At 43.2% G+C, this 72,089-nt stretch overlaps 2 protein-coding genes across 2 annotated transcripts; both read left to right on the forward strand.

The window, feature by feature from the left end:
• Nucleotides 1-22,379: 22,379 nt before the first annotated feature.
• On the forward strand, nucleotides 22,380-23,773 carry LOC135708973 (uncharacterized). The gene is made up of 2 exons (XM_065231168.1): nucleotides 22,380-22,658; nucleotides 22,778-23,773. The coding sequence occupies exons 1-2, from the start codon at nucleotides 22,380-22,382 to the stop codon at nucleotides 23,771-23,773; spliced, it is 1,275 nt and encodes a 424-aa protein (XP_065087240.1).
• Nucleotides 23,774-23,823: 50 nt separating this feature from the next.
• LOC135708974 (uncharacterized) lies at nucleotides 23,824-26,421 on the forward strand. Its single transcript, XM_065231169.1, has 3 exons — nucleotides 23,824-23,938; nucleotides 24,016-24,447; nucleotides 24,800-26,421. Exons 1-3 carry the CDS (start codon nucleotides 23,824-23,826, stop codon nucleotides 26,419-26,421), a joined length of 2,169 nt encoding a protein of 722 aa, XP_065087241.1.
• Nucleotides 26,422-72,089: the final 45,668 nt, after the last annotated feature.

A 72,089-nucleotide genomic window follows, 5' to 3' on the forward strand; every position in this document is an offset into this window, starting at 1 on the left:
CTCACTGCTAGACGCTGCTTCTTCTTCTTCAGTTTGGCTGTTGGTGAACTGAACAACCCCCTTAAGAAAAAGAATCTCGAATTCCCGAGAAATTATGGACAGTATTTCACCATATCTGCGGGATGAACGCTCCTCTTTAAATCTCGAACCATCAAACTCTATCATCAAGACCCTCAGCCTGAAGTGAGAAGCTCGACCGGACGTGTTCAGATTCACTGTACCTCAGTGGGATCCTGCTATTGAGATCAACAAGAGGATAATATCCAAGTAACCAAAAGTTCTGATATTTGCGGCTTAAGCAGCTTGGTTGAAGGTGATCTATAGAATTCTAAGCAGCCTCAGTTTTAGTCGTTATATGAACTTGAAAGTTCCGGTATCATAATTGAAGAGCATTCTAAGCAGCTCCTGACGGAACTTGAACGGTACTTTTAGGAAATAAATTTACAAAAGTTTTTGTCCTCTAAATCAATTTTATGTTTAGTTCGCCCTTTTATGCAAGTTTAATCTAAAGTCAGGTCTTTATGAAAGTTATTTCCTAAGGTAGGAATGAAATATCTTGGTTTATCAGTATAAGTAGTAGTATTGGAGCTGTTTGAAGAATTAAACCCAGTCCTACTGCGTGAGGGCTCCAGCACGAACCGATTAATTTTTGTTCTTAAAAAATACTTGTGCGGATTGGATTGTGTATGGCTATGACGGACCTTTTTAGAAACTTTCAAGCTGCTAAGAAGTTCCGCAGGGAAGTTTTAAGACACTTTAAAGTTGCTAAGAAGTTCCACTGGGAACTTGTTCGGAACTTTGTGGTGGCCATGTTTTCAGCTTTGCCTGAAGTTCGTAAGAAGTGCTTAGGGATGCTATTTGGAACTTTTTTTGAACTTCAAGAGCCTGAAGTTGCTCGTGTGCTTTCTGTAGCTTCTAAAGTAGCCAGAAAGTTGTGTTGGAACTTTATATGCACTTTACGGGACTTGCAATTGGGTTTTTGCGTTGAATACGGAACTTTTGGTTGCTTGGGCAGAAAGTACTATCGGAACTTTATTTGAACTTTATGGAACTTTGAAGTTCTATCGGAACTTTATTTGAACTTTATGGAACTTTAAAGTTCTTTTGAAACTTTATTTGAACTTTATAGAACTTGGAAGTTCTGTCGGAACTTTAATTGAAATTTTTGGAACTTGAATGTTCTGTCAGAACTTTATTCGAACTTTATGGAACTTGAAGGTTCTGTCAGAACTTTATTCAAACTTAATGGAACTTGGAAGTGAGTTTTATCGTTGAATGCGGAACTTTTGGTTACTTGGTTATTGTCCGATTTCGCAACGCTCTTCGATCCCTTAGGCTTGGTTGGACGTGGCGAGAATTTCGAGATAGCTTGGAAGGATTGAGTCAGCTGCAAGTCCCTCATTGGGTCACCTTTGGAAGCGCTACCATCTCCGCTGAACTCCGTATGTTTTGCGATGCCTCCAAGAAGGCATACGGTGCCTGCATCTATCTCCGGTGCACGTCGTTCGATGGTAGAGTCACAGCATCTTTGCTCACAGCGAAATCTAGAGTAGCTCCACTCGAAGACCTAGAGAAGAAGCGAAAACAAACCTCGATCCCACGATTGGAGCTGTCGTCCGCACTCACTGGTGTTCATCTGTTCGAGAAGGGGTTGTTCAAAGTATTAAGATAACAGCTCAACCAGTGATGCAAAATATCATGACACTCACGTGACACTCGTCTACGCATCAACCGACTATCACTGAGAGAACGTTTTTTTCACGCAGTTAGAGGTAGAGCCACGGCAAACAACAATCACCAGTAATGGTCGCTGCTCACAAGCAAAACGTTACACTCGCTGCTGATGATGAAAACCACAACGAAAACAGTGAAGACTTCTGCAGTACGATAGTGAGAAAAGGCGAAACGACAGAAGAAAATGAAAACAATGCCTACGCATTCCAAGTTCGTCTCGGGAGGTGCGGGTGTGTGAGTTACAAACAAAGCTAGCAACATTAAACGGAAGCTGTTGGGCTCATTCACCAACACACTCACATATGCAAGCAAAGCAGAAACTGCTTGAAAACGAGCACAGATGAGTGTCGTGATTGTCGGGAATGACCAGATCGGTGATGGATCACATCCGAAGACGACATTCACCAGTTGCTTTTTACTTCTTTCGTCAACTTGATGGATGGTCATGGAGAGAGCTTCGACGAGCACATTGATAGGAATGTACAAAGCGATACTACCATCAGCTGTTTGACGATTGTGATTGTGATAGGTCGCAACTCTGAGCTCAACCATACTTTTAGACTGACTGACTGAAATGATCGTCAAATGCTGGATCGCTTCTGCGCCCTCTCGCTGGAATATGTTCGTGGCCAACAGTTGGAGATTCAACACATCACTCGTGGAGTGTTGAACCCAGTCCAATATTCGGTCTGCGATCGTCTTTGAATGATCCAAATCGTAGCTCTCCTTCGAAGATTCGTCCACAACTGCAAGAACGGTGAAAATAGCAGACTAGACTTCATAAGATACCAGGAGATAGTAGAAGCTTTGCACCAGTTGCTAGCCCTAGCCCAGCAGGAAAGCTTCGCTGGAGATTTCGTAGAGTTGCAGAGAAACGGTTAAGTAAAGTCTACATCGAGGATCAACCAGCTCACGCCACGCTTTGGAAACGGGTTAATTATGTTCTCATCGCCACTGACTATCACCGCAAGCATCTCCATGCTGAACAACAGATACTGACCGCCAGCATGCGGGAAAGAAACTGGCCAATTGCTGCTCGCAGCCTAGCACGCATGGTCATTCATCGCTGTGTGAAATGCTTTCGTGCTCGGTCGAAGCTCCACAAGCAGCTCATGGCAGACTTACCATCGGAACGAGTAACTTCAGCTCTCCCTTTTTTACGAGTAGGAAACGTGGACGCCCGGAACGTGGACGCCCAGAAATCCTCATGTGCGACAACGCAATGAATTTCATCGGGGCACGGCGTGGATTGGGTGAAATACGGAAACTGTTATTGGGTTCTTTAATTTTGAAAAATATATCGGTTTTTATATATCATCGGAAAGAGCTTCGTTTTCTGAGCACAGCGATATTTTTTTCAAACCCACACACTTTCATCTCGATTTTTAAATCAAGATTTAAAGCAAAATAATAACTTCACTGTTTGATACTAAACTGACAAACTGACAGCTCGCTCCCATACAAAGTGACACCGAGGGGCACTAATAAGGTGATTTTTGCAAATGTAATCGTATTTATTTAAAATATTTCCAGTGTACCAAAATTGATGAAATTTTGGGTTTGGGTTCCATTTTCAATGCAGATTACGAATATGCATTAACCTCAATACCCTTAAAGAACCCAATTGCCAGATCAGCTGTAATTACACAGAGAACCAATAGACGATGCTTGGGACTAGCAATCATCCTCAATGTGTAAAAACTGGTGATCTTAAATTAGGCAATACCAGCGCCAGCCGCGTCCGAACACAGGTCAAGAAAGAAATGGGAAGGACTGTGTTGACATGACACTCGCTTTGATGGAAGCCGAGAACACCTCTGCACTTCCAAAAGGAATCACTGGGATGTTGAATAAGAGGGTTGGGTTTGCAGCAGGGTTCGTTTTGGTAAAAGATCAGCTGAATTGATGTCCTAATGATCATATAACGCGAAGGGGCTTGGGACTAAACCCACGGTCTTCTGCTCAGTAAGCAAAAACGTTTGCCACTAGGCAAACGAGCTCCTTTTTAATCATCGAGTTGCTGTTATTACCATGTAATCGTATTAACAAATAAAACGATTGACGGATCTTGAATGTGGATGGGCCTGATATTAGACTCATGATGTTCTGCTCAGTAAGCAAAAACGGTTGCTCTAAGGCCACCGAGCCCCTCATATCACATAGTACCGTTGCTCAAATTTGTGTATCCATTCAAACCCGGAACCAAAATACACGATACACAAGCGATTTTACCATAAATTTCTTTGATATGTAAGGAATTGGGACCGCGTTTTTCTGCTCAGTAAGCAGGCCACTGTAACTGACGATCTTTCAAATACGAAAACTAAAAACTACGAAAAAGTACTTAGGTCTTCATTAAGTTCCACTTTCACGTGACGTTCAATGTTTCAATTTGCTCTTTACGCATTGTTCAGGCTATAATGTAATTACAATACCAACAGATAATGAAAACAGAGAAAAAGAAACTTAGGCAGTCTATTAGAAAAGTATCAAAACAATGGATAAAAAAGTAGGAAAACAAAACTACTTTATAATTAAAAATGCAATGCATGAGCGTTAGTTTCGGGATCATTTTAGTGTTAGAGTTATGTTAGCCTTGACCCGTAATTAACCCTGCGGCCCCTCCAACACTAGTTGCAGACAAGGTTGCAAAGACTCATTTCAGCTAAAATAATGTTTTTCGGAATAATAAAACCAAAAGATGGTATGATGGCATGTTTTACTTGTAACTTACAAGAAGAGGTTACAAAGTATGCGTTTGAAACATAAAACCTGTTAATTTTGCTTTCTATGAGTCACAATCAGCGATTTGCTGATCGCTGAGTGAGTGAGTGAGTGAGTGAGTGAGTTTGTGAAAAATCGCTGATTGTGACTCTCATGAAGTTAAATAAACAGGTTTAATATGTCAAACACATTCTTTGCAACCTCTTCTTGTATACTACCAATTCAAAATTTGATCATGGCATCTAATTATTTCATAATTTAGAAAAACATTGTTTTAGCTGAACTGAGTATTTGCAACCTTGGTTGCAGACAGTGGTTGTTAGATCATGCAACACTGTAACTACTACTATATTCAAGATATGATTCGTTTATACAACTCAGTGTTTCAATTCAGGTAAACTATCTATCAAGCAATTACAAAATCAACCTCATAATTACAATTATATGCCAATCACAGACAAGCAGACATAACACTCGCAAGTTGTTAATCGAACAAGCATTTAACAGTCAATTTAAAAGTATCTTAGTTGGTCGTACCGTAACCTGTGACACGCATAGTCAATTCCCTTACGTTTGCCGTTTACACACTACCGCCATCTATTCAGCGTACTACCCACCACAGTGTACTCAACAGATGGCGGTAATGTTTTAGCAACGAGATTTTACAGTGAGAAATATTCAATGTGTTATGTCTGTTTGTCTGTGGGCCAATACTACGATTCTGATATAGACAACTTTGAAGAAAACAAAAGCAACTGCAGAATGAAACCTGACAAATTATCGTCAATCCTCTCCTTCTTGGGCGTCCTGCAGAAGGGTTCGTTTTTGGTGTCAAACTATTGCCTTGTGCAATTCTAAGCGATGTACCAGATAAAATCGCCTCCAAACTCCAAAAACACATGCTCGTTCCCGTTTGAGACGCATACAAACTCTTGCAAACAAATATCCACAAGCTCATCAACCAAAGTACTCCCACGCCAACCAATAACATCATGTAGAGAAAATGTTCACCTCCGTTTTGCTGATTGTCTACCGTTCTAAAAAAAAAAAAAAAAAAAAAAAAAACAATTGGCGAGTCGCAGAGACGACGAATTCATAACGTTGTACATCAGCTCTCCGGTACTATTCCCTCCGATGTCACGATTAATCTTTTCCGTTGTTTAATCGCCGATGAAATTGAAAGCCAACCTCCAAGCTTTCTTGCTGCTTGTGGGGTCCCTTGTGATTCCTCTGAAGATGTATCTCGTTTCGTATTTCATCTACGAATCGGACGCCATGACGGGGTCTTGTTCCTCTTGTAGTATTGCCGGCCGTACTCAGTATAACGATTTTCATGCATAGTTTGCGTCAGGGTACCTTGCGGTACACTCCTTCGGTTGGGACCTCCCACACGTCGATTCATATTTTTAAGGATACAGGGCCGTGATCTATCGTTTATGGCAGTGTTTTAAACATGAAACCAACACCGTCACGTCAAACTGTTCACCAACGTAGCCTTCCGGATCCAATGATGGTTGCACTAAAGGTGGCCAGAAAGGAGCAAACAGATTCTCAAATGACAGAGCACCCCATTATAACAATCGATCCAAAACAAGGTCTTCGCTTAGCATCCTTGAAAGTCAATGGATGTAGAGGCGAAGCCATCGATGCTTTACTGATGTCGCAACGTGTGCATATAGCCGTATTGCAAGAGGTGAACCTACAGTGTCAGTGCGTTATAACTTCTAACTTCCGATGGCAATGATTTGCATCATCCACCGATTTTATTCTCCTTACCAACTCAATCCGATTGTGTTGACCGTGTGGAATCCCTTGATGCTGGTGAACATACGCTCGACTACTCAAAAATCGACTTCGTCAAGCTCAACGAGTTCCTGATGAGCTGTGATTGGAGCAGTATTCTGGCAACAAATGACGTCAACGATATGGCAGCACAATTTTGCAACATAATTTGCAATTGGCTCACCGATAACACTCCAAGACGAAAACCTCCTATATCTCCTGCTTGGAGTTCTCCTCTCCTGCGGCTTTTGAAACGCGATAAAAATTCCTGGCAGCGTAAACTTCGCCGACATCGAACTTCTGAAACGAAACGCAACTTTCATCGCGCTTGCAACGCCTATCGTAAGCTTAATTCAACCCTATACAAGTCATATGTCTTGCGTGTCCAGACCAATTTACGTAGAAATCCCAAGAGCTTCTGGAAGTTTGTGAACTCCAAGCGAAAATCGTCGAATATTCCTTCATCCGTATTTTTTGGCGATTTGGAGTCTACTTCTATGCTCGAATCGTGTGATCTATTTTCCCGCCACTTCAGTTCTGTTTTTTTCGGATTCAGCCGCCAACGCAGATGAAGTAGAAAGAGCGGCTTGCAATGTTCCTGAGGGTCTCATCGATTTGCGTACATTTGTGGTTAGCAATATGTATGTCGTTAAAGCTGTTAGGAAGTTGAAGAAATCTGTTTCACCGGGTCCTGATGGTGTACCTGCAATCATTTTTTGCCGCTGTGTTGCTGTTTTAGCTGATCCCCTAGCTCGCATCTTTACCGCTTCGTTGCACCAAGGAGTTTTCCCCGAAATATGGAGACATTCCTTTATGTTCCCTGTCCATAAGAAGGGTGACAAACGTGACGTGACAAATTATCGTGGCATAACAAGTCTATCTGCAGCTTCAAAATTATTCGAGATCATTGTGAACGATGCTATCTTCTTTCATGTCAAGAGCTACATTTCAGCAACGCAACACGGATTTATGCCAGGACGCTCAGTTACATCAAATTTGCTGGAGTTCACCTCAACATGTATAAATCACTTGGAAAATAGGGCTCAAGTTGATACCGTTTATACCGATCTGAAAGCGGCATTCGATTGCATCGATCATGGTATTCTTCTTCGGAAAATGTCTCGCCTGGGAATTTCGGATGGTTTGGTTGATTGGCTGAAATCATATCTTTCCAACAGAACACTTCGTGTCAAGCTGGGTTCGTGCACTTCATCACCATTTGCTGCAACCTCCGGTGTTCCCCAGGGCAGCAATTTAGGACCATTGCTGTTCACAATCTTCTTCAACGATGTGACGCTCCTCTTGCCGAGTGGTTGTGTGCTCATATACGCCGATGATCTCAAACTATACATTGTTGTCAAGAACGTCGAGGATTGCCGTCAGCTCCAAGCAATGTTAGACCAATTTGTTGATTGGTGCCGCTTAAACAAGCTTTCCGTCAGTATATCAAAATGTGTGGTCATGACATTTAATCGCACAAGAACGCCAATCGTATTCGATTACTCAATTGATGGATTTGTACTAGAAAGAGTAGAACAAGTAAGCGACCTAGGTGTAATGCTGGATCCTAAACTTACGTTTGACTTACACCGTTCAATGGTAATCACTAAGGCTAATCGTCAGCTTGGTTTTATATCAAGAATCTCAAGAGATTTTTCGGATCCGTACTGTTTAAAAGCACTGTACTGTTGTTTGGACTCCCTACCAACTTTCCTGGAACATCAGAATAGAACGTATCCAAAAAACATTCATTCGTCGAGCATTAAGACAACTTCCTTGGAGAGATCCACTAAACTTACCTCCGTATACTGAGAGATGTCGCTTGCTAAGCATGGACACGTTACAACGACGGCGACAAATTCAACAGGCAACATTCGTCGCGAAGTTATTAAGTGATGAAATTGACTCTACCCACTTACTCTCTTGCTTGAACTTTCGTGCGCCAAGCAGATTTCTACGCTCAACGTTCCTATTGCGTCAAGACTCACACCGCTCTTCTTTTGGACAACATGAACCTGTTACGAGTATGATTCGCACGTTTTCTACAGTTGAAGAGTTGTTCGAGTTTGGGGAACCTGCTGCTCAATTCCAGAGACGTATTATTAACTCCAGATACATTTAGTATTTGTTATGGCTTCTGGTTCATTAAGACTTATTGTCCGATGGATGTATTAAATAAAAATAAAATAAAATAAAAATAAAAATGAGTGGACCAGCAAATAGTAGAAAGAGGGGCCTAGCAATCTTGATTCGTCATGGAGTCCACGCAGTTTTTCAAAAGAGTATCTTTTCTGGGTCTAATATTCAGCATGCAGAAATTTCGTACAAGGTATCCTTTTTTATGTTTTGCTTATTTTCATATATTAATTATAATATTTCCTTATGTAGATGGATGAATCTCTGCATAGATTGGATCTAATAAACGTGCACGGGCCTAACCGAGCAGCAGATAAAATTTTCAGCAAACTCGGTACTGTTGTTAAACATCTGAAAGACACGCAATACCTTCTCCTAGCAGGCGACTTCAACAGTCATTTATCGTGTACTCGTTTGGATTCAGATGAGGCTCTACTTATAGGGAAGTACGCCGGTCACGAACATTTTAACGAGAATGGCTTGCAGATGCGACTACCTCTTCGTCTACATGAATTGGCAGTACGTTCTACTCAGCTTAATTCTAATGCAAGTTTTCGATGGACGTGGTCCAATGGAATTCACCGCAGTCAGGTAGATCATCTGCTAACCTCCCTCCCGGTTTATTTCTCATGCGTCTACAATGCATGTTGCCAAATACTCTATCCACCGACCATAAGCTACTTTTATGCAATATTGTCGAAAGCCAGTGTAAACCTGCTTCTACTGAGGACAAAGCTCTATTGGAACAAAGTGCCGAAATTCACATTAGATCCAGATCCATCTCTTCTCAAGAGGCCTGATATTCAGAAAAAGTTTCAAAATCAACTGAGCACAACGGTTCCGATCTCTGTTTCATCGAGTACCGTAGAAGATTCCTGGCAGCTGCTGAAAAAGAAAGTACTGTTCTGAAGAAGACACCTTCCATTCGACCTACTAGGGAGTGTCGTAGAGCTTTTGCTGACGTAAAGAAATTTGCATTTTGGGCAAATCGCTCTGCACTCCCCAAATGGGCTCACAAGCTGGCTGAGGCTCGGGAGATTTTTCGAAAAAAAAGCTTCGTGAATACCAAGAGAGCGAAGTTGAAGTTTTCTTCCGCAATCTTCAGCAATATCCGGCCGGTGACCGCATAAATCGAACTTTCCGATATTTGTAGCGATTCAACAAAAAGGAGTTTTTCAAAAATTCCTTCTCCGTTATCGGCATTAATGATTGGGTTGTGGACGACAATGCTCCATCTCTCATCCCGGACTTACTTCCAGAATCACCAGAATCCGAATTACTGTCAGCCCCAACTCTAAGGGAAGTACAGCACATCGTAGATAAATTAAAGAATGGGAAGACTCCAGGCGTGGATTCCCTCTATGCGGAGTTCTTTAGATACTGCGATAGTACTACTATCAGTGAACTTCATCAGCTCCTGGTAAAGGTGTGGACCAAAAATAAGATTCCATCTGATTGGAAACATGTTGTAGTAGTTCCTATTCCGAAAATGAAGAATCCTAGGACCATCAACCATTATCGAAGAATATGCCTATGTTCCACTGCATACAAAATATATGCCAGTTGGATTTTGAGTAAGCTACAAGATCTTGTTCCGCCTATTGGTTGCCATCAAGCTGCATTCTTGCCCGAAAGATCTACAATTGACCACCTTTTCGTACTGCAACGCGTTCTTCAAGAACGATGGAATGGCGGGCAGTCAACTCTATCGATGAAGCTTTTGATCGAGTGTCCTTATATTCATTGACTGCCATACTCAGAGGTAACTCATGAAAGCCTTCTAAGCACTATAAACTAACTATTTCCATTAAACAGGTAAAGTGGTCCCTACTTCCTTCATAAATCGGATTTTGGAGTGTTTGAGAGGCGAACAGCAACAGGTGCTATGGAAGGGACAGCTCTCCAATCCATTTCATCGTCGAAGAGGAATTAAACAAGGTTGTCCTTTGTCTCCATATATTTTCAACTTAATTATGGAAGCTGTATTGGAATCTGTTGCTGATGAAGTTCCCAACCTGATACTGAACCAGGAAGGTAGAATCACACTTCCTCTTATCCTTGCATTTGCCGACGACATCATCATTATCGTGGACAATAAGGAAGACCTAGAGGTTATGCTTTCTAAACTCAAAGAATACCTAGGATATGTCGGCCTGAATCTAAATGAGGACAAATGTAAGATTTTAGTTAGGGAATCAAAGGGGGAGGCTTTGACTGAGATCCAGATTGGTGGGCGGTATTATAAAAAAAACTGAGCCTATGCGGTGTACCTTACAGCTAAACTAGAACGCGCTATGACTGTGAGGGCTCGTTGTAGGAATGCTGTGCGAGTTTCAAGAGCCGTGATGGACTTCTTAAAAAAGTACAATCCATCCTGGCAGCTGGGTCGTGTGATTTATGAGTCTGTTATAGCTTCTGCTATGATTTTCGGGACTCAAGTTGCTGTTTTGATGAAGTACAGTACAGTACAGTACGAAACACAAGTGGTGCAGAATATGGCGAACTTGTGCCAAAGTGAAAATGGATCTGTTGCTAACGCATCCGTGAATCGTTTGCTTGGTAAAAAGCGAATCACAAAAAAGGTCCGCATTTATCAAATGCGCTGGTGGGGGCATGTTTGGAGGCAAAACCGTTCTCATCCCCTTCGATGTGCGAGCTTGTAGGCCCAGCTTCACTTGGTGGGACAGTGTTCATCAGTCGATGCAACGTTTTGGAGACCTTACCTACGATGAGTGGAAGCAACTCGCGCTAGATAAGGGAAAATTTCATAAGAAATTAACCGAAATATACGATCTCGACGAATCTGATGGTAGCGACTGGGGTACAATCAAATACTCTTCTTCGTTTAATTTTTCAATATTAAACACATTTTTCTTTTCTAGAGATGATCCCTGAAGAAGCTTGACTGCTATACACTATCGAACTGCTTTACAATCCTCAATTTTACAGGAATTTGCGAAGACAGTAGCCGAAGAAACGGCGATGAACAATACCAACTTTAAATTCATCCCGGAAAAATCACCAAATTTTGATGGCCTTTGGGAGGCTGCCGTGAAGTCGATGAAAGGACATCTGTAGCGTACCCTAGGGAAAACGGTTATTTCAGCTGATGAAATGGCAACTCTGGTGGCGCAAATCGAGGCCTGCCTCAACTCGCCTGTCTGTTTTATCATCCATAGTTAATTTCCCCCGCCGCGGCTGGAGCCGCACGTCCGAAGTTCTGATGTTCCACATGCCTCCCATCCGATGTCGCTCCAATCTGAAAATCGTCGTTGTATCCAGCTCAACTCACTTGCTGTTTAACATATAGTTGTTAATGCGTCAAGTATTCTGTGGGGGTTGAGAAATCCCCACGCCAAGTTATGTGTATTGTGACACCTTCTATATTTCTTGATACCAAACACCATTCCAATTGGTCAGCAGGGTACAATCATCGCCCAAGGATCATCCTCGAAGTCGCACCGAAGCCTCAGCAGCCCAATCGCTATCCAGATACTGCGTGGACAACTCTCGGACATCCGATCCGATCCTGAACTCGTTCATATGCCAGAACATCAGCATCGGACGGTTATTTAACGGGCTCATCGGTAGCGCAACCGCGCTAGCGGAGTCGGACGCGAAAATGCTTCAATTGTAAATTGTCCAAATATATATTGTCCAACAGAAAACTTAAAATCGATCCCGCACCAGCTTATTTAAATATTGTTTAACGCTATTCAATTTTTAAGAGCATCCCCATCACCCGAGACGGAACCCATCCAGAACGATATTGGCTTGTTTGCCTTCCTTCTAAACAACTGGTTATGATTTGTGGCAATAATTGGAGTTGAAAGTTTTTCCCCCACTGCCCTCGTTCTCATTGACCGATTGGCCCACATCCCTGGCGATGTGAAGAAGCATTACGGTTCCCTGGTGATGACTTAGAGCGTATGGTGTAGCTGCATGAAGAGTCACTCATGTAAGAGTCATAGAAAAATGGTTATCGCCAGCCAGCAACGTTGGAGCAACTTCCGGAGAAAAGTACTCCTGCCAAACGTGCCATTTATGATACAATTATTTGTCTGACAGTTCCATCAATCTTCGAGCAGCAATTATTGCTCAAGTTTCCTCTCAAGTGGGCACAATATTTACGATCATGGGCATCGTGAGGCACTGGCATTTTATGGTTGCTTGGTTGCATATTCGCCAGACATCAGAAAGTAGGCTGGAGAGGAGGATTCGAATCATGCAAGGAACCCCTCGTTCGGATTCGATTTAATTATGCCTCCAATAAAAGGTAAGCCACACGGTCAAGTGGTCGTCCTAAAAATGGCAACATTACGAACACACAATCGCACAAAATTGGTACCATTTCCCCTTCCGACGGACAATTGCGACAGCAGAGAGACGTTTTAGATTTAATTAACAACAACTATTCATACAACTGGCCGGTGTCGAGTAGTAGCATTCCATTCTCCAGCCCGGAGGCATTCGAATGGGACTTTCCGTGTCGTTCTGGATATTCAAACCGCCTGACGTCATTCGAAACCAGAACGGCAGAATGGCTCGACTACGTGAACTTTGCAATGTTTCTAGCTACGCAAGAGGACCTCCGTCAGTGGCGTCAGCAGTTCTATGCAACGATCGCTTTCAAATTCCATTCGAAAGTGCATTCGAAAAAAGTTCTTCACTCGGCCTGCTGCGTTGAAATACGTGGAACCTGACGAAGCATAATGAAATGGCATTTTTCCCGATTGGAAACTATAGCCCAGATATGACCGCTGCTGTCCCCATCAGCAAGCAAGCTGAGATGGCAATCAACCGCTCCGGTACGAAAAGCAATCGCACTCACAGAAAATGGAAAATTGCATCAGCGAACTGCGTGAAAACGATGCCAGTACCAAAGACCATTCGTTTCAAATTCTGGGAAAATTGCCCCCGGGCACAGAACGGGCGGACCTTAGGAATCTCAATCTAAACTGTATTTTCACACGCCAGTTGCAATTCCGCACCGCACGCACGTGGAATTAATTTCGCCATTGAGTCACCCCTCGGAGTTTGCTCACTTAACAATGCTCACCGCGATTGCATTTGGTTTTCCTGGTGGGGAATGTAAATTACAGTCAGGAATCCTTATTGCCGGGGTAACGGGGGCGTGAATAAGGAACCGCGAATAAGGATACCCACAGCTTATGGGATTTTCACTAATGGGGGCTGTAGTGGATTATCTCATTTGTTTCAATACATAAAGCTATACTGTCTTCGACAAAGTTGCTGTACTGGGTTAGACCAACAAGCCTGTGCCATTGGATTCGGGTTAATTGAGAACTACGCCGCTAGAGGCGCTTCACTTTTATGTTACTTATGACGGGCGCTATAATATATGGATCATATTTCCAACATAGAATATTTCGTGATCCTGACCATATAGAAAGTTACTGTCTTGAGCAAAGTTGTTCAGGTGACCAAGTCCTTTCGGAAGGTGGCCATATTAGTTCAGAACTCTCTCACTACGCAGCGCTAGTGTGCATGTGCAATTCCTATATAAACTGTATCTCGAGAGCCTGGCTATATAGAAAGTTGCTGTTTTCAGCAAAGTTGTGCAGGTGATCAAGTCCTTTTGGATGGTGGCCATATTAGTTCAGAACTCTCTCACTATTCAGCGCTAGTGTGCATGTGCAATTCCTATATAAACTGTATCTCGAGAGCCTGGCCATATAGAAAGTTGCTGTTTTCAGCAAAGTTGTGCAGGTGAGCAAGTCCTTTCGGATGATGTTCATATTAGTTCAGAACACGCTCACTACGCGGCGCTAGTGTGCAAGTGAATTTCCTGTATTAGCTGTATCTCGAGAACCTGGCCATATAGAAGGTTACTGTCTTGAGCAAAGTTGTGCAGGTGATCAAGTCCTTTCGAATGATGGTCATATTAGTTCAAAACACACTCACTACGCGGCGCTAGTGAGCAAGTAAATTTCCTGTATAAGCTGTATCTCGAGAACCTGGCCATATAGAAGGTTACTGTCTTGAGAAAAGTTGTTCAGGTCACTAAGTCCTTTCGGATGATGGTCATATTATTTCAGAACCCTCACACTACGCGGCGCTAGTGTGCACATGAACTTTCTTAATATGTTATGACTCCAAAGCTTGTCCATATAAGATGTTGCTGTGCAATGTGAGAACAGGAACCGGAAAAAGGATGATGTGTAGAGGCCGGAAATCGATGTCAGATGCCATGTTGGAATCCAAGATGGCGGCCATCGGTTCAAGAAAAACTGTCAAATACCGTACAATATGGATATTTTTGGAAAGGGGATGACGTGTAGAGGCTGGAAATCGTTGCTAGACGTCATTTTGGAATCCAAGATGGTGGCCATCGGGTCAAGAAAAACTGTCAAATACCCTATAATACGGGTATTTCCGGAAAAAGAACGACGTGTAGAGGCCGGATATCGATGCCAGTCGCCATTTTGGAATCCAAGATGGCGACCATCGGGTCAAGAAAAACTGTCAAATACCCTACAATATGGGTATTTCCGGATAGGGAACGACGTGTAGAGGCCGGAAATCGATGTCAGACGCCATTTTGGAAACCAAGATGGTTGCAGTTGTTGTTGTTGCCTGCTTTGATAAAATTTACACAAAAATCAATTTTACGGATGTTCCGGATCTTCTCACGGACCATCTGGTGACTCCTCAGAGCCATTGAACAGCTAATGTATCTAAAATCACCATTTTACTACACTCCACATAGTTGCAGAGTAAAATCAAGGCCTACTTTGATCAAATTTACACAGCAATAAATTTATAAGATTTTCCGGATCTTCCAGCGGGTTATGTCGTGACCACTCGTAACAATTGAACCGCTAATATAACAAAAATCACCATTTTACAACATTTCACGTAGTTGCAGAGCAAAATCAAGGCCTGCTTTAATCAAATTTGCGCAGCAATACATTTTACGGGTGTTCTGGATCTTTCGGCGAGCCACTTGGAGCCAGTGAACAGCTAATATATAAAAAAAAATCATAATATTACTACATTATATACAGTTGCAATTAAAAATCAAGGCAAACTTTAATGAAATTTACTAAGCAACCAATTTTACGGATGTTCCAGATCTTTCGGTGGGTCATCTGGTGACCATTTGGAGCCAATGACCAGCTAATATTTCAGAAATCACAATTTTACTGTATTCCATATAATTGCGGAGGAAAATCAAGGCCTACTTTGATCAAATTTACACAGCAATCAATTTTACGGATGTTCCGTATCTACCAGTGGACCATCTGGTGATAACTCGGAGCCATTGAACAGCTAACATATCAAAAATCACCATTTTACAACATTTCTCATTGTTGCAGAGAAAATCAAGGCCTACTTTGATCGAATTTATGTATCACTAAATTTTACGGATGTTTCGGATCTTCCGGCGGATCACCTGGTGACCACTTGGAGCCATTGAAACGCTTATATATCTAAAATCATGAATTTACTACATTTCATATAGTTGCAGAGAATAATCAAGGCCTACTTTGATCAAAAATACATAATAATCCAGATTAAGGTTGATCCAGGTCATCGGAAGGCCTTCCGGTGGACGCTCATTATTTAGAACCAGGTTATGGGTTGATTTTGTTAAAATATTAATCAGCACTTCCCATAGATGCCTGTTGCTGTGGATTTTCAGCACCACCTTGTTGTAGACGACTGGTACCTTTTCTCCCCCCGATGGCCTCTCGGAAACTCGGAATAAAACCGGAACCACTTGGCCAATTTTTTCCAATTTTTAGTAGACCATAATTTCGAACATTTTTCTACTCACTGTGAAAATTTCAACCAATTTCATGGTTAAACAAAAAAGTTATACCTATGCAAACATTGCTATTCGTATACCTGTCCGTAAAAATAAAAACTGCACAAGCGCAGAAGTTTTTTTTTTTTTTTTAATACTTTATTATAGAGATTTTTAGCCATAGGCTAGTTCATCTCTTACAGAAGCGCAGAAGTAAAGCAGGTGGTGTTCGTTTGAAACGCTAATAACTTTTCGGGGGTAACTCGGATTCACATACGGTCTTGAGCCAAGATGTTCCCAATACTCCAAAAGTGATACATTTTGTACACGAAGAAAATCGACCCACTACAGCGCCACCTAGAGCCGCGAATGTGAAAGTGGCTCGCTCCCCCATACATTTTGTCGATTTTCCCCATACAAACTTCAAGCCGTTTGAGCGAGGGGTTCCCGGGAACCAAATGACTTCAAATTTTGGCAGGGTGATTCTGACCCCCCAAACTACCATTCCAGAGGGTAGCGTTTGAAATTCCAGACTTTGACTTTTTTTTCCATATAACGCTGAAACACTCTAGTGACCATGGAAAACATGTTGCCGCCATATTGGATTCCAAAATAGCGTCTGGAATCTATATCTGGCCTCTACACGTCGTCCATTTTCGGAAATTCCCAAATTGTAGTGTATTTGACAGTTTTTCTTAAACTGATGGCCACCATCTTGGATCCCAAAATGTCGTCTGGCATCTATTTCCGGCCTCTACACTTCGTCTCCTTCCAAAAATATCCATATTGTAGGGTATTTGACAGTTTTTCTTGAACCTATGGTCGCCATCTTGGATTCCAAAATGGCATCTGACATCGATTTCCGGTCCCTAGACGTCATCTCCTATCCGAAAATACCCATGTTGTTGGGTATTTTACAGTTTTTCTTGAAACGATGGCAACCATCTTGGATTCCAAAATGGCGTCTGACATCGATTTTCGGTCCCTACACGTCGTTCCTTATCCGGAAATACCCATATTGTAGGGTATTTGACAGTTTTTCTTGACCCGATGGTCGCCATCTTGGATTCCAAAATGGCGTCTGGCATCGATTTCTGGCCTCTACACGTCGTTCCCTCTCTGGAAATACCCGTATTATAGGGTATTTGACAGTTTTTCTTGACGCTATGGCCGCCATCTTGGATTCCAAAATGACGTCTGGCATCGATTTTCGGTCTCTACACGTCGTTCCTTATCCGGAAATACCCATATTGTAGGGTATTTGACAGTTTTTCTTGACCCGATGGTCGCCATCTTGGATTCCAAAATGGCGTCTGGCATCGATTTCTAGCCTCTACACGTCGTTCCCTCTCTGGAAATACCCGTATTATAGGGTATTTGACAGTTTTCTTGACCCTATGGCCGCCACCTTGGATTCCAAAATGACGTCTGGCATCGATTTCCGGCCTCTACACGTCGTCCCCTTTCCAAAAATATCCATATTGTAGGGTATTTGACAGTTTTTCTTGAACCGATGACCGCCATCTTGGATTCCAAAATGGCATCTGACATCGATTTCCGGCCTCTACACGTCATCCCTTTTCTGGTTCCTGTTCTCACATTGCACAGCAACATCTTATATGGACAAGCTTTGGAGACATAACATATTAAGAAGTTCATGTGTACACTAGCGCCGCGTAGTGTGAGAGTTCTGAAATAATATGACGATCATCCGAAAGGACTTAATCATCTGAACAACTTTGCTGAAGACAGTAACCTTCTATATGGCCAGGTTCTCGAGATACAGCTTATACAGGAAATTCACTTGCACACTAGCGCCGCGTAGTGAGCGTGTTCTGAACTAATATGAACATCATCCGAAAGGACTTGCTCACCTGCACAACTTTGCTCAAAACAGCAACTTTCTATATGGCCAGGCTCTCGAGATACAGTTTATATAAGAATTGCACATGCACACTAGCGGTGCGTAGTGAGAGAGTTCTGAACTAATATGGCCAACATCCAAAAGGACCTGATCACCTGCCCAACTTTGCTGAAGACAGTAACTTTCTATATGGTCAGGATCACGAAATATTCTATGTTGGAAATATGATCCATATATTATAGCGCCCGTCATAAGTAACATAAAAGTGAAGCGCCTCTAGCGGCGTAGTTCTCAATTAACCCGAATCCAATGGCACAGGCTTGTTGGTCTAACCCAGTACAGCAACTTTGTCGAAGACAGTATAGCTTTATGTATTGAAACAAATGAGATAATCCACTACAGCCCCCATTAGTGAAAATCCCATAAGCTGTGGGTATCCTTATTCGCGGATAGCCCGGCAATAAGGATCCGGCAATAAGAGATACCGGCAATAAGGAATCCGGCAATAAGGATTCCTGACTGTACATTGCCCACTCTTCCCGGAATGAAAGCCGCATGGAAACTCGTGAGCGGTTTTACAAATGTCCTTCCACCGCTTACCTTCGGGCATTGTGCGGTCCATATTTTGCACAACTTTCGGCAGGCCTAATTTCACGTCCCCCGTCGCAGGGTGAGCATCGCTTGGGAAAATTGGTTCATTCGCCACTACTCTTTGGCCAGCTGGATAGTGTGACTTAGGAATGCATTGAATATCAGAAAACCAACCTGCCTACAAATTGAACCGCTTGGTTCGGCACTTAAATTGGAACGGATAATTTTCCTGTTGCAGAAACCATTTGGCGATCATTTATAGCAATGAATAAGGTTTTCATTTGTTTGGTATTAATGCTCAACTGTCTTGATAAATCTTTACGGAGCCAAAAGCTTCGCATGTAACTGAGCAAAATTCAGCTTCGATTATCTACGTGACTAATCAGATAAATTAGACCTGATTTCCGCGTACTGTTTACGTGAAATTGGGGTAAATACTACTGGAAAACAGGTAACTTTTAAGTGATATTCCGTTTTGTTTAAAACGCTTTTCATGTTATTTGTATGTGAATGAAAATTATGGAACGTAACTTAAGTTTTCATCTATCGGGAGGTTCTTTTTAAAAAAAGAACACACGAACTACACGGTCTGACTACTGGATACGAAGTGATTTATTCAGTTTTAATCAAAGACCTAACTGCCCTGCCTTTTGCCCCAAAAGTGCTAACTTGGCACCTAGCAACGATGGTCCGATCGTCACGTTGTCCGACTGGCTGGAATTCCTGGGTCTGGCAAGGTGTCCGATGTCATCCTGCTGCGTTGGTGCTGACTGCGCTATCTCGATGCGGGCGCATACTCCTTTAGCTGCGTCAGGCGGCCCTCCAGAGGATAAGTCCGGGGAAGGTTCGTGTTTAACTCGTATATTTATATAGAAGCTGTCAATATTATGACCCGAGTAGCACACTTCCACTTCAATAAGTTGCAGCGACTTGTTTATGACTGAAATAAGTCGTATAGAAGTTTTCACAACCGATTAGAGACAAGCGTGCTACTAGGGGAAATTCTATCGGGCAGATGTAAACTCCACGTGTTTTAATAGATCTTATACCTGCTCATAAAATTGCAAATCATTATCAGTTAGAAATATGTATGGGTCTTTTATTTCTTACAAAATATTTACAACTATTAGCAGACCCAAAATGCCGATGCCACCTTCTGAAGTTATCAAAATAGAAGAAGACTCCGTTAGCAACATATACCTACAATTACCGTCCAATATTTGCAACAACTTTACCTTACCAATCAGGCTAAGGCCTTGTTGTCGTCTGCTGCCCGAAAGTCCTCTCCACTCTACTCGATCCATGGCCACACGTCGCCAGCCTCGTAGTCTGGGAAGGGTCCGCATGTTGTCTTCTACTAGGTCGCCTTTTCACTGGGTCGTCATCCAGCATTCTTACGACGTGTGCAGCCCACCGTAGTCACTCAATTTTCGCAATGTGGACGATGGATGGTTCTCCCAGCTGCTGCCGCAATTCGTGGTTCATTCGCCGGCTCCACGTTTCGTCATTTATCTGCACTCCACCGTAGATGGTACGCAGCACCTAGAGGACCACCTATCTAATCATCGTCTTGTAGATAGTCAACTTCGTACAGCGGCGAATTTTATTCGATCAACGTAGGCACGATTGCCTGCCATAATGCGTCTTTGAATTTCTCTGCTGGTATCATTTTCGGCGGTCACCAGTGATCCCAAAAACAAGAAATCGTCGACCACCTCGAGTTCTTTACCGTCAATCTGAACTCGGGGTGGGAGCTAACATTGTCTTCCCTAGACCTCTTCCTCTCATTTATTTCTTTCAATCCGCCTAGCTTTAGCCTTCAGTCTGATGTACGTTTCCGCCATCGTCTCTGTCTGTGAGGACTACCCTAGCACTGCGTTCATCAAATTAGCCAGCTGTTCAGCCGTATGATGTAGAAGTAGGAAGTTAGATTGTTCGACCATGGCTTTGTTCCAGTCATCGACAATCAACAACAGATCACTTTCGCTTTCTATATGGATGAGTCTCACGGGAGATAAATTTTGTTTGAGAGCGAGAGATTTGGTCTACGAACCGTTCGTTGGTGAAATTCACCACGTCCACGATCGTATAGTGGGATTGGGATAATTAGGTTTAGATACGAATTTGTATTTTAGTAATAAGTGGCACAAGGTCGAAGATGGTCCTGCGAGGCCAACAATAAATATAGTTTGTTAATGTCAATAAATGTAGTGTTGTAGTGCGATTGTGTGAGTCCCAAGGAGCTTATGTGTTTTTTTTGTGTGCCAAGAAGAAGGCCCATATCCCACCAACCTACCACTCAAATCCAAAGCCGACGGTCAGAGTGTCCACCACCGAAGTTTAGCCACCTAGTCTCAGGTAATCCAACATAATTGGTCCTTCGAGCCGGACCGTGTCAAGACCCTAAACGCTCGATCGACGGATGGAATAGGCCAGACCACACATCCATCACACCATTGTGTACCGCGAAAGAAAGGAGTTTCGCCATCGTTCCGCGGGACAATTAGCGAGGCATAATAAGGCAGCAGCCATTTCGTCTCTCATCAATTGCCTGAAAGGTGATCCATTGTTGGAGGCTTAGCGCGCGCTGGGACTAAGCGCCGTTTGGATATCGAAACTGGCTGGTCTTTGGAATTTGACTCAGCTTTCGTGGATCGTATTTGACATCGCCCAGGACTGGACACTCATAGCAACGGATTCCTGTTTCTCCAGGTAAATTAAATATTTAGTGTATGTCCTACCGAAGTTTGGACTTCTTGAAACTAACACTGCTCTTCGACCTCTCTTGGATTTTCCACGCTTCGACCAATTTGGGTTCCATGGTCATCCGACGACCACCATCTGAGGACAACCACGGACTACGATTACCTGTACTTCACTCCTAGACGATTGCCACGATCGTCCGTACTATTACGTGCTAGGATCCTTGGCTGTGAGTGACGGTTAAAACACATACGCAACATTGCGCCGCCAGCCATCAGTGACGACGCCCATCGGCCGTGGTTGTGGCCATCTTGTTCATCCGATCAAGGCATTTGACGGGATTTCGACAACGAAGAGGGAGCACCATCATATTATTGTCCGGGTGAGTCTATATAGAACTCTGTATATGTCTGCCGAAGCCTGGCAGCAGAAAATACACGATTATTTGGGGACACATCCCTGATTTCCTCGCTGAGGCGAACTGCGATTGCACTTATTTTGAATTTGAATTTCATTGCTGGATTTTGCACCGCTGCTGGTTTCTCTGGGTGAGTTGACCGCAGTATATGCCCGGCCGAAGTCGGATTCTAGTGGTACTACATTAGTTCCTCATCCTCTTCTCCCAATTCTCGTTGGTATTCTATCGGAGTTTCGACATCTGGTGACATCATACGATAGGAGTTTCGATATCTAGCGAGTTCATTCAAACGTTGATCATTGATTGATGTGTAGAAGTATTCGATCGATTTGGACACTTGTGGAGCTGTTAGTTTCTCTAGGTGAGCTGCCTCAGTATATGTCCAGTCGAGTTTGGATAATTTTGAATACTACATGCTGGTTTCCTCTCCTCTTCATACGTTCCTTATTCGCTAATGAGCATTACCAACAAAGTACCTGTGTCGTGACTGAAGCTTTGGTCAATTGGATTGCTGACTTTGGATCAATTTAGGAGGAATCGTTTGTTGTAAAGGTCAGTTAACATAGAATAGTGTGTGTCCACCGAAGCAAGGGACCACAGTATACTACAACGACACTTTTCTTCTCGTTCCGTATCAACTATACCGAGCTAACATCATGCCTACCAAGAAGCCGTGTACCAGGAAGTCGGTTCTGAAACTCCTCATTACCAAGTTGAAGGAGATTGAGTTGGCCTTCAACTATATCTGGCGTTTCACGGAGAAAATCCAGGAAACAACGACTACTACTCAGATCAATCTACGATTGGAGAAAATCGACGAACTGTGGGAGAGGTATGGTGTTACTCTCGTCGAGCTTAAATCGCAAGATGACTTCGACGATGAAAACGACGAATTCGAGATACAAAGACAGGAGTTTAGCGACCGTTACTATCAAGCAAAATCCATATTAATAGATCAGGCTAGGTAGAGGCAGGAACCTACATCGTTGAACCAATCCATCCTTGGGCTGAACCATCAGTAACAGCAACGCTTGATCACGTTCGTCTTCCGCAGATTAAGCTGCAATCTTTCAACGGCGAGATAGACGAGTGGTTGAGTTTCGGGGACTTATTCACTTCCTTGATCCACTGGAAGACGGATCTTCCAGAGGTAGAAAAGCTCCACTACTTGAAGGGATGTCTGCAAGGGGAACCGAAGACGTTGATCGATTCGTTGCAGGTCACCGCTGCCAATTACCAAGTTGCATGGGCTAAGCTGTTGAAGCGGTGCAACAACAGCAAGCAACTGAAGAAACGCCAAATCCAATCTCTCCTCAAGTTACCCATCCTATCCAAGGAATCCGTTAACGAGTTGCATAGTCTAGTTGAAGGGTTCGAAAAGATTGTGCAAACGTTGGACCAGATTGTACAACCGGTTGACTACAAGGATCTCCTCTTGGTTAATCTGTTGACGTCTCGTCTAGATCCGTCCACTCGCCGGGGTTGGGAAGGGTTTTCTTCGACCCAGGAACAGGGCACCATCAAGGAACTTCTCGAATTTCTCCAACGGCGAGTTCGCATATTGGAATCCTTACCATCCAAGACTGCAGATCCTATGAAATCATCAAATCAGCCACAACCACCAAGGCAAAGGAGCGCTGCAGTCAGGACTAGCCTCAACACTGTACAAGCGTCCGGATGGCGCTGTTTAGCCTGCTCGGGAAATCATCCACTGTTCCAATGTGGCACATTCCAACGAATGTCAGTAACGGATAAGGATTCGTTACTGCGGTCTCATTCGTTGTGTAGGAACTGCTTCAGACAGGGACATCAGGCAAAGGAATGTCAGTCGAAGTACTCGTGTCGGAATTGTAAGGGTCGACACCACACGTTGGTCTGTTTTAAACCTGATAGGGACTCCAACTCCAAGACATCAACCAAAGGCAGCAACGTATCCAAGGGAGCTTCGGAATCCAATCAATCCTCGAAACATTTAGCCTACTCTTCCACTCCTCAAGTAGTTAATCTGGCAGCTACTGACAGCTACACGATTCAGCCTTCGGCTGGGTAGTCAGTGGAGGATATACCGAAGGCAACCATAGTATGCAAATCAACTGCAACATGGCAACAACGGATCGTTTGGAGGAACTACTATCCCGGTTTTGGTCCATAGAGGAGGTTGAGTTGATCAACAACTTTTCTCCAGAAGAATCCCGCTGTGAAGCAATGTTTGCGAGTACTGTGCAGCGTGGAGCGGACGGCCGCTATTCTGTTTCCCTACCCAAAGACGAAAACGTCATTTCTCGGTTACAGCCCACCAATGCTCATCCAAGGTTTTGCTGGCAACAGCGGCTGTCATAGTTCAGGATGATGACGGCAATCGGATTCCAGCTCGAGCTCTTCTAGACTCTGGATCGGAGAGCAATTTTATCTCAGAGCGTCTCAGCCAGCGTCTGAAGATAACTCGCCGAATAGTGGATATTTCGGTTCTTGGCATTGGTCAGGCAGCTACCAAGGTCAAGCAACAAGTCTCAGCAATGGTTCGATCACGGCTATCAGAGTATTCACGCCAAATGAACTTCCTAGTTCTGCCGAAGGTTACGGTGAACCTGCCGACTACCACCATCAACACATCCGGTTGGACACTTCCAGAAGGAATCGAACTTGCTGACCCATCGTTCTGTATATCCTCAGGGGTGGATATCGTCCTGGGGATAGAAGCATTCTTCGACTTTTTCGAAATGGGTAGGAAAATTTCACTTGGAGAGCGACTTCCAGCGTTACACGATTCAGTCTTCGGCTGGGTAGTCAGTGGAGGATATACCGAAGGCAACCATAGTATGCAAATCAACTACAGCATGGCAACAACGGATCGTTTGGAGGAACTACTATCCCGGTTTTGGTCCATAGAGGAGGTTGAGTTGATCAACAACTTTTCTCCAGAAGAATCCCGCTGTGAAGCAATGTTTGCGAGTACTGTGCAGCGTGTAGCGGACGGCCGCTATTCTGTTTCCCTACCCAAAGACGAAAACGTCATTTCTCGGTTGGGCGAATCTATGGAGATCGCATTTCAACGTTTTCAAGGTACCGAGCGTAGACTATCCAAGGACGCTAACCTACGGGAACAGTACGTTTATGGAGAAGAACGTGCAATTAGGTCACATGCGGAAGGTCGAAGGAGCACAAGGATCCATTAAACGCTGTTTTCTTCCACATCATCCGGTGGTGAAGGAGGCCAGCACCACCACCAAGGTCCGCGTGGTGTTCGACGCATCTTGTAAAACGTCTACGGGATTGTCGTTGAACGATGCATTGCTGGTAGGGCCAGTACTACAGCAAGATCTTCGATCCATAATCCTTCGTTGCTGCACGAAGCAAATCATATTAGTCGCTGACGTGGAAAAAATGTTCCGCCAGATCTTCGTTATTTCCATAGATCGACCACTCCAATCCATCTTCTGGCGTCCATCACCATCAGAGGAGGTAGGCATTTATGAGCTGAACACTGTCACTTACGGAACGAAACCAGCTCCGTTCCTAGCAACTCGCACACTCAACCAGTTGGTAATGGACGAAGGCGATCGATATCCACTGGCAGTTGCTGCGGTTACCGAAGATACGTATATGGATGACGTGATCACGGGCTGCGATACTCTGGAGGAGGCCAAAAAGCTGCAGATTCAGCTAGACGGAATGATGAGCAGCGGTGGTTTTCAGCTCAGAAAATGGGCATCGAACTGTGCAGGAGTCTTGCACGGAGTTCCCGAAGAGAATCTTGCGATCCGTGCATCCGAAGGAATCAATCTCGATCCAGACCCTTCCGTCAAGGCGTTAGGACTAACCTGGCTCCCTAATTCCGATGTTTTCCGGTTTCAGTTTGATATTCCGCCTATCAATCCTGACGAAGTACTCACAAAACGTCGGGTTCTCTCGATCATCGCCACGTTGTTTGATCCATTGGGATTCATCGGTGCCACTATTACAGCTGCTAAGGTCTTCATGCAGATTTTGTGGACTTTGGAGGATGAAGACGGCAAGAGGTTACATTGGGATAAGCCGATACCTTCGACGGTGGGTGAGTCTTGGAGAAAATTTCACATCCAACTACCGATCCTCAACGATATCCGCATAGATCGTTGTGTGATCATTCCTCAAGCCATGCAGATCGAGATTCACTGCTTCTCGGATGCGTCGATGAAGGCATACGGTGGATGCCTCTATATACGAAGCCAGGATCAGGATGGAAATGTCAAGGTTCAACTTCTCACTTCCAAATCCAAAGTAGCTCCTCTGAAATCTCAATCCATTCCACGATTGGAGCTTTGTGGTGCACTGTTAGCTGCACAAGTTCTCGAGAAGGTTCTACAGGCTACCAAACTTACTGTCCGCACGACGTTTTGGGTAGATTCAACGTGTGCTCTTCGCTGGATACAGGCTTCTCCGTCTAATTGGTCTGTATTCGTCGCAAACAGAGTAGCGAAAATCCAGGCGATTACGGAAGGTTGCGAATGGAGGCACATTGCGGGTGCTGACAATCCGGCAGATTTGGTTTCGAGGGGAATCGGACCGAAAGATATACTCAACAACAACTTTTGGTGGCATGGACCAAGCTGGCTAGCTCAGGATCGAAACACTTGGCCAATCTCAGTGGACACTCTGCCTGAGGAGGAATACGAAGACGAAAAAAGACGAACGGCAGTTGTCAGCTTCAGCGGTTGAAGAGTTCAACGAATGGTTCATTTCCAAGTCAGCTTCCTACATGGTACTGATTCGGCGCATCACCATATGGTTGCGATTGATGCGGTCACTTCGAAACTCAAGGGAAAATCGATCGACTGGATTCCTGTCTTCAGAAGAGCTACGCAAGGCGGAGTTCGTTCTCATTCGGAAGGTCCAGGAAGAAGCGTTTCCAGAAGAGCTGAAAGCTGTCAGGAGGAATGAACATGTTTCCAGAGGGTCACCCTTGCGCTGGTATAGCCCGTTTATTTGCGAAGAAGGCATTTTGAGGATTGGTGGGTGTTTGAAGAATTCAAGAGAGTCTGACGCCACCAAGCACCCTATGATATTGCCAGCACGTCATCGCTGTACCAAGATGCTCTTTGAGCAATATCACCTTCGTTTGCTTCACGCTGGTCCGCAACTTTTGTTGGGGTCGATCCGTCAACGCTTCTGGCCATTAGGAGGAAGAAATGTTGCCAGACAGGTAGTTCATCAATGCCTAAAGTGCTTCAGGTTGAAACCAAAGCTGATGCAGCAATTCATGGGAGAGTTACCTGCATCGAGAGTCACAGTTTCTCGCCCTTTCTCAAAAACTGGTGTTGATTACTTTGGGCCGGTGTATATTCGGCCAGGACCACGTCGAGTTGCTGTCAAGGCATACGTAGCCATTTTTGTATGTATGTGTACAAAGGCCGTGTACATCGAACTGGTGTCTGACTTGTCCACTGATAGGTTTCTGCAAGCACTCCGACGTTTAATCGCACGTAGAGGAAAGTGTACCGATTTGTATTCGGACAACGGCACGAATTTCGTTGGAGCCCGAAACCAGCTGCAGGAACTGTTCGTATTGTGGAAGGAGAGACAACATCGAGATCAGGTGTCTAGGTTCTGCGCTGATGAAGGGATTGAATGGCACTTCAACCCTCCCAGCGCACCCCACTTTGGAGGACTGTGGGAAGCAGCAGTACGATCGGCTAAACACCATCTCCTACGAGTCATTGGTTATAGCCCAGTCACACTGGAAGACATAAACACGCTGCTGGTTCAAGTAGAGGGTTGCTTAAATTCTATGCCTCTGACTCCGATGTCCGATGATCCAAATGATCTGGATCCGTTAACTCCAGCTCATTTCTTGGTTGGAACATCCCTACAATCGTTTCCAGAAGAAGATCTTCGAACGGTACCGACAAATCGTCTAAGACATTGGCAGTTAGTTCAGCAACAGTTGCAACATTTCTGGGATGGATGGACTGCCTTTGCCAGTTGCAAGGCAGATCCAAGCGTTAGAATCCACCTGTTGCAATTGAAGTCGGAAGGCTGGTAATCATTCAGGACAGTAATCAACCACCGATGCGCTGGCGGATGGGCCGGATCGTCAAGGTGCATCCTGGTAGTTACACTCAAAACTGGATCAGGAGCAATGAAGCGGCCAGTCGAAAAGATTTGTGTATTACCTGTTGCAGACTCGATCCACGATAGCGAATAATAATTTGGAAAACTTTTCCCCTATCCCATCCCAATCGAAGAGGATTCTTTTATTATTATTTCAGAAACGGATATTTCTGGGTGCGTGAGGATGTCTGTGAGGACTACCCTAGCACTGCGATCATCAAATTAGCCAGCTGTTCAGCCGTATGATGTAGAAGTAGGAAGGTAGATTGTTCGACCGTGGCTTTGTTCCAGTCATCGACAATCAACAACAGATCACTTTCGCTTTCTATATGGATGAGTCTCACGGGAGATAAATTTTGTTTGAGAGCGAGAGATTTGGTCTACGAACCGTTCGTTGGTGAAATTCACCACGTCCACGATCGTATAGTGGGATTGGGATAATTAGGTTTAGATACGAATTTGTATTTTAGTAATAAGTGGCACAAGGTCCAAGATGGTCCTGCGAGGCCAACAATAAATATAGTTTGTTAATATCAATAAATGTAGTGTTGTAGTGCGATTGTGTGAGTCCCAAGGAGCTTATGTGTTTTTTTGTGTGTGCCAAGAAGAAGGCCCATATCCCACCAACCTACCACTCAAATCCAAAGCCGACGGTCAGAGTGTCCACCACCGAAGTTTAGCCACCTAGTCTCAGGTAATCCAACAGTCTCAAAGTTCCGTGTCATGATGTGGATGTCATCGGTGAAGCCAAGAAGCTGGATGGACTCCTGAAGATCGTACCACTCGTGTCTATCCGAGTTCTTCTTTTCACATCTTCTAACGCGATGTTTAATAGCAGACACGAAAGTCCAGCACCTTGCGACTTGAGAATGTCTCCAATACTCATTGATGGACAAAACACCGGTACAGCACCGGTACGGATTTCTAAATCATAACCAATGTGCTGATCTGTTGTACCGAGTGTTTGGTGCTGCTTTCGGTTCGGCTTGGTAGTTGCAAGCAACACCGCACCGTGTTCACCAGTTCACTCCAGACGGTGCGGTTCTGATTTTCCAGTACCGGTGTTCGTGTTCACAAGGATGATGTTTTGAATACAAGAACCGATCCGGTACTGTTGTGTGTTTATATGCGAGAATCAGGGTGACGTGGATACCGGAAATCGTCGATCAACGCCATCTTGAAATCCAAGATGGCGGCTTCCGGTTGTAGGAAAACTGGGAAATACTAGCAAATACCCTTCAATATGGGTATTTTCGGAATCGGGATGACGTATATAGAACGGATATCAATGTCAGACGCCATCCTGAGATCCAATATGGCGGCTTCCGGTTGCAGAAAAACTAGGAAATAATGTCAATATGGGTATTTTTAGATTCAGGATGACGTATATATACCGGAAATCGTCGACCAACGCCATCTTGAAATCCAAGATGGTGGCTTCCGGTTTTAGCAAAAAAAAAATCAATGTCTGACGCCATCTTGAAACCAAAGATGGTGGCTTCCGGTTGTAGGAAAACTGGAAAATACTAGCAAATACCCTTCAATATGGGTATTTTCGGAATCGGGATGACGTATATAGAACGGATATCAATGTCAGACGCCATCTTGAAATCCAATATGGCGGCTTCCGGTTGCAGAAAACCTGGGAAATAATGTCAATATGGGTATTTTTGGATTCAGGATGATGTATATATACCGGAAATCAATGTCTGACGCTATTTTGGAATCCAAGATGGTGGCTTCCGGTAATAGAAAAACTGGAAAATAATGCCAAATATCCTTCAATATAACCCATTTTGAAGGATATTTGTTAGTATTTCCCAGTTTTCCTACAACCGGATGCCGCCATCTTGGATTTCAGAATGGCGTCAGACATTGATTTCCTGTCTTTATACGTCATCCCGATTCTAAAAATACTCATATTCAAGGATATTTGACAGTATAATCCAGTTTTTCTATGACCGGAAGCCGCCATATTGAATTTCATCCCGATTCAGAAAATACCCATATTGAAGGGTATTTGCTAGTATTCCCCAGTTTTCGTACAACCAGAAGCCGACATATTGGATATCAAGATGGCGTCAGACATTGATTTCCGGTCATTATACGTCATCCCGATTCCAAAAATACCCATATTGAAGGGTATTTGTCAGACTTCAAAATGATTTCCAGTTCCTTCGCTACCAATAGTGTTTTTCAAAATATTTGACAATTGAATTAACAACTGTCGCTTGGTACAAATATTTTCCTCACCTTTTTGGGAGCATTGCTTTTTAATTCTTGCCTATGTTCTGAACCAAGAACGGTATACCCGGTTTTGGTTACATATAATTGAACCATGTACACGGTTCAGATCTCGTGAACTAAAACTAAAATTCTAGCACACCGGTTTTCGGTTTTCATGCTGCGGTTCGGAACATCAACTCGAAAACCGGCAGTCGGTTTTGATTTAGACACACTCACAGGAGTGGAACTTCGGATCAGAAAGTGGCTCCACTTGTCATTTGCGAACACTAGCGCACCTAGCGGTAGAAGGCATCTTCTGCCTGCAGTTAAGATAGACAGCATGCTTTGATAGTGTGAATGCACATAGAAAGCCCGTGTGGAACGCCACCACAACACATCGCTTGGTGAGCAGAACAACGAATCACTTTTTGATTCACCGATTTGTTTGCACTTCCCCTTCTGTTCTGTGACACACTGGTACACGAAAACTCAACCGAACCAGGGTACACGCTTACATAAACACAAACGAACCAGCACACGGTGCGCAACGGTTGGTTCAGTTGCCCTTCACTGTTTTCAACATCTATTCAATTTTCATACTGCCGTACTCTAGCGGAACTATCAACCTACCCTCCTCAGAAATTTTTTTAGCTAATAAATTATCACATTAAAGTTTCATGTTAGATAGCATTTCCAACCAACCCATTTTTGATTAATTGTTTCCCAAACATGTTTATGAGAGGCGTAAGCCATTTCAAACAGTGAGGCAAAATATCATGACACTCACGTGACACTCGTCTTCGCATCAACCGACTATCGTTGACAGATCGTTTTGTCAAGCAGTCAGATTTAGAGCCATGGCAAACAACAATCACCAGTAATGGTCGCTGCTCATAAGCAAAACGTTACACTCGCTGCTGATAATGAAAAGCACAACAAAAACAGTGAAGACTTCTGCAAGACGATCATTAGATAAAGCGAAACGACAGAAGAAAATGAAAACAATGCCTACGCATTCCAAGTTCGTCTCGGCAGGTGCGGGTGTGTGAGTTACAAACAAAGCAGGCAACATTAAACGGAAGCTGTTGGGCTCATTCACCAACACACTCACATATGCAAGCAGAGCAGAAACTGCTTGAAAACGAGCACAGATGAGTGTCGTGATTGTCAGGAATGACCAGATCGGTGATGGATCACAACAGAAGACGACATTCACCAGTTGCTTTTTTCTTCTTTCGTCAACTTGATGGATGGTCATGGAGAGAGCTTCGACGAGCACATTGATAGGAATGTACAAAGCGTTACTACCATCAGCTGTTTGATGATGGTGATTGTGATAGGTCGCAACTCTGATTTCAAATCAAGGGCGCTAGTGACTTAAAATTTTACGATGTTGATCATTTTTTCCCTGAAGATGTTAATCAAATGCACTAGCCATTTCCAATTTAACATATTTTAAATTTTTCCATGAATTTGGCTACCAGGTAGGTAGGTAGCGGTTGCAATTTAAAGAAAAAAATATTTGTTTATAATTTTTCCTTTGTTACGTACGGTTCTTTTGGGAATTGATGTGTGTTGTGAAAGGCTTTTTAGTCTCGACAAAAGCAAAATACTGCTATTTTATTTTTAGTCCAACGTTTCGGTCCGCAATTATCCGAAATGTAATTATTGAGTCCCTGAAGAAGGTCCCAAACGGATCGAAACGTTGGACAAACAATAAAATAACAGTATATTGATTTTGTCGAGACTGAAAAGCTATTTACAACACACTTTAATTTTTCCCTGAACGTGTATATCAGGGGTGCTAGCCACTTCAAGTTTGAAGATTTTTAACAATTGTAACCTGAAAAGGTTTACCAGGGGTGCAATTTATTTCAAGTTTATTTTTTTCCCTGAACATGTCTCCCATGGCGCTAGTATTGAACATCGTTTTCTTCATTTTCTTTGATCATATTTACCAGTAGTGCGAGCCATGAAATTTTAGTATTATTATTTTGAATTTTTTCGTAAATCATGTTTATCAGGAGCGCAAGACATTTTTCCGTAAACTTGTTTACCAGGGACACTTCAAATTGAACGATTTTAATCATTTTAAACATGCCTACCAGGGGCGCAGCCAGTTAAAACTGTACATTGTTTTCAATTTTTCCCTGCATATGTGTACACCCAACCGGGGGATGTAAGATACGCTTACAGTTACGTGGGATTCATCATCAGAGGATGTCAGTGGAGACCGCATGAACCGAGGATGCAATATACCTAGCTGCGTCCAATGCAAGAAAATTGGAGACCGAAAAATGTAGAGTGTATTAGTGAGGTAAATTACTTATGTCGAAAAAAAAAATAGGAAACAGATTGCCGGCTGGACTCGAACCACGAACGTTGCGATTATCAGACCTGTGCTTTCTCCACTGCTCTCTCCATGCTTCTGAATATGGAAAGCCTAAAAGCAAACATGAAGCGCTCATTTTCTCGCATACTCGACTTCGTATGCTTTTTCTGCTGGAGAGTTTCGAGGCAAGTGTGTGCGTCGTTCTACAAGCTTACTGGTATAGTGGAAAGCGTAGATAGAACACGAAATAAAAAAGACAAAAAACCACTACATCGCCTGCATGGTCAATTTCTTACATTCGTTGCGATGTTCATGAACAGAGGATGATAGGAAACAGAACTTACATTCATTGTTATAGATTTTTGGTTTGCGTGTATTGTTTTTCTGTAGTTATGGCAGAAAAGTGGGGAAACTCCTCGCGAATACTTGTTTAATTTTTCCTATTCTAAATTTGTGCAGGTATGTTTATCAATTTTATTTTTGTAAACATATTTGAAGAATGTATGTACCATTTTTTTCGTTAAACTTTTTCAAATTGTTTGGAACCAATTGCATCAACTTTTGATTTCATTTGGATTCGTACGAGAAAAGATGTGACCTCGCAATTTAGGAGTTTACAGCACACATTTTGAAGTCCACAGCGAAGCAGCAAAATTTTGCAACAAGTGGTCAAGTTTAGGCGGAAAATATGCAGTTTTTTTTAGGTGACCATCATTCCATTCGCAAGAATTTCGCAAGCAGGACGATAGATCAAATCAAACGCTTCGATACCTGTAATATCCAATGATTCAACCCTCCATATGATTCTCAACTGCGGCTTATTGAAATGTTTTGCTCAAATCCCAACACAAAGATCTACTCCAATTACTTTGTACTCAAAAACGTGGAAAGATTGATCTAAAAGGCAAAGGAGGGGCTAAACATGATCCTAACATACTTTTTGGACCACTATGGCTAAGGTCCCAGGATGGGACTCCCAGCTAGCTGACTCAAAGTTACCAGGAACAGCTTTTTTTGTCAACGTAAGCACTATTTACAAACGAAAGTAATTGTTTAGATCTATTTTACGCAGCGTAAGTGTATTAGATTTGCCACTAGTGGTACAGATTTCAACCCCAGGGCTTAAATCAAATTTGAAATAAAATTTCATGGTTTTATTTGCGTAGATTTATGACAAAAGATATGTTCGAACATTGTATCGAAAAAAAAAATTGAAAATAATGTAAAAGGGGGGAAATTTAAGATAGGGCCAATTCGAGGACCCCATTGGTCCTAAAACTGGCATGCTTACTGTGCACTTTAGAGTCTGAATATCAGGAATCACCCAGCGCACGCAGTGATATCAATATAGCTCTTAGATTCCTCACAATCATTGAACTTATGGATTTGTCTTTTTTTTGCTGATAATTCAGCCTCCTGGCAGGATCGCCAATGTGCACTTTAGAGTCTGAATATCAGGAATCACCCAGCGTACGCAGTGATATAATTGATGGTTAGGTTGTTTGCCCTTAAAATTTCCAGAACTTGGGCCACGGTCTTACGAAGATCTTCCAAGTTGTCTACGAAGATGAGTACATCGTCTATGTACACTATGATGTTTTTCACATCTCCAAGGATTCGAGACATTTCCCTTTGAAAGATCTCTGGGGCGCAATTAACTCCAAACACTAATCTTGTAAACCTGAACATTCCATCTTCAGTTAGGAATGTGGTCAGGTCTCACGATTCTTCGTGGAGCTCCAAGTGATAAAAAGCGTTCTTTAGGTCAAGAATTTCGCTCCGTGGAGTTTGACCTTCATTTCCTCTAACAACGGTAACCGGTAGTACTCTCTTTTTATTGCTCGGTTTGGCCCCCTCATGTTGACGACCAGACGAAAATCGTCTTTGCCTTTTGCGACGGCCGACATACCGCTTATCCAGTTAGGGGCAGTAAATACTCGTTCAATGATTCTTTGGTCTTCCATATCCTGGAGTCTCTGTTTGGCACTTTCCCTATAGGCTGCCGGTACGTTGTAGTATGCATTCATTATCAGGGATATAGACTTGTCTACGCTGAATTTCACTAGAACGCCAGGTACTTTCGGAAATTCTTGGGTCGTTTCGGATACTCCACAGCTGTTGACGGAAGCACCTATCTTCAGTAATTTCACGTCGCTCGCTGTAGATCTTCCTAGCAGTGAGCGGTTGCCTTCAAGAACGACAAGAAATTCCGCCTCTACTGAAGGTTTGGTGCATCCAACCACTTCGATCTTTGCTCGGAAACTGCATTTAACTGAGATAGGATTACGCGAGGCATATGATCGTAAGTCATTGCTGGTCGACAACTCTATTGGTTCAAGTTTGGCTTGACCTGATTGAAATTCTTTCTTCAGTGTATTCCAGTCGTCTCCACCAATTATGTTTACGTCCACCCCGGAATCTATTAGGAATCGGATCGGAGTCGATGATCCAATGCGACAATCGATGAGCGCATCTGTGAGAGTCAGTGCATTTATTTGCTGAAAATAGTCAAATTTGAGCTTTGTTGCCAACGTTAATTTAAAATATTTTCAGGTTTTTTTTACAACGATACAAAGAATACATGAATAGCATAAGTGAAACACAATCAATCGTTATTTACCTTCTTCTGATCATGATCGTCATCCCATCCTGCTGGGAGATCTGGCTTAACCTGGATCCTGTTGGCACTCTTCTTCCGACATGCTACCGCGAAGTGGCGACGCTGGCCACAAGCATTACAATTGCGATCAATTGCTGGACATGATCCGAACCTGTGGTACAACTTGAAGCATTTCGGACAGCGGGCGCGGCGTCCATACGCAGGAAGGTTGGTTTCATTCAATGCTGGCTGTTTTCTCGGCTGTATCTGCCTGTCGTCGGTGCCTTCATATTGACGCTTCCTTCGAAATCTGTCGGTAGATAGTTGATGACCCTACCGATCTCGTCCCACCAGGAACGCTTCGGAAGGCCTAGTTTGAACTGTTTCTGCTGTATACGCTTCCTCCCGCGTCGCTGACTGGACGATGAACGTTGTCTCGTATCCAAACGTTCTCGCTGTTTTCGCCAACTCCCTATTTCGCATTCCTTTAAGCAACTGCATCCGTACAAACCGATCTTCGTCTGCGCTGCTATAACGTGCCGATTCAAATTTCGGACACTTAAACTCGAATTTCGGACACTTTTAAAAGTTGATTATCTCGGTCGAATATGATCCATATGTCTTGTAAATTTTAAATTTTTTTGACTAGTGCCCTCCACGATCATCTAACATTATTACTTTGTTTCTAACTGGATGTAATATTTAATTAAAAATGAAAGTGTTCGAAATTTGAATCGTCTGAAATTTGAATCGGAACGGTACCTGCAGAGACGAACCTTTTCCATCAGACGATCATGGTACGTTATTGCCGGTTTGTCTGGACCTTGCTTCAGGTTTGAGAACGTCTCATGTTCTGCAGTGATGTCGACCATGGATTGCAAGTAGGTTTCGATGTTTTTGACGAAAACCTTGTAACATTCCGGGTCCCGCAGGTTCGGACGAAGCCTAGCAGCCCGCGAGCTATATTGATATCACTGCGTGCGCTGGGTGATTCCTGATATTCAGACTCTAAAGTGCACACTTACCCTAGTTTTATTCCTAGCTTTTAAAAAAAAAATCAAGTTTTTATTAAAGGTAAACGTTAATATTCATCAACAGAATAGTTCGTGCTGCAATCATAACATTCATGAGTAGACTTACTAGTAGACACAGTGAACAATATTACGCTCTTGATTGGTTTCTGACAGATTTGAAAATACTAGTTAAAAATCCTTTGATAAGCCCCCTGTAGAGCTAGTCGAAAAAAGAATAGCCGCATTACCTTGAAACTTGCAAATGACCTTTTCGACCACTCTGTAGCTCTTCACTCCTATAGTAAATCCCCCTCAGCAAACGTCTGTCTGTGCATGGTGCAAATTTCCTTACCCTTTCACTCCTATGAAAATGTCATAAGATCCTGTCAAGCTTTGCGCGAAGAGACGGTGCCTCGCTGATACCATGGTGGAGTGAAAAGACAAGACAAATTTCGCTAGATATCATGCACAGATTGTCAAATGGGATTTTACAATAGGAGTAAAGAGTTTCAGAGTCGTCGTCAACGTCAATGCTTACTGAGACTATGTTCCATTTGGTGAATTTTCACTTAAATTTGACACTTCGAAAATAAATTAAGATGTTCGAAAATCCCTCTGTGGTTGATCGGCCGATTTTCGAGAAGGTGTGCGTTAAAATTGATTCCTTGTCTGTCAGAAATAAGTCTGGTACAATAGCAGGTTAATTTGAAAATATTCCATCTGCCAAATTTAAGTAAAAAATCGCCAAATGGAACACAGCACAGAACACAGTATGCAACCATAGCATTTCATAAGAGTCAATGTTGCAAACGTAAACAATTACTTTTTCCGCGAATTTCTCGAGAATTGAATACCACTCAAGTGAACCACCTTGATGATTATGTAAAGGGAGAGTCCTCATATCCGATAGAATTGGTGGCTTACATGGATTGACTTTGAGGGACGAGAAATTTACGGAAGAAGCCATTGTTTAAGTCTTCGACATTGGTTTTTGTGAACGCTCAGTGTCGATGTCATGAAAATTTTGTTTTGACAGATCGATGGCCAACTAAACCAGTTATACCACTGAGACAACACAAAAAAGGGGTCAACTTTTAGTCAGTTATTTTGCATGAAGTTCCACATATGTTATGTGGTGTATGTCAGGGGCGTAAGCCATTTAAAATTTTACGATTTAATAATTTTTCCTTGAACTTGTCATTTCAAATTTACCGTTTTTTCCGTCAGTTTCCACCTGAACATGTATATCAGTGACGCTTGTTATTGGATTGGATTGCAATATTTTACCTATTTTGTAAACTTTTTTTCCAATTTGGAGCTAAGTAGTCGTCGACTACCCACGACTACCCACAACCACAGCACTGATCCTATTACGCGTTCTGCCGGGCCATATTATTCTTGGTGTTTACATTATTTTGCTAGGCTTCAGTTGCTGGGCAACAGTTGTTATGTTGTACAGCCAACTCTCCCTTATCTTGATGCTCTGTATCTCGATATGTGACCACTTTTTTTTCTATATGTCGATGGTTATCTCTGTCGCTTCGAATAATCTAGCAGGCTATTATTGTTCTATATCTTGATCCCTCCATATCTCGATGGTCCCTTCGCTATCGAGGTCAAACCTATAATAAAAACGATAACAGATAGTAACCACTACGGAAGCCACGATTTGGATACTCCTACCGGTTTGTCATTCTCATGATGGAACCGGAAATAGCCGATAATTTCCGATTAAGAAGGTAAATGGAATCTTGATAATTGTTTTCATGCAATAGCTGTTGAGATGTCTGACTTCAACTTGAGATTCGGCGACATTGTTCGTACAGTACCAGGAACTCTGAAGAACGAGCAAACACTAATTTACCTTCTGTTCCTGCTGTACTTTTAGGTTTGACCTTGCATTAACCTTTGCGTGTCTGACGTCTATATTTGGATAGATTTCAAAATTCATAAAACAGCAAAAAAGGTTATCTTTTAATTTAATTCCACTTAATTAATGTTGGTATCCATGACCGATACGTATTTCGACTACAATGTACAGTCTTCATCAGTGTCATTCCCACTAAAGAACTTATCAAAATCTAACCCCCTTAAGTACTCATGCCCTAGGTAAAAAAGTCAAGATCATAGGTATAAAAATGAAACTACAATGTGTTGAATCGGAACCACCAAGCCTTTGGGGATTTTCCTTATTAGAGAGTTGTATAGATTTTTCTCCTTTAGCTTACTTAAATCTTTGGTTTTTATAAGTTAGGTAGGTTTCGATTCAACACATTGTAGTTTCATTTTTATACGTATGATCTTGACTTTTTTACCTAGGGGATGAGTACTTAAGGGGGTTATATTTTGATAAGTAAATCATGAAATAGGGGAAATGAATGTATTTTCGGCCTAAATGCCCCTAATTTGGGCCCATACATAAATTCAGAAATCGACTAAATTTTCTATAGCGACCAAAAATATCTATGCGTCTAGATAAAATTGATAAAAGCGAAGGGCTCAATCTTATTTTTTTTATCCTTGATTTGTTTTCCGTCGATCTTGTTTTCCGTGCTGAGCACCAATGCGCCGACTGGGATTGAACCCAGGCCTGCTGGGATGAGAGGTAATCACGCTTACCACTACACCACCGGCGCTGCTAAGGGCTCAATTTAAGATCCACAGGCCAACATTAGAGCCGATTCCCCTCCCAAGTAACATTGCAAGTTTTATGGAGGTTTTAAAGCATGCTACAAGTCTAAATCACGGTCTACAGAACCCTTATAAAACCGAAATTGTTACTTGGCCTACTTACTTTAAATTTTCGGATGGCTTGTGTGTGCATGTTTGTGTTTACTAATGATGATGATTGAAGAATATTTCAAAAACAAGAAGAATCCGAATTGAGTGACGGTGTCTTGAGCCTTAACTTAAGGGGAAGCTCACCGCTCCGAAAAAAATAATTACGTTTTGATTTTTCAAAAATATTGGCAAAAAGTATAAAAAATCTAAAAAAATCAATTTTTTTCTAATTTTTCAAAGAAAATTCACATGCAAAAACATCTTTTATAAGTCATTATGGCATAACCCTAATAAACGGGTACCATATTCTAACGATATCATAGATGGTACGACTATCCCACATAAAATTGGGATGATATCCCGAATTGGTGGTTACGCGCTTCTAATGGTTATTGTTTATGTGGGAAGGTTGGACTCAAAAAACCACAGAACATCGACTTTTCGGTTTTGCTGAGAATCCAATTTTTTTTTTCATGATGAGATGGAAAAAATATTTTTACATTTTATTTTTGACAAAAATCTAAGGAAGAAACTGATTTTCTTGGATTTTTGATTATTTTCCCCAATATTTTAAGAAAACCCAGTCCTTCTGCGTGAGAGCCGCAGCACGGACCGATACGTCATCTGAGATATATTAAAGTGAGCTGTTGGAGTTTTCAGTACCAGCTGACTGACTTGAATACGAAACACAACACATTGATGAATTTTAAATCGGTGTTTGCCCACCTGGTATTCCAACACACTTTTGTCACAGTGGTTAGCGTCAAGGGCGTAGCCAGGTTTCGAGCTAGGGAGGGGCGAAAAAAATCCTTATGGTAAATTTGGCCGAATGTCACTTCACCGAACGCCATTTCCCCGAAAGCCTTTGTGTTGCTGAGTACAAGGATTCGAATCCAGTAAATCGCTTTTTATTTTTAGTTTTTGACGCAGGACTACGTCTGTGATTTCTATATGGGAGTACACTTTGTGAAAATCGAAAATGGAACATGTAACAAAATTATGAAAGATAACGTTAAAATTAATAACTCAGCTGCCCCTGGACCAATTTCAATAATTTTATCACGAATCGATCAGAATTTTTTTACGCATCTGTTAGATTAAAGACTTTACCATTTTCCAAAATGTCACTTTTGAAAATTGCATGAATGTGCAACTGTTGCTATGATAGTTTAAATTATCACCGATTGCCTGCGAAAAGCGATTTCCCAAACACAGATTTCAAAGTTGAATTCCATCTGGTTGCACCAAACGGTGTTGATTCAATCACCACGTGGTGGTGTTTTCCAGTACACAACGAAAGGCTGCATGCAAGCAGTGAGCTGCAGCCCTGATGAGCATCCATAGAAGGAGGAAGAAGCCGCACTACTATTGATCGGAATCAGTAGCTCTTCGTGAGTCGCTGTGGGTCATCTATGTCAAAAGCGTCATACTAAAGAGTATAAACAGAGAGATCCCCGCTCAAATGAATCATTATGTTTTCCGTTAATTCTATACCAACAATTGAAGTAGGCGGAACAACCAAACATAAACAATGGCTGTAATCGCAAATTTCTGGAGAATCAAAATACACCCACGCAAACTAACAATACCAGAAGGTGGTGTTAGATTGCGTCGGTGTGTTCTGATTCTCGAGAAATTTGCGATTAAAGCCATTGTTTACGTTTGCTTGCTCCGCCTATTTCAATTGTTGGTCTAGAATTGTTCACAGAGGACAGTGCAGTGCAAAACATGTCTGGAACCTCTATCCAGCTGTCCATGCTCGGAAATGGCGGCCTGTTTGTATGAATATATGTATCCTTCACTGATAGTAAAGTGGTTAAAAATGTGTGGTTTGTTGATGTTCATTTATTTTTGAGGGATTTTAACCTTTAAAGTCATTCATCCCTTCAGTAAATTCGTTCTGTGCAATATGCTCCACAACCAATAAGAATATGAGAGACGGACTGAGTAACAACACATGTGATGCAGTTTGGGGGTTCTAGATAGAGCTGGAATTAGGGCGTAACGGCTTTTGGAAACAATGACTTCTCTCGATGATTTCTAGAAAGTCAAGGCTCTTACAGGCAAATCAGCAACACTATTGGACAGGGGAAAGCTTGGTTTGCGTGGAAGTGCTGGGATTATTTACAGTTGCCTTTCCAACGGCGTCAGCATATCTTTATTAAAATTTATGAGAAAAAACTCTTTTTTATTTAATTGCATCTTGTTTAACAATAATTCACAGGAAAGAAGTGAACGAGAAAGTATATGAATTATTTATTTAGGTTGTCGTCAACTTCTTTTGGTCGGAATATGCATCAAAGCGTATTATTTCCACTTCTACAAATTTCTATGTGGAGATTTTTAGTACTTACTACCAATTGGAGAGCGCCATCTGCGTTAAACAATAGCCTTGACTAAATGGTTCATTCCTATTCCTACACAAAACACAATCTTCTGCTACAGTTAACAAATAGGGCTGTCCGTTGTAGTTTTTTTTTATTTGGATAGAATGTTGATGCACTGCATAAATATAAGAATTATGATTTATTTGAGCCACTGATCATTTCATGTTTACGTACATTACATTTTGTTACTCATAAAGACTTGTGCGGATTGTTTCATGTGGGCTATGACGGATCTTTTTATAAACTTTCAAGTTGCTAAGAAGTTCCGCTGTGAACCTGTTCGGAACTTTGTATTGGCCATGATTTCAGACTTGCCAAATGTTCCTAAGAAGTGCTTAGAGATACTTTTTGTATCTTTTTTTGAACTTCAAGTTGCTAGGAGTACGCATCGGAACTTTTGGGAGCTTGAGATTTCTCGTGTGCTTTCTAAAGCTTCTAAAGGAGCCAGAATGTTGTCGGAAGTTCATTTGAATTTTATGGAACTTGGAAGTGAGTTTAATCGTTGAATGCAGAGCTTTAGGTTACTTGGGCGATGTTCCCTGTTTATGTGCGTTTATGTGGTTGTGACTATTTTTTAAACGAAGTCGAGTTTGCGTTTGAATAAATCCCTAGTCCTATCATATTAAGGAGGCTTATAGTAACATCGCTTGATTATAGTGTGTTTTGTGAAACTTAACATCGTCAACGTCACCGTCGGGACCGGTTTTGGATGGTTGCAATAACAAGGCGATCGTAGCTTGTATGAGGTGATATAAGGGGCTTGATGGCCTTAGAGCGATTATTTTTGTTTACTGAGTATGTTGTATTGTATGTTTTTCCTAGTTGCAAACGTTTTCGTTTACTGAGCAGAAGACCGTGGCTTCAATCCCAAGTTAAAGGATCGTTAGAATATCAATTGAGCTTATCGTTTACCAAAACGAATCCTGCTGCAAGCCCAACCCTTTTATCCAACATCCCAGTGATTTTCCATGGAAGTGCAGAGGATGTCTCGGCTTTCAACATAGCGGGTATCACGCCACCACATTCCTAGATTCCGCTGATTCGTTTGCGATTAATTGGTTTTAGAGGATAGATGTGCGAACTTTTTCGGATCGGTTTTCGTATCGGTTATAATTGTCGCTATTTATAATGTGTTGTGATTCAAAAAGTTCGATGGAGGTTGCTGACGATGTACATCTTGCCGCACTAGAAGGACTAGGTAGATAACTAGCTCCGAGACAAATTATTGTGTGATCAGTGGTTCGGTTTGGGCAGAATTCGTTTCGGTGCTAGTTATCTACTAGCGAAAAAAGACCTTCTAGTGCGGCAAGATGTCCATCATCAACATTGGTTCTTCGAGCCGAATGGTCAATTGCAGATAGACGATTTCTGAGCGACTTGAACGAGATCCCGCAACCAAGGACTCGGTTCATGGAGACGTATTTACAGTTTGTCCACATGAAGGAAGTGCCAGAGCCGGTTAATGACCAAGATCCAAACTGCTTCCAGTTGTGTTGTTGCGTTTCTGGCAGCGGGGAGTCCCACTCACAAGAAACTCCGTCTCGTTTTAACGACCATAGACGCTGCATGAACAGCTTTGCCTTTGTTATTACTGGACCCAACATCACCGGTTCCGAGAATCCCGCAGATGAAATTTCGCGTGGCTTAAATCCGTCAAATATCCTGAATTCTTATCGTTGGTGGAATGGTCCGTCTTGGGTCGAGCTCCCTTCTGATCGCTGGCCAATCATCGATCAAGAATGTTCCTCCAAGGCGTCTGAAGAAGGGCGCAAGATTCCGATCGTGGCAATGGCCACTGCACAAACCAACTTCTGCGAGGATTTGCTTTCACGTTACTCGCGTTACAGAAAACTACAACGAGTAGTAGTATTCTGCGGTCGCTACCTGTAGCGATTGCAGGATCACGCACAGCTGCGTCGTTCCGGGCTGGATTCTCCTACGTTGAACATGAACATTCGAGACAAATCATCTTCCGTTCTACCACTGAACACTACCGAGCTACAATACCTTCCTAAGTGATACCTTCCACAAGGTACCACCAATCAAAACCAATACAATGGCCAATGTACCACCAGTGAAAACCATCAAATGTGCCCCCACTTCATATCTGTCATACATCGGAAATAGTGCACGATCCAGATAAACTTCGCATCTGCAGTTCAACTGTACCCTGTGGTTGTTGTTGTTCATCTGCACGCCCATGGGCTACTGGGGCTTGTATGGACGTTAGAGTGATGCAAAATTTGAAATTTTCGCTCCACAATACTTAAACGATTCCAAATCGGATCCTGACAAAATTTGAACCCATTTGGTGAGAAACTGAGATGGCACAAACCATTTGAAGTTTGTATGGGAATTACTATGGTAAAACCAAGATATTTGTTCATGTCAATCTAATAATTCACCATATCGGTCTGCTTCAAAAGTTTTCAACTGTACTTGTAGGAAATTTTCTCAGCTACAACTTTGCTCAAGATCACTTTTTGATTAAATGCAAGGATCGAAAGTAATCAATGGTCCAATGCGCTGATGTCTTATGATCATGCTCAATCAACTGCTCAGCAGGCAAAATTGGTGTTTCTGGGGCGTTGAATAGGACACAAAATTCATGGCTACTATGTCACACTGCAAAATACAGTGTTGCCTACAGAGCAGCTGCTTGATCATGTCATAAGTTTACCAATCTCTTAAATAATTAATAACTTTTTTCTGTCTCGTTTTACATAGAAACGATCTTGAGCAAAGTTGTAGCTAAGAAAATTTTCTATAAGAATGGCTATCGAACTGTTTCGCAGCTCAATATGGAAAAAGACTAGAAGGCAATGAACAAAAAGTTGAGATTTCCCATAGTATTTTACATGTAAACTTCAAATGGCTTGTGCGAAGTCTGTTTCCAACCAAATGAGTTGTAACTTTGGGAGGCTAATCAGGACGCGATTTGAAACCATTTAAGCACTGTGGAGCGAAAAAGTCAAATTTTGCATCAGTCTAATGGACGTCCCTATAAAGTCCTGTGGACTTCCCATCGAAGTCCATACTAATTGAAACCAATGAATGACAAAACATTTCATCCCGGAAGACCCTTGGCTGGGATACAAACCTGGCCGATATACAAAACCCATCAGCCACATGGTGCAGTTTTTTTTTCTTTATCGTTCGTTCTGCATAACAACCTTGTAAAACAAAACAAAAATCCTCTGCAGCTGTCACAATATTGTCGTCGTTCAGAGGATTTTTGTCCATTCAGTTCACCGATCGCATTCCGCACCGTACTGTCGTATTGGACGATCTTACAAGCATTTGACCAACCGTAGCTGGAGGGAACCCATTTTGGCCATCTTGACTGTCGTATCGACCCTCTCGACTGACCATGGTGTGGAAGAACGCTGTTTGCGTGAAGCTATTCTGGCCGAAACCACGAGCCGCTGGGATGAGATAAGCTTAGTTTCATGGTGCAGACAGGTGCAGGCAATACTCACAGCATTTTTCCTTGGAATCCAAACCCAATGTGAAGCCCAAATGGAGTAAACAAAGAAGTCACCTTAGTCAAGAACTCTCGACAGTGATGCTGTTTTATATAATGTTGATTGTATCCTACTTGTCAACGTTTGTCCTAAAGAGCCGAATAGTGTGCCATGCTGTGGTTTGGCACAGTTTGCAGAGTTGATTACCCCTTGGTATCGGTGCTAGTTAACCACTAGTAAAGAAAGCTCTTCTAGTTCTGCAAGACGTCTATCGTCAACAGCGGTTTTATCAAGAGGTAGATCACTCCGCACACCAATCTTGGGTCAACATTTTTCTCAGTGTGCTGCAAGTGTGCTGAAGGTGTACGAATTTTGCCTTCAGTGCCGGTCGTAGAGCAAGCTGCGATTTTTTTTGTAAAATAAGGATATTATGATATATTTGGCAACCCGGTATATATGACAGCTTGAAAGTTTGGTTTGCATTCACAACGGCACCGAAAATTTAGATTATCGTGCTCGATAAGGATTCCTTCTACCGACCAATAAAACGCCTCTACGCCAACTGGAAGGAACCAGAGTTTTCCCATGATGATTCGCTGCAGAAGGCGGATTGCATTCTGACGGCGGTCGGCGTAGACGAGGAAACCAATACAGCAAATCCACCTCGCTGCAGACCTGGCTGCTGGGATACGAGCTGACCGATACGATTAAGGTGCTGTGCGAAAGTCAATCTTTTTCCTGACCCGCAAGGAGATCTACTTCTTGAGGCAGATCAAGAAGGACGGTGAGGAGGACATTCCGTCGGTTAAGCTGCTGGTTTGGGATAAGAACGATAAAGATAAGGCCAATTTTGAAAAGCTGCTGGAGGCGATCAAGAGATCCAAGGATGGCAAAATGTTGGGCGTCTTCTCCAAGGAGAACTTCCCGGGTGAATTATATGAATCGTGGCGAGCCTTCGGCAAGGACAACAGCTTCAACACGGTAGACATCAGCGTCCCAAGCTGGTACATCGTGTGCTCTAAGGAAGACTCCGAGCTTATCACCATCAAGAAGGCCTGCCTGGTAACGGGAGACGTATTCAACAAGGATCACATCATGGAGATTATCGATGCTGATAAGAAAGTAAAACATGCCAAACTGTCGGAGGGTGTCGAGCAGGCTCTGACGGACAAAAGGTTCGTCTTCGATACCAACTAGTTGGACATGTGCCACCCGGTGATTATTCAATCGGGTGGTAATTACAGCTTGAAGTTCAGTACATTCAGCGACAAGAACTATCTGCCCTTCGGATCGATCAACTGTGCTCTGGGTGCGCGTTACAAGTCCTACTGCTCCAATGTCGTCTAAACGTTGCTGGTCAAACCTACAGAAACGATTTCTACTCAATCTGAAAGAGGAACTGCTGAATGTGATGCCTCCGGGCAAGAAACTCTCGGAGGTTTTCGACGTCGGAATGGATTATGACAAGAAGGAGGATCCAAGCTAAGACGTTCGGTTTTGCCATCGGGTTGAAGTTCCGGGAGAATTCGAGTATGTTGTAAGCTAATTAGGTTGAGTGGAAGCAATAACAATTCCGTGTGATTGTGCCGTGGAAAATAGTTCGGCCTTGTAACGAGCCTACTTTTCAGCAGCAAATCACCAGCACTCGGTCAATTGGTCATCTGCCAAACAAAACTCACTTGAACAATACCGAACTACTTTTCACGGCACAATCACACGGAATTTTTATTGCTTCCACTCAACCTAATTAACTTGCCATTTTCTATTTTATTTTACAAAAATCGAAAACCATTTATTTTATCTCGTATAAGATGACACATATCCGAAAATGAAACTACTCTTTTACTTAATTCTAATCTAAACAGAAATCTTACTTCAAATTTACATACGTCGAATTGGTGGTAATGAAACAGTTGTTACCCTTCACCGCCATCAAAGCATATCCATCGTTGCCCCAGTAGTTGGACCAGGAGTTCTTGATTAACCAGCATGAAGGCCTTTGGATCGAAAATCAGAATATGCTCATATATTGAAAAGACCGAAATGATTATTTAGGCAGTGTGGGTGTACATAAAAAGGACATATGAACACATTGATGACGATCGACAAAGGGATAATTCCATACACGCATAAGTTGCCTAGTTGCACAAAGAACAATCCGCTTTCACAAAATTTGTTTTCACTTTTTTCCCACCTCCTCCATTGGATGCATTCAAGAAAATAAATGCGGAAATAATCCGGCCCCAAAATCAATCTGCAAATCGTAAATCGAAATTTCCCAGCCAATTGACCCTCTTGTGTCACTTCGGTGCAGCAGCAGCAGCAGCACTCCGACGACGCGACGTTGAACCGATATATGGGACTTGTCAAATGTTTTAACGACACTTTATTTGATACCATAGCCGGGCGGGTGGTCGTCATCCAGGGCCCTCCTCTCCGTCCGTTAGTTTCCCCCCACCGAACCAGTTCTATGAACAGCGAACACAAGTGGAAAAACAACAGGCCTTCAATTCGCACAAGGACGCGTCAATCACAATTTGATTGATTAATAAAAAAGCTGTTCCGGTTCGTTATAGCGATTTCAACGGCGACGGGGGAGCACGCCTGGGATGTGCCATTGTAGGAAAATGTTCCTTCCCGGACTTCTGCGGGGTCTGGGGTCCTTTGAGAACAGTGTGGCTTTTTGGACTCACGATTCCGTCGCTCCAAGTCTGACACTCATCGATTGGGGTAATAAATCAATCCAATAAATAAATGTTGATCCCGCAGTTAGTGCCCCGGAGGGTGGAGGTTCAAAGGCCCCATTATCATGCTGCATTCTTTGTTTGGAACCCGCTAGCTCTTGATTTCGGAAGCTGATTCTATTAATCTGCTGCTGAATCTCTCTTCTGCGTTCGGTTCAAGGACGGCTCGGATCGACAGATGAAACATTAAGTAAATTAAAAGTTTTTCATCAGAGAATCAATTTTCCAGCTTCAATCAACTGCCATCGAGAATGGGGGGAGGACGAAGAAGCGATTCTGTGCCGAATGGTTTGTGCGATACTGAGCCCCAAGGCAAAAGTCGTTATTGTTGTTGGACGCAAGGCGACCAGCTCCCGCTCATTGATGTCTGTCATTCTGTGCAGGAAGAATCGATCCGAAGGGTCTGCGGGCACAGAAGTCAACGGGTTGTGAAATTGGACCGAATCGATTAATTACAGCGGGTCCCATAGGGCTTTCTGACAGTCCGGTATGATGGAGAGGTGGTTGAGAATTATTTTGGTATCGATTTTGGCTGATGGAAGGAAGTGGTGTTCTACGGAATCGAAATCATGTGAAAATCTTATGGGGCAAAAGGATAGCATACAGTTATTACCAATCCAAAGGTGGCAGGTTCGATTCCTGTGCTGTCATGGTAAATTTTAATGCTGGGATTATCCGGATATCCGGGAATGGTGTCTTGGTTCGAAATTCGGTTTATCAAGGGAGCTTATTCTCTTGACGTAGACTACGTCTTACGGGAAGGTACAGGGGGTAAATCGAAAATCAAAAATTGCGACCGTCACGAAAAGGTGTTAGGTTTCGAACGCTTAGAACCTTGTTGTTTATTGATGAAATTAAAATCCAAATACATAAATCGATAGGAAATAGCTCTTCAAATCTGTTGAAATCAATACTTGTCCAATTTTCCCTGAATAAAATCGCTAGAAAAAATGTAGGTTTGACAGCTATTTCTGGCCCGAAAATCCCAAATGAGTCTTAGCAACTTCGAGCGACTGCAACCTGCGTCATTAAACGCAGCTATTCTGTTCGTTCATTTTCAAGGTCGTCTGTTAAAACTGGACCATGTGTACGTCGATCCAACACTCTTAAGCTGATATTTACACAAGACATCAACACCCACAATATTTATCACTTGGACCAATATAAATCTCGCATGATGTTGACAATTACAGGAACCCCCGGAATAGCATGGTTGGTGGTGCTGTCCACCCACCGCAATTTCTCGACTGTCCTCCATCCAAATGAGCTGATTTTTTGTATGTAATTGGGGTCAACCACAAACTTGTCACGTACAGAAAATCAGTTCAATATTGGACAGCTCCACCCACCGTGCTATTCGAGGGATTCCTATACTGCAAACATTGCTCAATTGCGTACTTTTCATTTGTACATAAGCGTACGCACCTATAGGAGGGCATACATAAACGACGTACCATATGTTTCACCACTTTAAACTTCTCCACTCACATGTGGAGAAAACCGCGGTCCCAACATTTGCCAACCCAGCCTAAAATGCATCGTCATTTATGCATGGTCCCTAAGTACGCATGCGGGGGTATTTATTCACAACGAAATCACTCATGTTCAATGCGCAATCTGTCGCTCGCGCTCGGTTTCAATCATGGCTTGCTTGGAGCTGGAGCCGGTGTTGATTTTTCTCTTTTTACTCATTTTTTTTTTTTTTTGCTGCTGTCTATTTGCTTGTTGATGCAGGCACACTTCGATTGCGTATGCAGCCAGCAAACGAAGAAAGCCCGCACAGTGCGAGGGCGAGGGGTCGGTAAGTGATATTTATCGCCACATTCGAGGTAAAATGCGAACGCTCGAAATGAATGGAGAAACCCAACACAAGCACAGCGTCATACTTTTCAGTGGCTGTACGGGGGCAAGGGTGGCGCCTCGAGACGAACCGGCTAACCAACCGTGCCGTCAGCTGATGTTCGTTGTACTTTAAACCAGAATGTTGCTTTGGCTGTGATTGACTTAAAAAAAAGTGTCTTGCAATGTTAATTGTTTCGTGTGAACCGTGTATGTTCAGTGCGGCTGGGGAATTCCCTGCAGCAATAACTTGGTCTCGGTATGAGCTAAGATCTGCGGTTTTGGGTCATGCAGTCAACCGGTTGGCGTGTGTGAAGGTTTTCTCTTGCGTAATCGAGCTCAGCATGCCCTGGGTCAGTCAGCGGTGCGTTTTATTGCTTCGAGATAGGCTTTATGAGTATGATGGAGTAAGGTGGCTGACATTTATGAGCTCTTTCCATTGGTCAATATCTAATTGAACCAAGCCTATAAAATGAGATTCAGTTGTATGTATACGGATGATACAATTTAAAAAAAAATGACCTACTAATTACGCAGGCGGAGAGGAGGGGGTTCTAAAATCTCTAAAATACTGTTTATAAACAGCCCCTCTTGAAGATCGAAAAATATTGCTATGCCCATCGTGATGAGCATGAGCATTGATGGCCATAATAAAAATAAACTTCAGGACAGCTCCATTCATTTCTGGAAAAATACAGGAACTTTATAGAAATTCGCATAAATTTAGGAAACTCATTGAACAATCCGGAAATTTCAGAGAATTTTCAAAAACTTTGGAATAGTCCAGAACTTTGTGGAACACATATGAGTTTTCCATTGCCATTTATCAATCTATTTGAAGCCGACGTGTAGTCCTCAAAAAACTTGTTTTGAACTAAACAAGTTAAACTTTGAAAATAGTAATCTCCCAAATTGGATAATAGGGAAAATCTAAATAGAAAGCGCCTAAATGGTGTCCAACTACGTGGGATTTGACTTAATTGGTTACAACATGGAATATCTCGAGATCCTGACCAGATAGATAGTTACTGTCTTCGGCAAAGCTGTTCAGAAGATCATAATCTTTTCACTGGTGGAAGTTAATAATTTTCTCACTACGTAGCGCTAGTATACATGTGAAATTCTCGCATGTGATATATATCGAGATCCTGACCAGATAGAAAGATACTGTCTTGGGCAAAGTTGTTCAGGAGGCCAAAGTCTATTGCTTGGTGCACAATAGTTCATGATTTTCTCACTACGCGGTGCTAGTATACACGTGAAATTCTCGCATAGAAAATATCTCTAGATCCTGATCAGATAGAAAGTAAATGTCTTCGGCAAAGTTATTTAGAAAGTCAAGATATTTTCGTTGGTGGACTGAAGTTCAGAATTTTTCCACTACGCGGCGCTAGTATATAAGCTCTAGATCAGGCCTGCCCAACCTTTCTAAACTTGCTTTTTAAGATGGCTGCATCTATGTTCGATGAACATTTTTCTAGTGGCATTTTGTATAATGCTCATTTATTCTAGGCTAAGATTCATAATGATGATTATAATTGAACTAGACTGAAATCATTGCTAAGTTCTAGATACCACGTCCGGTCCGTGGGCCGCATGTTGGGCAGCGCTGCTCTAGATCTTGACTAACTAGAAAGTTACTGTCTTCGGCAAACTTGTTCAGTGAGTCAACATTTTTTGGCTGGTGGACAGTAGTTCCGAATTTTCACACCAAGCGGTGCATTCCAGCTCAAGTTTATACACCACCTGTGGTAGATGTCACCGATTGGAACCAAATTATGCCAAACCACTTATTTCGGCATTTTCAACAAATGGCATTGTTGGCTTTGCTCTTAAGTGTCGGAAACGGAGGAACTGCAGGAGAACGGTTTGAAGCCGAACCAAGACTTCAAAATGAATCAACATGACACCCCAAGTAACATTTCCAGTCTTATAGAGGTTTTATAGCATTCTACAAGTCTAAATCATGATCCTTAGAACCTTCATAAAATTAAAATTGTTACTTGGGACCTCCCGTAAGTACCGTGACAAACTTGGTCCACCTCGAGCGAAGCTCAACGTGTCTGAAGGACCTTCAGTGAATTTGGGCCCATTTCCACATTATGGTTTATTGGGAACGTTAGCAACCTCGCCACCGCTCATCGCTGCAACGATTCTGGCAAGCAACATGCACCCGAGGCATGCGAGAGGATGGAGGAAGCTGATGCACAATGCACCAATTGTGGTGCAGCTCATCGGGCTACCAGCAAGTCTTGTCCAAAACGTTTGGAATTCATGGATATCCGCAAAAGGGCCTCCACACAAAACCAAGAAGGCTACGGCACGCAACGAACAGATTTTCCTCGCAATTACCCAACGGCGTCCAATTCCGGTTCTTCCGCCGCTTCCACTCAACAACCGTTTGGCTGCTGCTGCAGCTTCGATCTCGCCAACAGCTGGGGTGCATAACACTCCGGTAAACTCAAGTCACTACGGCACTATCGTGGCAGCATTTAGGTGCTTCAACTTCACCAGCGATCGAGAATGCATACACTCTGTTTTCAACGGCGGAATTTGTTACACTCGTGACAGAAGTCATCATGATCCAGCGCACCTGCAGGACCTGAACAGGACAGCTTGATGCTGCCATACCCCTCATCAATAAGTTTGGACCGTGAAGCCATTTAAATTCTCAATTGGAACGCTTGCTCGCTCAAGAGCAAGAGCATCCAGTTCGTTGAATTCCTCAACGAACGAAAGACCGATATCGCCATCATAACCGAAACGCAACTGAAGCCCGAGATTAGCGTCTTCCTTTCCGATTTTCGGCTTGTGAGGCTGGATCGAATCAGCTTCGGGGGAAGGTGGAGTGGCCATCGCTCTAACGAGGAACATCAACTGTCGGCCGCTGCCGAGCTTCCAGCTGAAGATGATCGAAGTTTCTACTCCTGTCGGCCCCATCACTATCGTTGCGGCATACTGCTCCAAACAAGTCAACATCAGGAACGGGTCTGCAGCAGACCTAAGCAGATAAATTATCATGCTAACACAATGGCGGGAAAACTTCATCATCGCTGGCGACCTGAACGCCAAACACCAAATTTGAGTCAAGGGAATCAAAACGGCACCATTCTGAACAAAAACCTGCAGGGAGCCAACTGGGATCAATATCAACACTGCGTCGACACAACCATCGACTAAGATGTTCAACCGGAGACGTCTCTGGGCCAGGAAACACCACGTGTCAGTATCCATACAGGTGAGTAACACTCTGAACCTTGACAGCTCTACCAAAGATCTCATTAGACTATTAGGATGGTGGATCTCAGAAATAACGTTTCTGCCAATAAGATCCGTTCTCTCCCAGATTGTGCAAAGCCTTTCTGGAAATTAACAAAAATCCTTAAAAATAAGTCAAGGCCCATTCCATTTCTTGTACCGTTGAATCAGCCCAATGATTCAGTCGCCCATCTGATAACCCCTGAAGAGAAGGCTGATGCTATAGGTCAACATTTAGTCAGTTCTCATAATCTCGAACTGAACATGGCAAGTCCATACGATACTGCGGTTGCTGAAAATGCAGCCAACCTTTATCAAATTCCCAAAAAAATTTCTGTGGAATCCGAGATTATGGCTGTCGAACTGTTGGCCTCAACTCAAACACTTGAGTTCCAGATTCTTCAACCAACTGCCACTGATTTTTAATCAGTGCCTTAGACTTGTCTACTTCCCCTCGTGCTGGAAGTCAGCTGAAGTCATCCCCACCCGGAAGCCTGGGAAAGGTCCGTCCTCTCCTTCAAGTTACCGACCCATCAGCCTTCTCTCGGGGTTATCTAAGCTGTACGAAAGGACAGTCTACCACCGGCTCCTAGCATCCACCGGTGAAAACAACTGGTTGCTTGAAAAACAGTTTGGCTTCCGTAAAGGTCGCTCGACTGTTCACCAGCTGACTCGGGTGACAAACATTCTCAGACGGAACAAGTCTGTATCCAAAACATCTGCCATGGCATTGGTGGACTTTAAAAAAGCGTTCGATAATGCCTGGTCTACAAATTACAGCGATATGGTCTTCCAATCTCCCTTGTGAAGATCATAAAAAACTATTTCTCGGACAGGACATTCCGAGTCTCTTTGAGTGGCATCAGATCGGATCCCTTCAACATTGGTGCGGGTGTTCCACAAGAAAGCATTATTGGACCCATCTTGTTCAACCTGTTCATCTCCGATATGCTGGCTCTCCCTGATGGTGGATCGTTGTCCCTGTTCGCAGATGACACATCCATCATCTTTAAGGGTAGGGTCATTGGAGCTCTGATCACCAACCACTTTGATGTGATATTAAAATAATTTTTTTGCTGTGAAATGTTAAATCAATGTACAATGATATTCAACAGAAATAAACATAATTTTACTACTACTACAACAGTAAAGCAAGGATTATGATTCTGAAGCTCCACTCAACTGGGTTACCCACAGGCCGGTGACAAGCCCTATACTAACAGCTATGTTTGACAGTAGGCAGCATGTCCGGGGCCCAAATCGTTTGTTTTGCTGTACTGGGCCCGCTGTCACCGTACACAATGTTGCCTACGAGCCTGCCACCGGGCTGGTTACCCCGGTCTGACGTTCGACATTCTTCAAGTCAAGTCTAGTTCCTGCGACCCTCTTCCGATACTGAGATGCCAAAAAAGCAACCACATTAGCCACATATGCCGAAAGATCCAACAACCCAGCTTCTGTGTCATCACGGGTCTTCAATCGATAAACTCGAACAGTATAACATTATGAAGGTGGCATGCAACTTACCTTTTTCCCTCAGGGGCTGCCTACTCTGTCGATCGGGAGATTACGTTGGGCCCGCGCCGTCGCTCGCTGCTCTCTGCGTCGTCGCAGGCGTCGGGGCAATTGCGGCAGGGATTCTCCTAGGAATCCTGCGAGCACACGTGGTTAGGCGTACTTCTTTTGGTTGCGGCGCACTTTTCGGACACAGGTACGAAATTTGATTTCACCACTCGCGCACTAATGTGGACCGTTCTAACGGCCTGTTCTTTTCCGGCTTCTCGGACCAACCCTAGGAGCTCGAAGGAGGCAATTATTCACTCCTTCGGCTACCACTAAACCGACGGACACTCGCGAACTTAGGACTGTGCACCAGCTCGGTGGCAAATACTACGCACGCCACGTGTAGGTTTCGGCACACTTCGTCCGAACACCAGAGTTTTGCACTACCGAGACTGGTTTTAGGATCTTCTGGCCAGGTTACCGGCCGTTTCACTCGCCACACTCGGCGTCACACACGCGAAAGGTAAAAATCCGTATTATATTTTCTAACTCGACTGAATAATTTTGCGCGTCCGTACGGTCACAAGGTTTTCCACAAAAGAGGCCTCCTCAAGCGGTCGGGAGCCTATTTATCTCCTCCCTCGCTCGCAATGGGAGGACTGAACTTCCTTCCACACACGTTTGCCAACCGTTGAGAAGGGGTGGTAGTCGTCTACTCGAGCAGTTTTGGTAGCGGACGGCGCTCAAATAGGCTAGTTTATTTTAAATATTCTAACAATTTCTAGATCTAGCTCCTATCTTACAAACAATTACAATAACAAGTATATTTTAATTTAATGGGACATGCTCTAATGTTACATTTCCCCCGGGGCACAATAAAAAAAACAATATTTATATTTTTTTTTTAAACAAACGATCAACGCTATTTAATAAATTATGAACAGATAAACAAAAGAAACAATTAACAAAAAATAGAAAAAAAAATGCAATAAATATATATTTGTATCCAGAAAAAATACTGAAAATTAATTTGAATACTAGTTTACAATGTTGATCTAAAATTTGAACAATGGGTTTATTTATAAAGGTGTTCGAGTCGGGTACACGCAATTGGGGGACCCCCGTGATCTGGCACGCCATCACGGTGAATCCAATAAAAGTTATTCGGAACTCATCGAACACCCGTTTCTCTGCCTTGAGATCAGAGCTACGCTGGGTAACTATTTATCTTCGTCCCACCTACGTAGGTATGTTGCAGCATCTTCATGTTAAAGGCTACCAGGAAAATCTTTCGGAAGTGGATCTCATCAATTTTTTTTTTTTTGACTCCGTCCCGTTCAATACAGAAACCTATAACCATTCACAAGCCCTTTTCCCCACTAGAATGATCGTTCAAGAACTCCCTAACCTTACCATCTTTTCTTACAAAAGATTTACTAGGCTCTTCTCACGATCGGCTTGATTTATTTTTGACTAATAAAACTTATTGAAGTATCGGCCGGCCATTAAAATATGTTTCTAGTCTTACATCACTCAAACGAGAAATAGCTCTCCTATATAGGCCTTTGGTATCACCTACTCCCACAGAGAGGCACATTAGACCTTACACATGAAGAACTAGACCACTGACAGCATACAAAAGACTCTCAGCACGTATGAGAGATAAAAGATACTGAGTGGTATGGGGTGTGAGCTTTTATTCACAGGCTAAGGTATCTCATATTACATAACAAAGAACGGATTTTCAAATTTAAAGAGATAGATCTATCGATTGCAAGCGTAACGGTTTTCATTCAACTATGGTTTTATATGTTCTGCGGGCCAAATTCCAATTTTTTTCCCATCGTGATCCTCTAGTTCATAAGAACTAGTCCCGTGTTTGGCCACGACCTTACAGGGTAAATACATTGGTGCCAATTTTGCATTATAATACTCTCCTGCGTTGGATTGCTTAAAATTTCGCCGATACACTTGCTGACCCACTTGAAAATCTTCTGGCCGCGTTCGTTTACGCATGTTGTATCGCTGAGTGCCAGTTAAGTAGGCTTTAGTCAAGTTCTTCTTGACAATGTCGTAGACATCTTCGTTTATTTTTTTCTGTTTGTCGGTTCGATCATCGAGTGAATATTCTTCTTTTCGGCGCATCCTCAGATGGTCATCTCCGCTTATTGCGATCTCATGTTTTCTGGTCACAAAAAACGGTGTCAATCCAGTAGCTGAATGAACTGTATTATTAAATACATGCTCGATGTCGGTAACTTTTAAATCCCAGCATCTTTGATCCTTCTGGCAATACGTTCGGATAGCGGCGTTAATCGATCGATTTAGTCTCTCTACCGGGTTTCCTTGACTGTGGTGACGAGAAGTGGTCCAGTGTTTAACACCATGTTGAACCAACAACGCCTTGAACTCTTTAGAGAGGAAGGTGCTTGCGTTATCGGTCAACACAATTTCTGGGATTGAGTTTCGAAGAAACCATCCTTCTCGCAGGATCTTACATAGGTTTCCGGCTTCGATTCGGCGAACTGGGTGCATTTGACACCACTTGCTGAAAAGATCCTGAATCACTAATATATGTATGTTTCCCGCTTTGCTTTTTGGCAGTGGACCTATATAATCCATCGCTATTATCTGCCAAGGGTGGTCGGCTATCTTCTGCTTGCCCATTATAGGTACTGTTGGCACCGTGGCTGGTTTACTCTCTTTACAAATAGTACATTTCTGGATCCATTTCCTAGTGTCCGATGCCATATGCGGCCAATAGTAGCGGAGTTGTAGACGACACAACGTCTTCTCAACCCCTCGATGAAAGCTATTTTCGTGTTCCTGCTCAACAATGCGCTGTCGGTTTCCGGGCGGCGGGATCATCTTCCACTCAAACCTCACATCAAAAGGTTCTTCATCGACCGAGACATACTTCCAAAGCTGTCCGTCTTCGAAACGGAAATCAGAATAGTTCTCCGGCTCTTCTTGTACCTTCTGAATCAGGTCTTCGTATGATGATGTACCTAGCCTAGAAGCTTGCACAGCGCAGATGCTGCGAGACAACGCGTCCGGTACGATGTTATCAATTCCTCGTCGGTGTACGATCGTCATGTCCAGATGTTGCAGATCGAGACTCCAGCGACTTAATCTGGACGATGGTCGCCACTTATTGTTCCGGATGTACTGGAGCGCTGAGGCATCTGTCACTAGCGTGAAGTGACTACCTTCGATATACCCTCGGAATTTTTCCACAGCTATAAGCACCGCTAGTGCTTCTTTTTCCGTTGCCGAATAGTTTTGTTGAGCTGCATTCAGCTTCTGGGATACGAAACTAATTACCTTTTCTGACCCTTCTTGCATTTGAGTTAGCACTCCGGCTACTGCTCGATCACTCGCATCCGTTTGTACTATAAATTCCTGTTCAAAATCGGGGTTGGTGAGAATCGGGGCTGCAATTAGCCTTTCTTTGGTGATCCGAAATGCCTCGTCTGCTTCCTTAGTCCATCGTATTATCTTCGGTTTCCCGGCGAGAAGATCTGATAACGGAGCTGTTATGGTGCTGAAGTCCGGTATAAAACGCCGGTAATAATTTACCATTCCGAGAAAGCGTCGGACCTGTCGGATGGTCTTGGGCGCTTCGAAATCTAGGATTCCTTGCACTTTTGAAGGGTCAGGTCTGAGCCCATCAGAGGACAATAGATATCCTAGAAACGGAACTTCGGATCTACAGAATCTAGATTTTTCAATGTTTATCGATAAATTGGCGTTTTTCAGCCTCTTCGCCACCTCTTCCAACAACCGAATATGATCTTCGAACCTGTCACTGGCCACAATGATGTCGTCCAAATAAACAAACACCCAGGGCTCCAGTTCTCCAGAACCAAGGATCTTATCCATTAATCTGGATAAGGTGGCCGGGCTGTTAGTTAGGCCAAATGGGAGGCGTGTATACTGAAACATGCCTCGTCCTTGGATACAAAACGCGGTGAGAGGTTTTGATTTTTCACTCAACGGTACCTGAAGAAATGCGTCCTTTAGATCTATTGTACTTAGGTATCTAGTTTTTCCCAAACGTCCCAATATTCGACCGATATGTGCCAGGGGATAACTGTCTCGCTTGGTTCTAGCGTTTAGCTTACGTGCGTCCAGGCATAAGCGTACAGTTCCGTTGGGTTTCTTAATTGGGACCGCATTTAGCGCCCAATCGGAATTAGACTCTTCAATTACTCCAAGTTGAAGTAATCTATCGATCTCCTCGTTTAAAGCCTTGTGTATAGCGGGAGAATACGGGAAAGGGGAAACTCTTACCGGTGGTGAATCTTTAAATTCATCCTTTAGTTCTATCTTATGTTGGGTCAGCGAGGTTACCTCAAGCTGACCGGACATAGCTAGTTTGAACTTCTGCTTAACGTTATCTAGTGCCGCTATCTGTTCGGAGCTAAGCTCAACAAAATCAGAAGGGTTACTATCAGTGCATTCATCGACATCCACTAGAAAAATGGTTTCCTCACCTTTTCTTATGTGGAGGTCAAAGGCAAGAAAGAAGTCCATGCCAGCGATACACTCCACTGGTAGGTCTTCAACAATAGTGGTCTCTAAAACTTTGATTTCATCTCTGAACCGAAACGGTAGATAAATACTGCCAACAACCTTTAGTGCGTCTCCAGAGGCACTAGTGAGTTTCAAGTTACTCGGAAATATTTTGGTTTTAGGACCCCTCCATAGAGAAACGATTTCTGTGGAAACAAGTGTTTTTACACTACCACAATCTAAAAGTGTACGAATGGAACGACCAAAAACTGTTGGTTTGATATACGGCCGATTATCGTTGATAACTGCCAAAACTGTAGAAATGGGAATATCCTCATTGGTCTCTTCTTGAGAGTCGGATACTTTTTCATATCCACACGCCGTCAAAATGTCGTCTATTGATGAATTTATTGAGTCGGCTGCCTCCTGGCAAACGGTTATTTCGAAGGATCCTTGTCCTTCTGACGCTGGCCGTTTTTTGAACAATACGGACAGCGGTGTGTTGGGAAACCCTGAAATCCACACACTTGGCAATGTATCTTGTACTGTTGCGAGCAGTGGTCTGTCAGATGCTGCTGACTACGGCAGTTGAAACAAACGAACTTATCGTTTAGTGGCACATGAGACCGTAGTTGGGCTTCCACTCCTTTACTAACGTCTTTTATCGCAGAGCTATCCTGAGACTCCGAATCGCTGGAACTCTTTTTCTCCGGCTTTTTGTTTCCATAAGATTTTCCTTCCTGATTAGGATGTTGTTGATCCTTTTTGAACGGTTGTTTGGTCGCCGGGTTGTTAGAGCTAGATTCCTGATTCGGTCGACTTGTCATAAACTTCCGTTGGTTTGAATATTTCTGAAACTCCTGTGGCGTTTGTCCACATTTGCGGTTATAGTTGTTCGAAAATGATGGCTTTCCGACAGCTTGTATCGCATTTGTTTGCGCATTGTTTTGGGGTTTCGAGAAAAGGTATGTGTTAGTGGCGTCAATCTCTTGTCCTGCCATCTGTAGTTCGAACAGGTCTAAAAACTCTCGGCCTATAAGAGCTCTTTTGTAGTCTGGGCGCAGATTTCGCCGCACCGCTTGTGCAATGTCCTCCTCTGATACTGGTTTTGCCAAACTTTTAAACTTCCTTTCAACGTCCAAGAAAAACTCCAGAAAACTTTCGTTCCTCTGCTGTCTTCTTTGATGAATTTCTAACAGTACGAAGTGGTCTAGGTCGGGATGCCGAAATGTGGCTTTGAGGCTTTCAATAAGTTCTGAATAGGTTGTGAACCTGTGTTTATTACTCATAAACCACATCTTTGCCTTTCCTGTAAGTAAGTTACCGAATGACCTCAACAACTCCGGTTCGGAAATCAGCTCTGATTGCGTCCAATCATTCACTTCCCATAGGAAAGTATTTAGACCTGCCCCTCTGTCTTCTCCCGCATATCGCATTGGCCATTTAACGACAGGAATGGTTTTCATTCGATTTGCAACAGGTATGAAATCCACATCCTGATAGGGATTTAAATGAGGAGTAGGAACAGGGGTGTTGCATCTAGGATTAATATTAGGGTAGTGGTTCGGATTCAACAGATGTATGTTGAATCCCCTAGGTATATATGGATTCAGGTTCGGAGTAGGTATCGGGATATTATTTGACCGCGGATCAGGTCTTAAAAGATCGTCCGGGTGAAAATTAGATCTATTCTGAACTGAATTTGCAAAACGGTTCGGGGTGGGTTCTCTCGGAGGCCATCCAGCATAGGGGTTAACCGTTGGATTAGGATGGTCATGAGAGTAAAAGGGGTTCAAGTGAATCGGATGATGATTTGAAGGTTGACTAGTATATTGATCAAAATGTATGTGCGGGTTATTCACCTGGGTTGGTTGAGTTCCCGCAGCATCATATGGATTGGACCATTGAGATGAAACCGGAGGAACATCTCGTGAAAATGTGGAAGAGTTCCGATTAGGTTGCGGTTGAGTTACCGGAAAATCATATGGATTGGACCATTGAGATGAAACCGGAGGAACATCTCGTGAAAATGTGGAAGAGTTCCGATTAGGTTGCGGTTGAGTTACCGGATTGGACCATTGCGATGAAACCGGAGGGCCGCTCAGTACAGATGTGGATGGATTATGCTCTGGTTGTGGTAGCCTAACATTAGAGCTGTATGCTCGCTGGTCCTCTCGAGAATTGCTAATAAACTGCGATCCGGATCCTGGTACACTGCTTACGCTAACCGAACTCACTGGATTCACCACACTGGCTGGAACCGAAGTATTCACTCCCGTAGATCGCGACAGATCCAATAAATTATCTGGTAAATCACGTATCGTGTCGAACCGAACTTGCCTAGCTTGTTGTACACGCGACGCGACATGATACCGTGGTGTTGACCACGTAATATTTAAAGCACTATCTGAAGCGGTAGTGACAGTCGATGTATTCAAGGTTGGCATAAAACTGGTAAACGATGTTGAACTTGAATTTATACATAAGTTCTGTAAAAGTGGCTCAATTTCCGGGGCTATGTGTAAGGTTGGACCAGAAAGAGCTTGTGTTACCACCGGCGATATTGTCCGCGATGTGAGAACCGACGTCATCACGAGAGCCGATTTTGTCGCCACTGGCTGATCCAATGTATTTAAATCTTGAGTCTGTTCTGCCTGAGCAGCTAAGCTAGCCGCTCCCTGTAATTCCTCAGAAACTGAGTCCGAAACAGACACTGATAATGGTGAGTAAATGGCATTTTCATTAAAGTGTGTCAAATACGTTTGAACCACCTTTGAAAAAATCCAATTGGCATCATTAGCACGCCTACTAACGCCATATGTTCGTTTGAAAAGTTTCAAACGATGATAAAGATGCAGGAGAGCAGTCTTGGACATCAATGGATCAAAAGTATTAGCTTCTATTTCATTCCACACACGCTCTAATCTTTCTCTACACTCCAACATTTCCCTTTCAGGATTACGGTTGTATGAAAAAATACGAACGAGCCCATCCGCTTCTTCTCGCAAAGCATTCTTGAGTTTTCTGCGGTTAACACTAAGGCTTCGTTCTTTTCCCACTAGCATATTCCTAATCTCAAGTTCAAAACCAACCTCATCATTGGTCAAATAAACGACACACATCCCCGTCTGATATTCTCTATCCATACTTATGATAGAAATTGTTTGCCCACCGAACTGAAGTCAACAAAAATTGTCTACTTATGTGACCAAAGTTTGTGGTCTGCAAAAAAAAAACCTTTGGTACGCTTGCAAAAAAAATAGTAGTGTAATAAGAACGGTGCACCTGCACACGCTATATCTGGTAAGTAAGGGATAGAAACGGAGATCAGAAAAACAACTATTGTGTGGCTCAGTATACCACTTCCCTATACATTGGGTCTACGCTTAAACGACATGCAAAAAAATAAACCTATTGATCGAAATGCGTGCTCTATATTTCAGCCTATTATCCGAGAAGTTCAAGGCCGATCGTGAGAGTGCCTTTTGCTTGAAAGTATTAGCTGAAAAAAAAAAAACCAATTTCCTGATAGCAAGTGCTATATTCTTTCTCTTGAATGATCACTATCTGTGGGTGCAATGGATCGTGCCCAATCGCACGTTTCTGTATCGAATGGAAGAAACCAATTCCGATGTTGAGAGAGGTAATTTTTTTAAACGGTGATCAAACACAGGAAAGATTTCCCCTCAACCAAACGAAAAATTAACTCTCGAATCGATCTAAAGTGGACTTTTTCGTTGGAGCGCCAAATATAACATTATGAAGGTGGCATGCAACTTACCTTTTTCCCTCAGGGGCTGCCTACTCTGTCGATCGGGAGATTACGTTGGGCCCGCGCCGTCGCTCGCTGATCTCTGCGTCGTCGCAGGCGTCGGGGCAATTGCGGCAGGGATTCTCCTAGGAATCCTGCGAGCACACGTGGTTAGGCGTACTTCTTTTGGTTGCGGCGCACTTTTCGGACACAGGTACGAAATTTGATTTCACCACTCGCGCACTAATGTGGACCGTTCTAACGGCCTGTTCTTTTCCGGCTTCTCGGACCAACCCTAGGAGCTCGAAGGAGGCAATTATTCACTCCTTCGGCTACCACTAAACCGACGGACACTCGCGAACTTAGGACTGTGCACCAGCTCGGTGGCAAATACTACGCACGCCACGTGTAGGTTTCGGCACACTTCGTCCGAACACCAGAGTTTTGCACTACCGAGACTGGTTTTAGGATCTTCTGGCCAGGTTACCGGCCGTTTCACTCGCCACACTCGGCGTCACACACGCGAAAGGTAAAAATCCGTATTATATTTTCTAACTCGACTGAATAATTTTGCGCGTCCGTACGGTCACAAGGTTTTCCACAAAAGAGGCCTCCTCAAGCGGTCGGGAGCCTATTTATCTCCTCCCTCGCTCGCAATGGGAGGACTGAACTTCCTTCCACACACGTTTGCCAACCGTTGAGAAGGGGTGGTAGTCGTCTACTCGAGCAGTTTTGGTAGCGGACGGCGCTCAAATAGGCTAGTTTATTTTAAATATTCTAACAATTTCTAGATCTAGCTCCTATCTTACAAACAATTACAATAACAAGTATATTTTAATTTAATGGGACATGCTCTAATGTTACAACAGATCCATCCCGGAGGCGTGGATTTCAATCACAACCTGGAAGATCTTGTCCTTCTCGAACCAATCGAACATGTTGACAATGTCCGGATGCTTCACTTGCGTCAACAGGTACACTTCCATCGGAATTTCCCGCTTCTCCTCAATCTTAATCATTACCTGTGGCACGACCTTCTCCTACAGTATGAGCTTCGAGAGACGGAACTGGGCCGATCCGGGTATTCTTGATGGCCTGCCCAAGTGAATTGTCCACCTTTCTAGCACAGAGAACAGACATCCAAGTCAAATTCCTAAAGTGTGTACGAAATTTAACTGCTATTTTGGGGGCGCTAGTGTCACTGCCCATCGACGTCGATGACCGGCAGACGTAATCTTAACATAAATCTAGAAAGAGCTGGAATTAGGGCGTAACAGCCTTTGTAAACAATGACTTCTCTCGTTGATTTCTCGGAATTCAAGGCACGCATATACAAACCAACATATCCATCGGGTAGGAGAAGTCTTCCTCTACTCGATGGTGATGTCGATTTACCAGGGAGAGCCAAGACTTCCAAGAAATCATCGAGAGCAGTCATTGTTTACAAAAGCTGTTACGCCCTAATTCCAGCTCTATCTAGAAATGTCAAAATTGTTGTGAGCTAAACATTGTTTGTTAAAACCGATCAAAACATGGGCCACAAGTGCGAGTTTCATTGGGGCACAAATAAACAAGGTGTTACCAAGCGATAATCTTTTCACAATTTTCCTAAGGGATGGTCCATTAATTATGTCACGCAAATTTGGCCCATTTGCAACCCCCCCTCCCCCTAAATGTGTGACATAATTAATGGACGACTCCTAAGGATGCTAAATTGCCCGAACTACAGGAGATTTTCTTCTCACGAGGAGTCCAAGCGCTTGCAATGAAAAATGTATGTTCTGACCACTTCCCCCCGGAGGCTTTTCGAATTCCTGGATAAATTGATGCAGGGTGAGCAGTGTTCAAATCTTACCACATTTTTCTGAATTTAAATGAGGGCTAATTAGAGTTCACACCCTCACTGAATTATTTGAAGATACGCCGCTAGCGAACTAAAAAAAGTTAGGTTTGCTCCTGACTACTATGCCCAGTTAAAATTGGATCTCTACAAGAAACTGTAAAAGATCTTAGTTTTTTATTTGAAAATAATGGTTCTGCAGAGACTCGATTGATTTCCGTTGTTTTGTCTTGTTTGTTTTGAACTGATTTGACGGTTCATTTGAATACACGGTTAATAATATCAAACCAAATTTTAGTTCAATCAACTCATTAATCGCAAAAAGTGATAACTCGAGTCGCAACATTCCGTATGGCAGCGCTAGTGTTTCTAACGTATTTTAATTTTAATTCTTACACATAATTTTTCGAAAAAATTGTTTAAGCTTGCATGTCTGTTCTCTGTGGTACTAGTCACGCTGTTGAACGTCAACGTCAGATTTCTTCATCCTCTAGGTTGTTGTACGATGAATCTGGATCCCGTAGGGAAGCGTCTGATTCGAAATGGTGTACAGTACGTCGATCACGTTGCCATTGTAGTGAACCGCTTTCCCGGAATACTTCCCTTCCGAATAGACCGACTTGCGTGGTTTTTTGACTTTATTAGAGAGATTTTTAGCCGTTGGCTAGTGCATCTCTATAAAATAGGAGGCCCCAGAGGGGGGTTGTGCCTGCAAATTGTGTTACGGAGTTGGCTTACATTTCACATGTACTCAAATAGAAGCAATTAAAACAGATTCCAGTAAAAAGATTAACAAAACAGACAACGAGAAAGAAAAAAAAAAACAATCTGGTACATCAAAGTTAAGTCCCGTCAGCCAAAAGAAAATTAAAGGATCTAAATGTTGTTGTATAGCCCATCGTCCTTGAGAAAATGAATAACTGTCGCTAAAGTGGAAGGTTCGTCGTCCAGTATGTCCCTAATGCTGTTGGAAAGTGCGTACTGCTCCCGTACTTGTTGGTATTGTGGACACAGGCATAGGATGTGTTCCACCGATGCAGTGGTTCCGCAAACGTAGCACATTCTGTGGAACTGCGTCCCACCAAAACTATGTGAGATTCTTGTATGGCCTGTCCTAAGACGAGAAACCACCTTCGGGTCCCGTAGTTTCGACATATCCGTCCACTTGCTCGTCGTTCCTTTGATTCTTCGGATGAAGAGGGATTGGGATTGGCACCACTCTGCTGCTTCCCACATTTTGCTGACTATCCATCGCTTTATGTCCTGTAGTGGCACTTCGTCTGTGTAACGGGGGCCGCTGGCCCAGAAGCTGCCAGGCTGTCGGCTTCGCTGTTTCCTGGGATACCGCAGTGCCCAGGGATCAAGGAAAACACCGTGTTTGGAGGAGTGGCGGCGATAACTGAACCTCGTGGGACGCCCGTCTCTTCTCTGAAGAGCTGGGACCTCATGTCACCAACTGCGACTCTGAAATTTTTGATGAAGTGGACCATGGGTCACCCAGTTGCCAAGCTGCTCTAAGACGAGGGGCATCCACGTCCTGTTGAAGGCCTTCGATATATCCAGCGAGACTATCTCGGTGTGGAGACCGCTATCGTTGGCACTCTTGAGGACCTCCCCTAATGTTGCGAAATTAGTTGACGTTCCGTACCCTTGACGGAAGGCGTGCTGTCGATGGTCTAGCAGGTTTTCGGCTTCAAGGAAATCCTTTAGCCTCCTGTTAACCATTCGCTCCAGGACCTTGGACATACAGCATGTCAAGGCTATTGGCCGGAACTTGCTAACTTCACGGGTTGTTGCATTGGCTTTTGGGATGGAATGACTGAGCTCTCCTTCCACGACGCTGGATACGAGTTGGTGAGCCAGAGCTTGTTGAAAAGCTCCAGAATCCGTAGCGTGCCTGGCGTTGGTAGCCTCTTGAGTAGGGGGTACCCGATTTCGTCGGGACCCGCCGACTTTCCATTGCTGCAGTGGAGGGCATGCTGAAATTCCTGGCAGGAGAATGCTTGGTTGATGTCCGAGTTCCCAGCGTCAGAAGAAACAGAGAAACTTGCAATGGATGACGTCGAAGGCTTAGCTTTCCGCTTGAATTCGTCTTCGTACTACGCGATGGCTGCGAGATCGGCAAAGTACGAGTCGAGTTCGTCCGCTACAATTGCAGGGTCAGAAACCGCTTCACCGTTAATCTGTACGTGGAGCGGTGCCATGTGCCGTTTCCCACTAAGGGCGTTGACTTGCCACCATAAGTCGGCCGAAGACTGTGGCAAATTTATTCCATTGTGCGACTCATGGTAGTGACGGAGAGCGTCCTCGCGGTCGGGATGTCCTATAGGAAGGCGCTTTACACGGCGAAGTGCTTTACGCCGGGCTTTAACGGCTTTCCTCGTATCTTCATTCCACCAGCGTAGCGCTTTTTGCTCCGGAATGCTGCTGGTCTTTGGGATGGTTGCTGTTGCCGCTTCTTATACCACTTCTGAAAAGTCTTCAATGCTGTTCAGATTACGCTGTAGTAACAAGGACTGCAAGGCTTCACCATAGCTATCCCAGTCTGCTTGTTCATAGCGCGATCGGGGCCTCCGTGTTGCCATCGGGAAATGGCGGTCGAGAATTGAACTTTGATGGGGTAGTGGTCGCTACAATAGAGATCCGTGTTCGCGATCCACTGAGTTTTTCCGGCAAAGCAGCGGCTGACGGCAGAGACGTCGATGGCAGAAGTGTGCAACCCGTTAAAAGACGTGGGCACACCGTCATTCAGAATCACCATGTCTTCCTTCTCGAAAATATCGACTAGGGTAATACCTCGAGGGTCGGAGCGGGGGCAGTCCCAGCTTGGGTGGTGCCCGTTCAGATCCCCAACCAGGATGCGCGGTTCCGGTAGTTTAACTTTGGCTTCGCTGAGTTGATCGCGCAGGTTTGGCAGCCGTCGGCATGGCAGGTATGCACATGCGACGGAGATGTTCACCGGTGCTGCCAGCTGGATGCCAAGTATGGGAAGCTCAGAGTCCATATCGACAACCTGGAAAGGTATCGTCTTCAAAACCCCGATGGCCACGGAGTGCCGGAAGTTGTTTCCCCGTTTTGCTGTCCACATTCCTGGAGTGCGATGACCCAGGGGGGATCGTCGTGGCAAAAGAGCTCTAGATCACCAATGTGGTTCAGGAACCCGTTAATGTTCCGCTGCAGGATGAAGTTTACTGGCTTGGGCAGTGCAGGAGTGGGGTACGAGCGCGCCGTGATTGTGGAGCTAGTGTCATCGCGACGGTGACTGCCACTCTGGTCGACGGGCAGATCTGTATTGTAGGTGTCCGATCCATCGTGATGGTCGGAGCCAGCTGACAGATTGATGTTGTATGCTGAATGAGACAGGGCCCCACCAAGGGCAGGTGTAGAGGTTCCACCCACCCAGGGCAGGGATGACCCAATAAAAAAAGAATAGGTATTACCTGGTGGCGTACTAGGTTTGGCAGCTTCGGTCGTTGTTATAGCAGCGTGTTCGAGCCCCTCGAAGTCCTTCGGGGAATGGGTCGGTGAGCCCTTGTCCGTCCCGATACTTGAAGCAGGCTTGACTCCTTCGTCGTCCGCACCGACGGGGCCCCAACTATCGCTGGGCTCTTCTTTTATTTCTTCATCCGCGGGCCGCAGAGGTGATCCGGCAGTTCCGGTGGGGTTATGACGTCCGCACTGCCGGTGCCCGGCGTGCTAGAAGCACTCATTAATTCGACTGGTTGGCTCGGGTGCCGAGGGGTATCCGAAGATTCCGGTTGGGGTATAGCTTCCGGTTCAACGGTGCCCCGGCTACCCGAGGCCAAACACAGACACGGTTGGCGGTGGCTGGCAGTTGATGGAGGTGTTGAGGTGACCATTAGAGTTGTCAAGCTGAATAGCGAGGGTCAAGGTGCCGTTGAAAGTGACTTTTTCCGGAGAGACGTCGCGTCGATGATTGCGGTGTTGAGGACTGTTCAATGGATGTAGCGGGAGCCGATGGCATGGGGGTATCTTGTTTGTGGCTGGTTTTTAGGTTTGGTCTGTTTTCTGGCGTGATGGTGGCATCGCTGCTGGATCCCGCCGAGATCAAGCCATGACTTAAGACGGTGATGGAATTGTCTGCTCTCTCGGGAGCTTTCTGCCACACGGGCTGAACTTTCTCCGGGGTTATCCGCGGAGGTAATGACGGGGCTGCAGGTAGGACGACGGTCGGTTCGAGGACGGTCCGTATGGGGGTCTGTATGGTAGATTCCAGCTGCTGTACCTTCTGTTGCGTCTGTATAATGATGGTCTGGACCATGGACTCGAAATGTTTGGCTTGTCTCTTCATCATCGCTTCAATCGCGTTCAGAGACGGATTAACTGAGGCAGCGCTAACTGCGGCGGCGGCGATAGTGTTTCCAGAACCATTCAACTGGAGTGCGGCTTGCAGCTGGGCGATAATAGTGTCCTTTTCTCTGACCGTGTTGGCCAGCTCATCGATTTTCCGACTCATTTCGAAGAGGGCGTTTTGCGTGCTTGCGTTTGTGACATTGGCAAAGGTGTTGCCTCCGTTGCGTTGTTCGTACATTTGCCTTGCGTCTGGATACGAAAAACCTCTGTCCACCTGGATGCGCTGAATTTCATTCTTCCGTTGATAACTCGGACAGGAGCGATTAGACAGTCCGTGGATGTCTGCTTTGCAGCTACTGCAGAAAGGTTTCTGGGGACAGTCTAATTGGCGATGGGGTGATCACCCGAGCAATTCCCACAAATTGCTTTTGCAACTTTACACCGGAGCTTGGTATGGCCGATCGCCCAGCAGTTGAAGCACTGCATGGGCGACGGATAGAACGGACGAGTTCGACACCGTGTGTACCCTATGTCTATGTATTCAGGTACACACGTGCCGTGACAGGTCACGATGAAGGTCGCCGTGTTGACCCGACCTGATCCGTCCCGTCGTGTGACGTAGCGTTGACGTAACCATTGTCTTCGATAGCTCGTACGGTTTGACATACCAAAACATAACATTTGAACTGTTGAAATACCGGATTGCCAAACATACAATTATTCACAAACAAAGTCAGTCCGATGACTGCCACTTTCAGCAAAGCGCGGCACACCGAGAAAAATGTTGGCGCAAAATAAGTGTGTAGAGTAACCACCCCTTCTTATTAAAGGACTGATCTTAATCCTTTAATAAGAAGAACTTTTGAGGCAACACAAGGCTTCCTCAACAAGTTTAAGTAAAAGGATTTACTAATGTCCACAACAGGTACAGCAAAACATCACATAGACGCCCTTATTAGCACTATCTATTCTATTTATTTATTTATTTATTTATTTATTTGTCGTCAATCAGTGTAGACCGTTTTACAATTGTTGTCTTAAGTGCTATTTTTACAATTTTGTCTTTGTTTATATTTTTATAATATGTCTTAAGAAAAAGTTAAAACATTACTTCTAGTTGACGTTATGCGACGAATTAAAATATTGCTTTAATTTAGTTTTTGTCATTGTAAAGTCAATGTTATCGCAGTGCTTATTATATGTATCCATCATTTGGTTCAAGGGTCCAAATTTGGCATAATTCGTACGATGACGATTTGTAGCAAATATATTTCTGTTTCGTAAATGCCTAGATGGTGTATATAAATTTAAGGATGACAATAGTTCTATTGAATCAATTCGATGTGATACGATATCGTTTACGAAAGAAATCATAGCAAATTCACGACGTTCTTTTAATGTTTGGATATTTATGAGCATACACCGAGCTGTGTAAGATGGCAGAGGAAATACAGTCCAACCTAACTTGCGGAGTGCATACAATAGAAACTGCTTTTGAACGGACTCTATTCTTTCTTCGTGTGTGATTGAAAAAGGTGACCAAACTATGCTGCAATATTCTAATATCGATCTTACATAAGCAATGTACAATGTTTTTATCGTATACGGATCGTGAAAGTTATAGCAGAAACGTTTTATGAAACCAAGCATGTTGTTAGTTCTGTTAATAATTGTGTTATAATGATCGGTGAAAGTAAGTTTTGAGTCCAAAATAACACCTAGATCCCTGACTCTATCACATTTTTCTACGATCTGGTTTCCTAAAGTGACTGTTATATCGGGTAGCTTTTGTTTTCTACTAATGGTAATGGAGTTACATTTTTTTATATTTAATTGTAGCAGGCTTTTTTGACACCAAGTATGGAATATTCGAATTTCCTCTTTGAATGTGATGATGTCTTTGGCATCTTTTATTTCCAAAAAAAGTTTAATGTCGTCAGCATATATTAAAACTTTCAATTTCTTAATAATGAAAGATATGTCATTGACGAAGAGAATAAATAAAAGTGGTCCTAAATGGGAGCCTTGAGGAACTCCTGAAGTGACATCAACGGGATTTGATATCTTTCCTTTGTATTTTACTATTTGATGACGGTCAGTTAAATATGATTCAAGCCACTTGAGGAGTGCGTACTGGATACCCATTTTTTGAAGTTTAAAAAGAAGCATGGGTATGTCAATTCGATCAAACGCTTTGCTGAAATCTGTATACAACACTTCTACATGGTTTCCGTTATCCATTGCATTCAAGGAATAATTAATTAATTCGAGCAAATTCGTAGTTGTTGAACGGCCTTTAAAGAAGCCATGTTGCATAGTAGTTATTCTGTTTTTAATTTGAAGAAAGAGTTTTTCATTTACAATCGCCTCGAAAAGTTTCGGAATGCAAGAGATAATAGCTATACCACGATAATTACGTATGTCGGATTTTTTACCCGATTTAAAGATAGGCACTAAAAACGAGTTTTTCCATATTTTAGGGAAGTTTCCGGATTCCAGTGACATATTGAAAATCCAAAATAATGGAGCAGTAAGTTCAATTGCTAAAGTTTTCATAAAAACTGGCGGAACACCGTCAGGGCCAGGACCTTTGGATGCATCTAAATTGTTTAAACCCTTTAAGATATCATGAACCTTGATTTGACTTACGCTGATGTCACTTGAAAATTCTGGATATGATTCAAAATATTCACGGTCACGGTTCTCTTCTGAAAACGTAGTATATATTTCTTGGAAGAAATTTGCAAACAAATTGCATATATCATCCGAGTTCTCACCTATCCTATCGTCCAAATGCATCTTTGAGGGAAAATTATCAGATTTTAATTTGGTTTTCACATAATTGAAGAAGTTTCTAGGACAAGATTTTATTTCAAGTTCAGTTTTTAAATTATACTCCTCAACTGCCATATTCACGGCCAAATTTAACTGATCGCAAATGTCTAAATAGTATGCCAAAGTTTCTTCACTATTGTATTTTTTATAAAATTTGTGCGCTTTTTGCATTTGATTTTTTAAATTTTTCAGTTCCCTGTTGTACCAAACTGGATGTTTTGCATGACTCTGACGTCTTCTTCTTTTAGTTGGCACTTCTTCAAGAATTATTTCAAGCAACACATTGTAGAATACGTCAACTGCACATTCAACATTTTCTGCAGTTCCTAATATTGCTTGCCAATCGATAATGTTCAATCTATTTCTAATGTTATCATAATTTGCTGAATTGTAATCAAAGATTTCATCAAATTCGCAGTCGTTGGTTCTTTCATTTATGTGAACGAATAGAGAATACTCTATTGCTGTGTGAGACATTTCATTTCTCCATATGGGACTTAACGATTCAGTCACACAGAAATCTTCATAAGTATTTGTTAATAAAAGGTCTAAATAACAATTTTGTTGATTTTTCACATGGTTAATTTGATAGAGTCCTAAATTTGCAATTTTGTCAAAAATGAAATGGAGTGTTTCATTTTCCCCAACGACTGGAAGTAAGATGCTTTCATTGTCCATATCAGAAATAAAGTCAACATTGCGTTGGTTAAAGTCCCCATATATATGAACTTTTACTTCAGGGGGTAAACTAGACAAAATTTCTTCCGCTTTTCCAAAAAACTTATCATACGTGTCCTTATGAGCATTGTTTGGAGGAAAGTATACCGAAGCAAAGACATGTGTTTCGTCTGCTACTTGCGCTTTTACCCATACAT

This window comes from Ochlerotatus camptorhynchus, unplaced genomic scaffold, assembly GCF_037179485.1.
Source record: "Ochlerotatus camptorhynchus isolate MF236.1 unplaced genomic scaffold, CSIRO-AGI_Acam_v1.1 ptg000343l, whole genome shotgun sequence".
NCBI lineage: Eukaryota > Metazoa > Arthropoda > Insecta > Diptera > Culicidae > Ochlerotatus > Ochlerotatus camptorhynchus.

What these genes read in the sequence shown, in the direction of transcription:
- LOC135708973 (XM_065231168.1), top strand. Translation starts at nt 22,380, where the DNA reads ATGCCTACCAAGAAGCCGTGTACCAGGAAGTCGGTTCTGAAACTCCTC. An exon ending in TTAGCGACCGTTACTATCAA is followed by an intron (nt 22,659 to 22,777) that starts GCAAAATCCATA and finishes CGTCTTCCGCAG; the next exon opens with ATTAAGCTGCAATCTTTCAA.
- LOC135708974 (XM_065231169.1), top strand. Translation starts at nt 23,824, where the DNA reads ATGGCAACAACGGATCGTTTGGAGGAACTACTATCCCGGTTTTGGTCC. An exon ending in CTGTGAAGCAATGTTTGCGA is followed by an intron (nt 23,939 to 24,015) that starts GTACTGTGCAGC and finishes TCTCGGTTACAG; the next exon opens with CCCACCAATGCTCATCCAAG. An exon ending in CTTCGACTTTTTCGAAATGG is followed by an intron (nt 24,448 to 24,799) that starts GTAGGAAAATTT and finishes TACCGAGCGTAG; the next exon opens with ACTATCCAAGGACGCTAACC.